The sequence below is a fragment of the Cimex lectularius genome, unplaced genomic scaffold (genome assembly GCF_000648675.2).
Source record: "Cimex lectularius strain Harlan isolate CLEC.00 unplaced genomic scaffold, Clec_2.1 scaffold425, whole genome shotgun sequence".
Taxonomy (NCBI): Eukaryota; Metazoa; Arthropoda; class Insecta; order Hemiptera; family Cimicidae; genus Cimex; species Cimex lectularius.
Window position 1 is genome coordinate 110,913 of NW_019392959.1, and position 72,089 is coordinate 183,001.

The 72,089-nt window shown below is 37.4% G+C and overlaps 2 protein-coding genes across 3 annotated transcripts; one reads left to right on the top strand and one right to left on the bottom strand.

Moving 5' to 3' along the window:
• The first annotated feature begins 22,486 nt into the window (after positions 1-22,486).
• LOC112127924 lies at positions 22,487-28,721 on the top strand. Of its 2 annotated transcripts, none has more exons than XR_002910774.1 (3): positions 22,487-27,769; positions 28,119-28,324; positions 28,381-28,629. XR_002910774.1 is itself a non-coding variant. In XM_024229483.1 (3 exons), the coding sequence occupies exons 1-3, from the start codon at positions 22,801-22,803 to the stop codon at positions 28,670-28,672; spliced, it is 5,472 nt and encodes a 1,823-aa protein (XP_024085251.1). In that variant the 5' UTR covers positions 22,487-22,800; the 3' UTR covers positions 28,673-28,721. The 2 variants fall into 2 exon arrangements, 1 of the variants encoding a protein (XP_024085251.1); XM_024229483.1 differs by having other exon boundaries at positions 28,114-28,324; positions 28,381-28,721.
• A 4,620-nt stretch (positions 28,722-33,341) lies between these two features.
• LOC106662692 lies at positions 33,342-56,419 on the bottom strand (the record flags this gene model as incomplete). The annotated part of the gene is made up of 18 exons (XM_024229481.1): positions 33,342-33,754; positions 34,554-34,790; positions 34,852-34,956; positions 35,030-35,212; positions 35,293-35,411; positions 35,487-35,638; positions 36,786-37,426; positions 37,493-37,654; positions 37,719-37,858; positions 41,480-41,624; positions 41,680-41,860; positions 41,924-42,112; positions 42,469-42,691; positions 43,059-43,334; positions 44,030-44,089; positions 54,344-54,765; positions 55,241-55,506; positions 55,570-56,419. Coding segments are annotated over 18 exons (4,525 nt in total), but the record flags the coding sequence as incomplete, so codon positions are not given.
• Positions 56,420-72,089: the final 15,670 nt, after the last annotated feature.

Here is a 72,089-nt window from a genome sequence, read left to right on the forward strand (position 1 = left end):
AGGCTTGCACATGGGTCTCCACTTGCGAGTAAACGGTGAGCGATTGCTAGCCTATTGGTAGCAGAAACTAGCACCCTAAAATTCGTCTCTTTTTCGAAATGTGTGGTCCAACCAATTTCCAAATGTCATTCGAAGTCGACTGTACTCATCCGACCAAAATTTCGGAATCCCATTCCTTCTTCCGATCTCAGTGTCAAGAAGATCGTGTCCATGCTTACTAGACGATCCTTGCATATCGGAATGCACCAACGTGGTGGCTTTTTGTTAGCGCTTATTTTTACTCCGTAGAGCTACGTAAAGTGGTACTGAAATCCCCGAGAGCGCGGCCTCGTTCGATATGGCTCAAACTAGATGCGGACACAATTTCCGGAGCAGCAAAGTTGCGGAGCAGAGTCTGCGACAGAGAGTCCGAACAAAGAATTCCAGTGCGTACTAGGCTTTAGAGTGTTAGTTTTAGATATTTCTAAGTTGTCGAGTATGTCCATTTTTCGTCCTTTTTGTATGTTATGTGGTAATTTCGTATTGTCAAATGGTTGGTCGTTTTTTCGCTCATTGTGTGGAATACTCCGATTTTTCGACGTTGTTCTTAAATGATTCGATATGTTCTTTGTATTTCTCTTTTTTATTTTCTGACCTGTTTGTATACTTATTTTAGATCCTTGGGGGGGGGGGGGTTACTATGTAATTTTTTTTTCTATAACCCTTCTTTTACGACAAACATGGGTGTCGCATTGAAATAAAGACCCCCTGTATACTCTTCCAAAGATAGTAGTTTGCGTAGTTTGATATTGCATTTTTAATATGTATTAGAAAAGAAGTGGAAGGAAGGGAAAAAGAACTGAGGTAGAGAATTGTTATTGTTATATCTATAGGTTCTCAGGAAAACCAGGATTCGATACGCTGTACTCAAAATTGTAATGTTTCCAGCTTGTGGGAAAATCCAACGTTTTCGGACTCGCACCGCTAAGTCAAACCATTTACCGGAATCCGTTGGATTGTCCGAGGACCTCTGACAGTTTTGCCGAAACGAATTCGCCAATGCCGGCAAATCGGCCTTTGGCCGAGTTTACATTCCCGAAGAGACGCGGACGGAAACGTGCATCGCTCGATCCGAAGAAATTTTTTTACGGAAAGTGAGCGTACGGAGCAAACAGAGCGTGGCCCCGTACAAATATGTGAAGTTTTTACAAATGTATATTACCGTTACGCGCTTTATAGTATTTTGTTGCCAATCAACCGGTCGAACTTTACGAAACATCTATTACTTCAGTCCGTTTACTTTCCTATATAATCTCTGCCTCGGCTTTGCCTTTTAAATTTGTCTATTTTATATTATATTTTTCCGGAACCCAATGGAATGAATTTCTCATTAAATAAATACAAAACATCAATTTATCCTCAAAATATTTTTAATAAATCAGACAATTTCTGTTCATTTTCTGCTGAACTCCGGATAGCAAGACAATATCTTTGTCCATGCTTGTCCTGGTGTTCTTTCGAGAACATTAGGCGTCTAAGAAATCCCCTTGGGGATAAGCCCGGACGTTAAAGATCCACATGGGTCTCAACACCCATGAGTGAAGATGGAAACATCTGTCCATGCTTGTCATGTAAAAACTATGTAAAATCTGACTAAAAGTCCAGATATGAATCCAATCAAGAACTTGCGGGGAGATCTGAGTATATCCAAATGGGAAGCATTATTCGACGTCTAAAAATAAAAGAGACCTCTAACCTAAAAAGAGTTCTGAAGATTTCTGGTCCAAAACCGACCGAATATTGTGCCAAAAGTTGATGGGATCAATGAAAAATCGTGTTTTCCAGTTGATAAAAAAAATGGGTGTCGTACAAACTATTAACTTAATAATGTATTAACTATAAAATACTGATCTTAAAATTATTGTTCATGTTTCCAATTCATACAATACTATATAACTGTTTATTTAGGAAAAATCGTGCAATAGAAAAAATTTAATTATTCTATAAAATGTATTATTTTCATCAGAATAATTACATAATTTGTCATTGGTAGAGTGTGTAAAAACAATTCAAAACTCCTGCTGTCCTTAAAGTTTTTATTGGGGTGTATGTTAATTATGGTTAATTTTCTCTTTTATTTTGGTTTCAATAAGTAATTCTTTAATAAAGTTTTTTTAAATTGGTGTAAAGATTTGATAAGTAATCAGAAAATAGTTCACTAATTATGTTGTGATTATGATTCTGAGGGTAGAAATAGTATAAATGTAAAAACAGGTTTTTTCCCTTTGAGGATTCTTTGCATGTAACTCAATTTACCTTTCATTGATTATTACATCCATTGATTGTTATTATTTATATTTTTTTGATAGTTTTTAATTGATGTTTTTCACCCAGAGTTTTATTTAAAAGTTTTAATTATTGGAACTAAATATGTAAATGTAAATTAAGGTAAAATTTGTGTTTAACAAATAGCTCATTTTGATAGTTTTATATTGTCAACCATCATAATTTGTTAGTATATTTCATGGCTTTCACTGCTTTTGTAGATTCATAGTTTTGTATGAAACGTTTCGTCCAGATCTTTCGTCTGACAATGCGTTCAAATTCAAACTTCACGATGTAGGAAGTATAATGAGTAGACGAGTGCAATTGATTTTGACATTCTAATTCCCACAGATTATGACTATAGGGAAAATGTAATTCTTACCCTGAATTGTTTATCGGTTCACACATTAAAAGAATTGGGAGTAATGCCTCTGTCTACATACCTTGGACAACAGGAACGTTTCCTTAATAACCAATTATCGCACCCTAGACAGAATTAAGGGCACTAATTAGTTTCTGTTAAATAATGAGTTACAGTGAGCAAATATAAGACACATAAATTCTTTTATATATTGCATAATAATAAACCCTGAAGATCATCATCAAGGGAATCTATAATTCAACATAATTAACTATGACAGGAATTTTAAAAAATAAGAGAACTTTTCCAAAAATGTGAAATCTCGATTGATTTTAGAGTATTTAAAAGTAAGTGAAATTTGCAATTAGTTGATCGGGTAAGACAAGGTCAACCAGGTCCTCCTGGTTAGTTGTTTGACGACTCATGGTGGGCGGTAGGTTTGGCCATACATTGAAGCTGCTTTCCATTACAATCTCATTGTTTCCGATAGTAATAATTAGGGCTATAAATAAGATATAAATTCTAGTGAAAATAGTTGAATATCTTGACGTGTGATGACAGGATGATAATGAAGGTTTTATTTGTTAAATTTTACACACTTCGATAGCTCTCAAAGTGTACGTATTTGCCTCTGTACTATTATTTGACAGTTTGGTACTACTTTTTGGAAAGTATTAATGATACATATTACAACTAGTAAAGGAATATTTAGCAGACAATAATGGTTATTTGAATGAGGCAATAAAATTATCATCTGCCAAAATATTGTACCATTAGTATCAATGGACTTTATTGGTTGTCTTTTGAAGATAACTTAGATGGAGAAAGGATTTGAAGATATTTTGAACTTAATGAAAAATCATTTTACTCTAAAAATTGAGTTGTCAATAGGGGTGGAATAATGCTTCCCTTTAAGATATACTCTCCTAGACAGAGAAACCAAACCATTATAAGTCAACAATCCCATACCACAATGAAACCACCGCCATGTTGGCTATTAGAAAAAAAATTTCTTTTTCACTCCTCAATTCGTGCCAATAATATTTCCATATATCAGGTCCAACCAGTTTAATTTTTCCATCGAAAAAGATCACGCTAATCCATTCATACCAAGTCATGACATCATGGACAAATTCTAAGCGCTGAATGTGGTATCGATCTAATAGAAGAGGTCCTATTTATTTCGAGGTGTAGACTATATTCCCAGTTCTTTCGAGTGTAATGTGAATTGTTGTTCGACATACTGGAAGTTTCGTCGCTTTTGTTTGCCAGAGGAAGGATCCAAGGAAGTATAGCTCGCGATAGGAAAGGTACATGAGACACAAGAGATCTCTTTGGGAAGCTCAATATGAAGTAAGCAGTTCAAGATTCTCTGGAGTCTGTTAACCAACTCGCTGGTGAGTTCATCGTAGACCACAGCCATAATCGAATAGAGGAAGCTAGGAGACCAGGAGGTGGTGCTGATTAGGAAGAGTTGGTGTGCATGGCGGAGTGTGGAGAAACATTGGCGGGAGATTGTGGGGTTTCAGGTTAAGGTCAGATCAATCTTAGGTTTTTGGCAGATGGATAAAAAGGGATCGGTTAGGTGTTAATCAGAACGGAGGAATAGAAGATAAGGACTGGAAAAGGAGATAGGATCCAAACCCTATAGCCAGGGAGTTAATGATGTTGAGGGAGTTCTTTTCTTTCCTCTCTTTCCTCCTTCTCCTTCCTATATTATAAGCTAATTTGTTAACATTTAACTCTTCTATACACACTCGTTCTTGCCCTTCTGATCTTAACCACCTCAGATCCACTAGTGTTATCCGTTTCTACAACCCCTGGATTTCCCTACTTAACTAAATAGCCCTCAACCCTTTCTATGTTTCAGTCCAGTCTTTTTGACTACTTTCTTTCCATATAATTTAACACTGAGGATGATTATTTTTCTGTTATTTTCCCCTTTTTATGTAATTTAGTACGTTTCATTTATTTTTATGCTATAACATTTAAATCTTTATTTGTATTTTTTATACGAAACGTGCTAAATTTTCTACTGTTTTGTTATTCAAGGGGGCCTCCAAACCCAAGAATAAAATTTATTTTCTTCTTCTTCTCAAAACCTAGGAAACGCCAATTGGAAATCTCACCAAATTTTTCGTATTATGAGCACAGCCTCTGTTGCTGTAAAAGCTAAAATAAATAAATTTTTTCCATATCCCGAGGCCACGCTAAATGAAACATTGCAGCACAGGTACAAAACTCGAAAGAAAATAATTTCGTAAAAAATCTGACCAATCTTTTTTTTAAAGATTTTTGCATTTCTCGTTTTTGTTGAGGTTTAAAAGAATAAAAAGGCTCGTCTCCTTGGTCAAAACAATCTTTTGTGACTGGCGGCGATATCCAATGCGATCCAGAAGGTCTTTTCTCTTCTCTCAGAAGGCTCACAGAAAATCTGGCCATTGTCGCTATTGTTATAGAGTTAAATCGGTTGTTTTCAAATAATCTCGTCCTGAAAGATACTCCGGCGTCCTCCTTTTGGTGGAAGGGTGACTTCAGATACCATACTCGTTTTGTTTTTTGAAAGATATATTGACAAAACGTACTTTTACGATGTCCATTTTACTTAAACCAAAGTAAAAAATGATGGGTTTAGTCAGTTATGATACTTCTTAGACGTCTTCTTCTGGTAATCTAACTTTGTATATAAAGCTTTGTCTGTTGCAAAAGCATTGTGTCCAATGTGTGGTGATTAGTGACCGTTTGTCGATGATTATTCAGAAATCGTGAGATGCGGTCTGGTGTGATGTAGGTTTCAGAAAAACATTTTCTTTATAGTGCCAACGTTTCGATCTTTATTGAGATCATCTTCAGGGCTCAAAGCAGAAAGCAAACACTTTGAGCCCTGAAGATGATCTCAATAAAAGATCGAAACGTTGGCACGATAAAGAAAATGTTTTTCTGAAACCTACATCGCACCAGACCGCATTTCACGATTTCTGAATAATCATTGTGTCTAATGTCAAAACTGAAATTGGTACTGGTACGATGTTGAATTAATTGCCAAAGTCTTTTTTTTAAGCTGAGCGCTCGAAGACTGTCAGTGCAGAAGTAGATATCGAAAAATCGATAAAAGTATGATAGTTTTCTAATAACTGTGAGTCAATATGGGCGTTAGTTGTGCAAGAAGCCGATTTGTTGCCCGGAATAGTCAAAATGTCAACGCTTTCTATGTCCCGCGGCTTTTTCAAGGCGTAATCTCGACCATGCCCAAGGTTGGACCGGATAAGCGCTAATATTTCCTATGAAAATTAAGAGAAATATCAAGGGTAGGCGATGGATACGTCGAACCTAGTTATGACGCCATACGGCGACATGTTTAACTTTGATTGAAAATCGCGTTATGGAACTAATAAACGTGCGTAGGAAATTGAAAGTTTTGAACCGACCTTGGATCCGCCTATTCTCGTCGTTTCTCCGTTTCCACGGGCAGCGATGAAGGCGGGACACCTGACAGCGGACCCATTAAAGTAACAATCGAACACGAGGCTCAAGTCCGTTCAACGAGCTATTGTAACACACCATTTCTTCCATGATTGCGTAAAAAGAAAAAAGAAAGCATCGGAAAAGGAAAATTAGTCATTTTGTTATTAGTAAACTTAATAGTAACTTGTTAATAATAAAAGCACACAACTTTAAAATCTTACTTTTTTAGTTAACGCAATTAGCTTAATTAAATGTTTTGTACCTGTATTAATTAATTTTTAAATAATATAACCGGTTACCGATTTTCTATATAGATAATCAATTCGTGATATATCGTTTCTCGATAGATAAATGTATCTACAATTTTCAGTTAATTAATCTTTAATTAAGGTTTTGGTTGAGATAAAAAAGTCTGGGTCATGAGCGGGATTCGAACCCACGACTTTCGGCTAAATACGCCGCTGCTCTACCACTTTTGCTATCGTGACTTCAATCCTCTCGGGCACCAACCTCCCATCTCATCGTCGTGGTTCGAATCCCGCTCGTGACACTGACTTTTATGAAAATTAGTGAATTGAATTGAATATAATAGATACCTAATAGATTTATCTACGATATTCAAATATCAACAACAAACAATATTTCCCCTTTCACATTTAGTTTGTTGCATACAGGGTGGTATGAAGCATATCTGGAATTTGAGCTGGTCACAACAGCACTCAAGTCCAACTTCATTCAGGCATTCATCCACAATACGTGTTCTATAGGACGTGGAATTATCCTTTATTAGCACACGAATCTCTCACCGATGTCGGGGGCAAATTGCACATGCTCTTCGGTTATGTCTTTAAGTACCTCAGTGAAGTTAGAGATCTTCCTCGCACAACAACCAATTCGGTGCGGGATTCCAAGGAAATGCCACCCAGGATTCGATAGTGGAATGCCACCAGAGGGACCATACATCGACTCCTGAGCGTCTGCATGTGAAATTAGGCTCATCGGAAGATTTGAGGCCACCTCTCACATCTGTAAAAAAACTCGTCCCCAATCTTCCAACGTCCAATTCACATGTTCCTGTCCGTATTGAAGCCTGGTTGATTTACGATCACGATTTACGGAAGTCCTGTCACATGATCAAGCCGAGGAATTACCTGTAGTCAAAGGCCTGGAATTGGTAAGAGATGAACACATGTTCGCTGGCAATCCCTCATTAAATTATGTGTTCTTCACAGACGGTAAAGTAACACACGACAAGCACTCAATTCCAACTTCACTCTGGCATTCATCTACAATACGTACTCTGTAGGGCGTGGCATTATCCTGCATTAGCACGGATCTCTCACCGATATAGGGTGCAAATGGCACTACATGTTCTTCGATTATATCTTTAAGTACCTCTGTGAAGTTAGAGAACGTTCTCGCACAACAACCAATTCGGTGCGGGCTTCCAAGGAAATGCCACCCCAGAACATCAATGACCCATCGTGGAATGCCACCAGAGGAACCATACAGCGTGGAATTAGCTGTTGTCAAAGGCCAGGAATAGATAAGAGATAGACTCCTGATCTTCTTCATCGACAGTAAGATAATAGATGCCTTAAAGAATCAAAAAAGTCACTGCCATTTAATCGAATCAGTGAGAAGAACGAGTGTGGAGTTCGTAAGAGTTGAAGGTCGTGTGCCGTTCGATTGGGTAAAAGCACAAATAGGAATCGCCGGAAATGAGATAGCTAATCAAGAAGCAAAAGATGCATCAATGGACGAGATACTGATATTTCATTCAGCATACTCCCCAAACCAAGGAATGGGATAAAGCATGGCAACAAACCACAAAAGGAGCCCAAACAAAGTTGTTCTTTCCATCGGTTGAACATAGAATGAAATTAACTCTACCTCACAACTTCAAACTAGTCATATCGGGACATGGAGGGTGCTTGGCTTATCTCCATCGGTTCAGACTGTCAGAATCGCCAATATGTCCATGCGACGGAGTATCTATGCAAGACCACAGCCACCTTATATTTGAGTGCAGCTTACTGGAACAAGCACGAGACCCGTCATACGTAAGGTCGTCTGCAGGAGAAAAAATTGGCCGATTACACTTGATGGAGCACTTCTGGAGGAAAAACTACTTGAAATATTTCTCAATTTCTTAAAAAAATTGTAACTGTTAAACTTTTTAATTTAGTTAAAAAATTATTCCATTTTTCCACTATTAAATTAGTATTTACTTAAAAATGTTTATATTAATATCTAATTTGAATAATTTAATAAATGGCAACTGACGCATGTAGTATATACAATATGGAGCATGTAGAAAATAATGAATAAATAATAAAAAAAATTAGGTTAATGGTGGGTTATGTAACTTCTATATTGTTTTTTTTTCCTTTTGTCTACGTTTAGTGTAGATCTTTTGTAGTTTTTCTCCTTTGGTTGTTCGCGATGTTTATTGTCTCATTCTCTTTCATGTGTTTTTTTTAATTTTTCTTTCTTTTTTTTTGCTCTTTTGTTAAGTTACAGTTGGGAAATAAATTATGCCCAGAAAAAAAAGCCTAGCCATTTTTTGAGCCATGATTAGAAGAGGTCCACGAGCCGGGTGCAGCGCCTTGAGGTTATTTTCATTATGCCTTCTTTTTCTTGGAGTCCTGGAGGAAATCGAAACATTTCGTACTTTTCTTATTAGATTTCCTATCTCATATCCCTTAATGCTGCAGATTCATAGAGCCAGATGACGGATGAATTTATCGTCTGTCTAGTCTGTAGAGCTAGTTCGACCTGTCCTTGCCTTCTAATGTGCAGCACTGTTTATTTGAAACGCCGAAGAACCCTTCCTATTGTAGAGTGATTGACACTCAGTCTCCTGGCGGCTTCAAGCTGGCTGTCCTTCCTCCAATGTTATAACTAGGGCTGTGATTTATATGCAATAAAACATATAAATATGCACATATATATGCAAGTATATTTGGTAAAAAATGCAATTTAAAACTGAAAATATGCGAAAACTACCATGAGAAAAAATAAGAAAACATCAAATTAAAGTACATAATTGTATTGAAAAGAGAAACAGTGGCAAGTGGAACAACACATGGCTAATATTAAAAAAGAAAAACGGGCAGCGTCAGTGGGCGGTCGTCGGAGAGGCTCTTGCGAGTCAAGAGCACGACCGGTAGATGGCCCTCAGAGAATCTGAGCAGGAGACGAGGGTTCGTCCTCACCCGACTGAGGATTGGCCATACGCGGTTGACACTTGGGCACCTGCTTTTGGGCCAAAGCCCGCGCAGGTGCCCCTTATGCAGAGAAAGGTTGGTCGAGGTGTCCCACATAATAGAGGCGTGTCATGACTTGGCTCCATACAGAGAACACGTAGGCATGCCGCCGGACTTAAGAAGAGTTCTCGAACACGGTAGCGAGTTTCAGATTCCCCTGTTCCGCTTTTTAGGGGAAATTTTTTTTTTTTATTGTATGTAGTATGTCTTATGTGTTGTATGTCTATATGTTTTGTCTGAGTGCATGTATTTATTAGCGTGAATGGCGAGGGGTCGATGGCGGAATATTTATAAAAGTACTCCATCGACCCCAATCTAGATTAGTTTGAGTATAGGGTCGGTGGAGTACTTGACAACACAAACAGAATGAGTGTACTGTATGGATGTATTTATGTGTATGAATGTATTTATTTGTATAAATGTAGTGTTTGAAAGGGTAAATAGAATATAGACATAGTTGGGGGCTGACTGAAATGACCTAGATGCCGGAAGCCCCAGTCAAAAAAAAAAAAATTAAATTTAAAAAATCCGTGGTCTCATCCATCGAGGTCAATTTTCGATGAAATCTCTGATTTTATGGAGTGTTTCATTGTATTTAAGATCCAGGTTCCTGAGGGTACTTTTGTGGGGAATGGTTTTCCCTGTGTATTTCGCAAAAAAAACCTTGAATTCAGGGTGGCTTAGTTTATGGATGGGTATGTCAGCTATAAATAAAGCACGACATAAATCGTTATCTAAACCGGACTTTCCAGACCCAGCTCTTGTGGCAGCTTGTGCCACAAAGGTTTGTTGAAACTTAAACTTCCTACTTTGTTTTCCTTGTGTTTTGCTGCCTTTATGTGTTGTGTTACCAAAAAACGTGTAGCTGTTGATATAGGTTTATCATAACAAACACAGTATAAAACGTCTGCATAGCTCTTAAAAGTCTCACTTGAAAACTCACTTTAACGTTTGAAAAAGATATTTCGTCTTAGCGGTGAATTTCGGCATTTTGGGACGAGTCAGTTCACAACACACAAATCATGTTTCACGATGGAAAACGCATGGTTCATTATGTGGAAACGGAAGAATGGGAGCCCGAAGCTCTTTTTCGAAGAATTTTTCTTTTTGGCCTGCTCAGAAACATTAAAATTTGACGTGCCAAATACCGCTGGATATGCAATTATAATCGACTTATGCACAAATATGCAAAACAAATATAGCTTAAATTGATTCCAAATGCTTCAAAACATATAGTTTGTTAAAACTGGATGTTTTAGTTAACCTGGAAAAATATGCAGATCTATATATTTCACAGACCAAGTTATATCCCTGACACTGTCATACTCACTCAAATGCCATTAAAAAAGGTTTAAGAATAAGAATAATATCAAATGAAATCAACGAAGGAAAAAGATCAACTAAAAGCGATCTTTACACCTGGAATGGAATGGAAGGGCATACTTACTTGTGTAAATTATAAAAGAAAACAAAGGAAGTAAACAAAGCATCATTTACCGTTTATTTTGATTACGATAGCTCCTGATTAACATATATTTTAACTGTAACTGTAACTAATGTAGAAAGAAAATGGATATAATTTTGACGTGATTAAATTAAATTTTCCATCAGTGTAAAAAACACCCAAGTGATGTTTGGTGGGATCATAAGTCAAAAATATATTAATTATTCGATTGTTAAAATAAGTATCTGTTTATTTATTTACATCATTCATTTATTTATAAATTATTTATATACTTATCTATTTATGAAGTAAATAAAATATCTATTTATTTAGTTTTAGAAATAATAACAATCCAAGTCAAACAATTCCTTTGTTTCACCTGTTGTAAAAAAAATATTTTATTGTTTTTTTAAAACTTTTTCTTCACTGTTTATTTAAACTAATTTAGTAATTTTTGTAAAAATATTTTAAATTCTCTGACATTAGAAGGTATAATGACTCTAGCAATGTTCCCTTGTTCTTATACATGTATGTATATTTATTTAGAAATCGTGAGATGCGGTCTGGTGTGATTTAGGTTTCAGAAAAACATTTTCTTTATCGTGCAAACGTTTCGATCTTTATTGAGATCATCTTCAGGGCCTGGGATTTACAAACATTGTTTACATATAACAATTACATTTTGGATTTGGAAAAGTGAATTTATACAATGCAAAATATATTTTTTATATATTCAATCAAAGTATTTCTACTCACTCAAAACGTTTGTCTTCTGTGTAATTGTGCCATTCTTGCGTGTCGTGTCGAGAGTGCCACATTTCAATTTGTGAAATGTAATTCCATACTGAAGATGGCGAAAAGCAGAAACGCCCTGGACGAAAGAAAAACGAAAATGCGGCTAGTCAGGCAATAACAGTTAGTGGTGCATGATAATCCAGTTTTTTGTGCCCAAATAGCAAGACATGGAAGGAAATTTGGTTTCAACAAGATATACAGCCAGAGAAACAATTCAATTACGGCATAAGTATATTTCTTGGTCATTTACTGTTTAGGCGAACTGAATTGGCCGCCCAGATCATGCGATTTAACGCCTTTGGACTTTTTAAATTGGTTTTTTTTGAACTTTAAGGTTTCTGCCAACAAACCCACGACCACCCACGCCTCGGAGGAAATTAAGCGCTGTACCAACGAAATTCAGCAACATTTATGCAAAACAAGGAAAATTTCAATAAAAGAGTGCACGTGTGCCAGCGAAGTCTGGAGGCCGTTTACCCGATATGCTATTCCATATTTAACACTATACTGTATACTTTATGAATCAATAAAAACAAATTAAAATTTTTAATTATAAACTGTGCTTTTTTATCCAATGTAGTTTTTGAGTGAATTTTGGGACACCCGATACATATAAATCTTGATCGGCGTTATACTTTTAGACGTTTTAGACAGCCGAAGAATTTGTGCATGTTTTCCTTTGCCTTGGTTAAAAATTCCAATGTACGATTTAATTTTAACTGCGGATTTTGTTGTAAATTTTCAGTTGCCGAAAATAATTCAGTTCACCTGACAGCGCCGGTCAAGATCCTAGTTCCGAGCAACCGACTTTTGGAAATAATCCTGTAATGTTCCATAGGCTGTATACAGACATCTGGGCTTTGTCAGAGGCCTTGACAGTTTTTTAGGCTGCGGTATTAGAAAGTCGGTTTGTACGTAATTGAAATCCGATCGGTCCGGAACGGAAGGCGGAGCCCCACGTGTCTGACAAAGACTCGGACGTCCTGGGCCGAAAGCCTCTCCTGGTCCTCCCTCGGAAAATCTACCTCTCACGGAAAATAGCACTTTTCTTCCAAATAAAATCCGGGCTCGTTTCGAAAGGCTAGCCGGGCCGGGAGAAATCAGCCTTGGCGGCCGTTCTTTCGCCCCGTGATAAATGATCACCGCCCGAGAAGGCTGTAGAAGGTGGAAGGAAATTGACCGATCCATGAAAATCTGCAAACGTTTTTTGACACAGACGAAACAATTTTCAATCCTCTGGAAGAATTGTCGAGAACCAGAGGCGAACCTTCGACACAGTTCACCGCGAGACACCTTCCTCGACCTTTGGCGAGGTCGCAATCATATAAATATTTTTCGTATTATCAAACTTTTCACTTAGCACTCTTCGTGTGAGGAACCGACAAAACAGAGGTAATGTTGAAACTCACAGCTAGTTTATAATGTACAAAAAAAAAAAAAAAAAAAATCGTTTCCTCCAATATTATGCAATAATAATAATTAATGTAGGTTGATATGGGGAGTTGGTGTCAGAGTGGACCGAAGTTACGGTAGCGCAAGTGGTAGAGCGGTGTATTTAGCCGAGGGTCGCGGGTTCGAATCCCGCTCGTGACATTAACTTTTTCATTTCAACCAATACCTTTCAATAAGATTAATTAATTGAAAGACGTTATTTGGTCGATCGGGCCACGAAATATAATGGATTATGTAATAATATTGAATTACTTGTAACGATAGTCCTCTAAAAAACTAATACTAATAATTTTTCAATTAGAAAATTGTCACCATAGTAATAAAAACGGAATGTTTAAAACGAAAAAATTTAAATAAATAGGAATGTTTTAAAAAGACAGACACAAAAGGCCATTTCATTTTCAAGAACCTATTATCCCGGAGGATTATTTCGTACAACCTATATCTCTCCTTATTTCATTACATTTATTTTGGAATCCCTAGCGTATGATACTTATTTTTGTCCTACTTTTTTTATTTGAATAATAAAGATTTATTTAATCAAATGATCCCGGAAGTAGTGAGAGCTTTCGATAGGGCCTGGCACACGTGCATGCTTTATAAACTTAAACGCTTCCTACCCATTCCTTATTGTGTTCCCGAGTACTGATCGTCAACAAGACAAGAGGATCTTTAACGTCCGCACCTAGCCTATTCGGCCTTATCGGACGTTTTGATTCTCAAGATGAGAGCTGACGCACTTCTGCATACGACGGAATGGTGTTACCGCCGCAGCATTGTGTAGAGGTTTCCCAGCCCCTAAGGGCCAGTACAACCACGCTCTCCGCTTGTCCACTCCGAATGGTCGGGCCCGCATTGTGCATCGGGTCGTATGCTAACAGGCCGAAATACATCGCCCCCCCCCCCCGCGTACTCCCTAGATAGAGAAGGCCACTCTATCTCTCTGAGTATAGAGGCTCCCCCAGCGTAGAAACTTCCGGGAACGCCCCGGCAGCGGTTTAGTTTAAAGTGGTATTGCTAACCACCCCCTAGATGAGCACCGCCTACGGTAAAGTCTCTTATCGAGCTCAGCCTACACCTGCTACGCGCATTCGAGGAACGCCATAGGCTCAGCCTAGGTGGTCCGATACTTCGCTTCCCCAAGGGTACCACGCCGGTCATACGCACAACAATGCAAAGCATACTCGAGTCTAAAACACTGACTTACTACCCGCTTCCATTCGCTTTCTTACGCATCCGAGGGACTATAGCATGATCATTACGTCCTCAACGCTTACATGCTGTCGTCCGGTCGCTACATCTCCCGTGAGGCCGGGGGGTTTTATGTTGGCCATACGCAAGCTTCACGAAGGTCACAAATAGAGGTGTCTTCTCAAGGGGCAATGGCCCGTTAGGATACCTATCAGCCTCCTTATTCCCCTCCTAGAGTTAGAGAATAGCCATTTCGATTCTTTAGGTTTGATTTCCTTCAGAAACTCCTTCGATTGTCTGCATCCTGGGGACATATTCCATTCCTTTAGGAATTGTTTCATGCCCCAGCTACCTATACTCTCTTTTGCTGTGCTTAAAGAGTGGGGTAATACCGGTTGTGGTCCGACGAACTCAGTATTTGAACCTTCCTTGGCCAGGCTGTCCGCCTCCTCATTGCCATAGTGCCCCTTATGAGCAGGTATCCATACGAGGGTTACCCTATTCTCATACCTGGTGATAGTCCTATTAATGAGTTCAACGGTTTCCTCTACCAGTCTAGACGTTGATAGTTCTTTTTGTAATGATTTTAGACTGGCCTGACTGTCGGAAAAAATTTTAATATCTTTTCCCTTAATCTTGTTATCCATCAGTGTTCTACAGCAGACATTAATGGCCCAGACCTCTGCCTGAAAGACCGAGGTGTTATTACCAAGAGGATAGGAGATGCTGATCCCTAATTTAGGTATGTGTATTCCAGCACCACTTCCCTTATCCTTAATGAGTGAGCCATCGGTGTAGCAATCTAGACTACGATGGTCATCATCAGACCTATAGTTATAGTCACAGGGAGTGACTACCTGAAAGTATTTTTTCCCTAAAGGTGTTTTCACCTTTTTATCGCTTACACCCAGTAGTTGGTTGTTGACCTTACTCAATAAATGTAAAATTTTCGAGTGTCCTATATTATTTCCCTTATGGTTCCAGCTGCCTTCACTAATTAATCTATAGCAGCTGGTTAGTGCTTTCACCTTGACCTCAATGTGTAGAGGTGTGGTGTTTGTTATCACTTCCAAAGCTAGGGTTGGTGTAGTGGGAAAAGCTCCCGTCATCATCATACAACCTAGTCTTTGGAATGACCTTAGCTTGTTAATAGCCCCTTTGTTTTCTAGCCCATTCCACCAAACTAGGGCTGCAAATAGAAATCTTGGTAGTATGATCGCGGTGTATATCCATTTGGCCACCCATGGTTTAATACCCCATGTTCTACCAACGATTCTCCTACACTGCACCATGGATATAGTGCCTTTCCTATGTATGTTTTTAATGTGGCCTTTCCAATCAAGTTTCCTATCTAGCGTTATCCCTAGGAACTTGATTGTATCCTTTAATTTTAATTCAATGCCCTGACATTTTGGGTTTTTAAAATTACCTATTGATCTTCTCCTGCTGAACATTATCAGTTCCAGTTTAGCAGGATTTATCAAAAGACCTTTGTCGCTACACCATCCGGTTAGCAACCCCATCGCCTCCTTCATCAGTAGTGATAGAGTCAGAGGGTCCTTACCCGTGATCACTATGGTACCATCGTCTGAATATAATTGGCTATAAAAGCCTGAGTTATTCAGAAGCTCTAATAAGCTGTTTACTGTGATTAACCACAATAGAGGAGATAAACATCCTCCTTGTGGACAGCCTCCAGTGACCCTGATTCTCAGAGTACTGTTACCTAAGCACATATTTACCATCCGACCCTCTAGGTATGTTTTCACCCATCCTATGAGGTGTTGGTGAATGTTATATTTATTTAGTGCTGCTATAATGCATGAGGTATCTGCATTATCAAACGCTCCTTGGATATCAAAGAAGCATCCTAAGGTGTACTCATTATTGTATAATGATTTTTCAATCCTTCCTACAAGTGTATGCAGAGCAGTTTCCACTGATCTTCCTGGTAAATAGGCATGCTGATTAGGATGTATCAAGGTATTGATACCACAGTCATGTCTAATATATTTATCTAAAATTTTCTCTATTATTTTAATGAAAATAGAAGATATACTTATAGCTCTGTATGATTTAGGTAATTGATAAGAGACCTTACCTGGTTTGGGTAAGAAAATTACCCTTGTTTCCTTCCAGCGTTTTGGTATGTACCCCAACGCCAGACTACTCCTTAAGAGATCCCATACAGCACTGGATAAACCAGGTGTATCCTGTTGTAAGAGGGCAGGAAATATTCCATCCATCCCTGCAGCCTTGAACTTCTTGAAGGACCATACCGCCCATTTAGAAGACAGCCTCTGTCTAAGTTCCCGCCAGGGGCGTCACCACGCACCACCACGAAACAATTCCCAGTGTGACTATGGCTGATTTTGAAACTTTTCAGTCACCCGCAGATGGCCATACACCCTCCCCCGTCTTTGCAGGATCTAGTGCACTGGCCCTCGTGTGTCTCTGCTAAGGCACCCGCCGCCCATGCCGACCCTTAGGCCGACACGAGTACAGCTTGTGCTTTAGAGAGGTTGCCACGCCCTCTGGGCTGCACCTTTATTTTGTGCCCGGATATCCCCCTTGTAACCAAGGGTTAGGGGGGTCACAGGATAGAATGAAGGAGCTCGGATTGAAAAAAAGGGCCGTGGATGAGAACACGAGGTGAGCCGTTTCGGGTCTCGAACCACACTATACCACCCGCTGTCGCGGTTCCACATAAAATGGGCCATGACTCCCAGAGTGGGAAAATTTTAATACCATAATAACCCATTCCTTATTATCTCATCCTGAAATCATACTTCGGACCGCTGCTTAAAAGTGAGGTACGCCGACGAGTTCTCGGAAATCAGACCGATACAAGATGGCGTCCCACAAGGGAACATTCAAGGTCCTAACCTTTACATCATAAACTGATGACCGAACTGCACACCCCAATACCATCACATAACCAACGCGGACAATCAGTTTTGTCTATCCAAGCCACGCCCAACATACAAAAACAACTTGAGCTTATCGAAAGACTGGTGCAGAAAGTGGAGGACAAGACGTTGTACGTTCAGATTGAAAACAGTTTTGCCCTCCACTGTACATCAATAAAAGACATACCGGCTTACATTTAAGTCAAATAGTTCTATACTTAGACAGTAGACTGACGTGGAAACCCAACGCAAGGCTTCAAAGAGAACTAATAACAACTATCAGAAGACTTGAACTACTAACACTTCTAGGTCCCAAATCCGTGTTATACAAGACTTTACTGAGAGCACTTTGGGCATATGGAGTGAATCTGAGCGATTTTTCCAACATCCACTTCCATGCACCAATCTTTCTAATCAAGTCCTCAGACAAATCGTGAAAGCTATTTACTATGTAGTTAACGTCACTATCCACACGACCTACATTCGTTTTGTAAAAAAATTGATACATTCCCGATTCCGAAAGTTTCGCATCTACCTCTCCATCCATCCCAACCCTACTGCTCAAGCCCTCTCCACCTCTTACCATCCAGAGAACCCGCCACGTCGCCTTAATCGACGATGGCCTCGAGATATCCTTGCCCTACCTTAAGTGCCAGCATTAACTGGGTTTTTATGGCATATGTCCTTCGTGCAGCGCTGGTAGTACTATTAATCCTGTGATATGTGCAAAAAAGTATTGTGATCACAATTATAATATGTTTAAATATGTATAGGTTACAAATAAATTATACAAAAAAAGTGTACTCGGTGTTACTGCTCAATATGTAGTTTATAAACTTAAACGAGCAAAACAATCAACAGTTGACATACCGTTTGACTCGACCATTATAAAATAACGTCAAACACTGTGCCTATAAGCATGAAATATGAAGCATGAAATCTGAAGCAAAATTTAGGGCAACTATAATACCAGAAATGCACGTAGAGGACAGATGACTAGCTTCGGCCAGAGTTCAAATTTGATTGCTCTAGTCGCACGTGCTAGGTGAACTTTTGATAAAAAGAAAGAAATTAAATTAAGAGAAATGGATCTGAAAATGATACCGGACGGTAAAATATCTAGATAATTGCCGAGTACAATGGTGCATCAGATGCCCGTTTCTTCGGGTTCGGAGTATTTCCGACGTAGGCGGAAAGCCAACTCGTGGAGAAGACTGTCAAGGTGCTGGAAAGCGTCCTTCTCTGGCTTTTTCGGTTTCCAAACAGCTTTTCCGGACACAAAGGTCGAAACTCGGAAGAGTTTAGAAACCGAGCGGCGTATCTATCTACATAACATCCGTCCCATTTGCGCAAATGCCTCCGTACGATTTGTCAACCCTGGTCAGGAGATTTTATACGAATATTAGTATAATATGTGCTCCCGAGCGTAATATATAACAGATCAAAGCTTTATTTATAACAGAGATAAAGCGAGTTTCGTTTTCTGTGAATGTAATAAAAATTATGAAAGTTTATTTACTAAACATTGAATTACAAGTGGTAAAAGATTATGTAGTTTTAATGACTATCTGTCCCAGGTAAAATAACATAAATTGGAACTAAACAATCTATCTATTGATTTCTATGTATTTATCATTTACATGATACATAACTAATTTTAGTTTTTACCTACTTTATTTAGTTGAAACACATATCGTGGATCCCAATAGTGGATTTTTTAAATTATTGGAAGGGCCGGCAAAACCAAAAAATTAGAATTTTTTTTCGTTTTATTTAAAATTAAAAATTGTAGAATTAAGTATGTGACAAGCAAACGTAACGTTGATAAAGACTAATTGACTTGTATTTTCTCACTCAGTAGTGACACTCCGAGGTAGGTGGACCTAAGGTAAACAAACACTTGTGACTTGCTATCATCATACATCACTCGAGTTAAGTCGGGAACACACCGGATGCAACGCTATGCGACGCTACCCGATGCTACCCGACGCCTTGTCACGTTTTGGTAGGGTGTGTACATCTATGCGACGTCAAGCGCACGCCACGTACAGTCACCCAGCGTGTATCACAATAATCATAATCACAATCGCAACACCTCTTTTGTTCTTAATGCATTATTTTGAGCAAAACATGAAATAAATTGTTAGTTAAATTTTATGAGCACAACCATGTAATAAATTGTTACACTTATTGTTCTAAATAAAGTTATTCCGGTGTTCTGATAAATTTTTTTCTTAACCATCATAATTAAATAATTTTTATAAAAACCCATGCATTTTTGATCTCGTTTAATTTGGTTTACATTAAAATAGGAATGTTGTAATTAATATAATGACGAAATTGCATATGCTTAGTTTGAAATAAACTACAAAACATATGAGCGTCCTGTTCTGTCGCTACTCGATGAAAATAGTGTAATTTTATGAGCAAAACCATGAAATAAATTGTTAGTTAAATTTTATGAGCAAATCTGTGTAATAAATTGTTAGTTAAATTCATTATATCAAAAAATGGTATTCCGGTGTTATGATCAATTTTATACCAAATCAATAAAACGAATTTAAAAAAATAAATAAAACTAATGAATTTTTGATCTAGGTTAATTTGGTTTATATTTTATATTAAAATAAGTATGTTTAAGTAATTAATAAATTAAGTAATTAACATTAAAATAAGTAATTAATATAACGACAATAATACATGTAGTTTGAATAAAAGTATGAGTGTCCGGTCCTTTTGTTTTCGACTGAACTCGATGCTACCCGACGAAATCTGGACTGTGGGGATCGCAGAGCATAGAGTAGGGTAGCGTTACGTGGCATCGGGCAGATGTGCATAGGGGTAATACATTCTTATGGTAAATTGTACTTTGGATTTGCGTCGGGTAGCGTCGCATAGCGTGGCATCGGGTAATGTGTTCTCGGCTTTAAGATTTCGAGGCCCTCGAGTTGGTTTAGGAGATGCCCCGGCTGAACACCGGTGATCGGTTGGGGGTTTTGGAGTTTGAAGAAGAATGGGTCCCTTACGGTTTACCAATGCTGGACAAAGATGTTGCAGTTTCCCGTGCATTTTGTCAATATCTAAGCAATATTTCTCTGCTGTGATAGTGTCACCATAATTCAGGAAATTATAGTGAACAACCCCATCCGTACACCACCAAACAGTCACCATGAGCTTTTTTGGCTGAAGATTTGGTTTCGGGAAGAGTTTTGGCACTTCATCCTTGTCTAACCTGTACGCCTCCTGTTATAGTATAGAATCCATTTCACATCGCACGTGATGATTCGGGCGAGAAATGGATCATTTTGGTCGGGCAACAGAAGAGACGTGCAAACTCTGCGTCGATTTCTTTGGGCTTCGGTTAGTTGGTGCGGTACCCACTTTTTACTTTACCAATTTGCTCCAGATGGCGAACAACGGTTGAGTAGTCAACACTAAGCTCTTCCGCAATTTCCCGTGTTGTCTTATGTGATTTTTCTTCAATCGACGTTTCGATTTGGTCGCCGTCCAAAACGGAAGGCCTAGCGCGACCTTCCCTGCCTTCGAGATCGAAATCTCCAAGACGAAATCTCTGAAACCATCGGTGCACCATGCATTCGCTAATGTTTCCCTCCCCTCAAACTGTATTGCTGTTATGCGAGCTTTGGGCCGCACTTCGCTCAAGTTTAAATTCGTACAAATAAATTTGAGTAAAATCTAGTTTGGACATATTTAATGTCGCAGGTCCTCACTCTTATGAAATTCAACATAAACTAAAATTTTATTAGGTTTTGTGGTCCCTTGACCAAATAAATTCTTTTTCCATTAATTAAGGTGTTGGTTGAGATAAAAAAAGCCAGTGTCACGAGCGGGATTTGAACCCACGACCTTCGGCTAAATACGCCGCTGCTCTACCACTTGAGCAATCGTGACTTCGATCCCCTCGGACACCAACTTCCCACTTCAATCCACCCCTCGAATTGAATTGGTCTAGGAGACGTGGACTTTTCCATGGATATTTCTATGTAAATGGTATTTATCCAGGTCTCCGTAGAGACCACCGTGCGAAAAGTAATTGCATAAATTGAATTTATATAAGAAAGGATCAGCCCGCTTTTTACGCCGGCTTGTCCGTTGCTGCCGGCTTCTGTATGGGTTCGAGAATTGAAAAAGACTGTGTGCCTATAATCAATTAATCAATTAGCAACGTATTGAGAATCCAATTCAGTTTTCGAATTTTTGAAGAATGAAACCTGCCGATTTTGAAAAACATGCTTGTAAAATTTGTCCTCTTATTTCAAAGTGAGATACCAAATTCAGAAAAGCTATTAGTGTAACAGAACAACTTGCTCTAAAGGTACATTTACATCTGAAAGTTATTGCAGGATATCAGACAGAAATCGTAGCTGATGTAAACAGTGAATAAGTTATGTCAGAGATATATATTTCAACTACTAGTTATTTGTGTCGACACTTCTATATCAATAGGTGTAAACACCGGTTAGATGCAAGTTCAACCAGTTCGACACATGTCGCAAAAGTTGGCCATTCGTTTACTTTTCTATCATTGCAATAAGTGTCGCGTAAACTTGAGAGACAAAGAAGAGTGGTTTAAATCTAAAAAAAATTAAAATTGCAATTTTTATTTAATAATAGTACCTACTTACCAGATACTATAAATCTCAAAGCTACAGCAAGTCGGTTTTTACACTAGTTTATCTGGATTTGGTATCTCTGGGATGCAAGGGGACCAATTTTACAAAAAATGTTTTTAAAATCAAAAGGTTCCATTCTTCAAAACTCTAAAATTTAATATTACAATTTTTATTTAATACTAGTACCTTACTTACCAGATGCTAAAAATCGCAAAGTTAAGGTACGTTTAAATCTGATACTGTTGTGCGGAAATATACGTCGAGTGTCACATAAAATCGCTATATCTGTTTACATACTGTTAGAAATTTATGTCTTGGATATGTATACGACAGTAACTTAGCACTCACCCCAGCGTACTCGATATTCCTTAGGTCGGGGTTATGCTATTTTTTTTAAATATAGAATTCCTAGCTATTCTATTGATGAAGGATCGAAGAGAGAGAAGCTTCAGCTAATTCAGATTGTTTCCAAAATTAAATAAATAAATAATGAAAATTCTTTTTTAAAGATTGCACCAAAATAGTCTCGACTGGACAGTCAGCCGTCACTGGTCACCGAGGCCGAATGCTGAACAGAAATCGGTGATAAAAGAAACCTTTTTGTTGATAATGAACTGATAAGAGATAAGGCTTTTTTTCATTTTAAAAAGAAAAGTGTAAGTTAAAAATATTAAAAATTCTCCTGTGCATTGTCCATGTCTTTTTCTATCGTCCGAATAGATTTCATATTCTGTGAATTAGCGTTTTTTGTTAAAATAGTTAAATTCGTTTAAGTTAAGCCGTCATGTGAATGGTTCGTTTTGATTGTAAAATGAAATTCAGCTGATGGATTAACAAATTTAAAAACATTAATGTTAAAGTAAATTAATCGCAAATCTATCTTCGGCCTCTATGTCTCCGCCACACGGTTAAATTAAACTCCAAATGAAAATTAAAACAAAAATGACAAAATTCTAGCTGCTTGATCAGAACAACAATGAAATCTATTCGGTCATCGCTTTGGTGCAGCTCACAGCTGAACTTAAAGCACATAAAAAATGACATATGCAAGTCCTTCGCCTTCCAAGTGTGCAGGGGGACTCACGGGAAGAAGACATCCTCCAAGGTAAGCGGTAGTTCTCATAGCTGTACAAAGTCCTTTTACCCTCCGAGGCTTCTTGTTCGCAAATTGAAAAAGAAGACACAGACAAAATTTGTGAAGCACATATCAACGCACACAGTCGGGCGGAAGCAAGAGTCGGGTGACATCACTCGAGAGCCGCCCAGACAGAATGATTCCGTTAAGAGCAAAATCGAACGAGCTCGCTCCAAGAACGGGATGAGCCAAGACGCCAGTTGTCACAGTATCCCCACATATTTGTTTTCCAATTTCTCACTCCCTACATTCTCGGATCTCGAAAACAGTTTCAGCATTTTCAGTAACAGTTCTGATTGGAAAACGGCAGAAGATAAGGATCTGAATGTCGAGATGTGCATGGATCTCGGGGTCGAGCCAATGGAGGTCTCAAACAATCATGATATGTCTTACAGAAAGTCTCTGCTCGATCTGATAAACAACAATGAGAAACCAGAGGAAAAAGAGGTGAAATCAAACTGTAGCCTGATAGAGCCACCGAGGAATCTCCAGGCGGAGGTAGATTATTGTATAGTCGAAGAGAAGCTACTAGGCTCGACTCCGTCCGATGTGATCTGGAAGAATAAGAATGTTTGCATTGGCCCGGCAGTCGGAACCGAACTCTATCCTCCGTCTGATGTGAAAATGACCATCGTATCGGCAGATCGTCCCAAACATTATTGGAACAGGGCTAGCAAGACGAGTCTAATGGATGAAGATGTTGAGAAAATCCAAGAGAAGAATATCCCGTTATTTACGTCTGAACCGGAAATATTGGAACTGAATCCTTGCCCTGGTAAGTTGGAAAATATATCGCTTTCCTCTGTTCCGGAAAATTCCGAATGCAAACCTTATGCAGAAAGAGAAGAGAGCATCTCGTTGATGACTCCCATTGTATTGGTGCCTTGTACGGTGAAAGAAGGGGATGTTACATTGGTTACGCCCAATTCAAAGATTAATGGAGTGACACCCGGTCAGATGAATTCAACGGAAAGCGAACCGAATATCGACCAAGAACAGTTCAACCCTACGAGTATAGTAAGCATAATGAATATGATCAAAGACACTGATCAAATGATCTGTAGTGACAGTAATAGTTTTGAAGATTTCTTGAAAAAAGGCCCCATAGAAAAGTTACCGGTCAGCTCGCCCGAACCTACGAATGTTTTGAATATTTTAAATTCTGTGGATAAGTCTGCCGTAATCATTCAAAACGACCGATATGTAACAAACCGCATTTTAGACACTCTAAAAGACAAAGGCAATGAGATGAACAAAGCTAAAGATAAACTAAAGACAACTAGTCGAGATTTTTTGAAATTCAGCTGTGGTATGAATGAAAAGTTAGATCGTTTGAAGGAAAATTATGAAAACTTTAAGAAGGAAACCAATGGGGTTGAACAAGAGCTAACTAAACTTGACAATTCATTAAATGATGATTTATTATTGTTAACAGACAAATATCACCTGCCACTTTTGAAAAAGGCAACAGAACAGGTGAAAGAAGGACTAGAGTCAAAAACCTTGTCCAACACAGATTTCACTCTCCTCGATAACAACACGGAAAAAAATCTGTTGCATTTGATTTCAAAAAGCAGTAAAAATAATATATTTAATGATAATGCCGAGCAAGAAAGTGAACAATTGGTTTTTGATAACAACGCTTTGGATGAGAATATGCTTTTGTTGAGGAATAATGAAAATGATCAAGTTTTGGCAGACACCAATAATGTACAGTTGAGCTGTCAAGGACTGAATTCTTTTTCATGTTCTCCCTCGCAAAAAATCACTATAAACCAGTCGAGGCAATCACATGACTCTGCAAAAAAGTCGCAAGAAGGAAAGTTGAATGTTGATGTGGCTACAAAAACTGTAATTTCAAGTTCGAGCAAAGCGAGCGGGAGTGAGATATCAATTGTCGAAGTTCAGAAGTTCACTGACAAACGGTTACCTTTTCCATTTAGTACAGAAACTGTTTTGCAGGTGTTCGGGACTAAGGAGAAGCTCACCGATGCTCTTTCTGTCATCGAGCAGTCCAAGGCAAAGGTCGCCGTTCTCAACAGCTCCGACGGGCACAAAAAAGGTAACCAGGTGTCTCCTGCCTTTCAAAACATGCTCACATCTATTAAATCTTTTGACGAAAAGAAAGTTTCCCCCATTCCCCTGATTATTCCTGTCGATGTTGTGAACTCCGTTAAACCGCTCGAAGTTCACCCCTTGTCTTCTGAACTGCTGATGAGGCAGGCCAAACACGCCGAACTGGTAAAGCTAGCTCGAAGTATAAGCGCAAGTAACAAGGCTATGAAAATTGCTTTCACCAATAAACCAAAGAGAATCGTTATTAGAAAGAATCAGAATAAAACGAAAAAAACAGTTCCGAAGGTTGATAACGAACGACGTCCGTTTAAAGAAAGCGTGGAAAAAGTAAAAATTATTGGCCCTAAGCAGATTGATCTTATTTTGGGTTTGTCTCCTAAAGAAAGTGTAGCCAAAAGGAAAAGCGCTTACTTTCAATCTACTGGGACGAAAAGGGTCGACCAACAGGTTAAAATGAACGATGAAAGAAATGTAACAGAAAGGATTAAAGATGTAGAGAAAAGCCAAAATCAGCCAGTTGAGCAATGGGTTGGTAGAAAAAACCATGTGACCTCCAAACCAGTGATGGAAATAAAACCTACGATTTCCACTACACCAAAGAAAATAGTCGACGCCAAAATGAAGGCACTGGTAACTTTAAAAGCAGAAGAAGAAGATGGCCTTTCACTAAGAGATAGGACCATCTTGAAAGATATTCTAGACGGAAAATATGGATACCAAAATGCTTTAAGCAATAAATTGAGCAGAGAGAGTATTTCCACAAGCAGTAATGTTAAAAAAGGCAGTTCGAGTGGCAAAGGTAACGGAGATGAACCTACCGATGATGCGAAAATGTCAAAGATGTTGATAGAGAAGATTAAAAACGATTCTTGTGGCCCAATTCTTGGCAATCGGGAAGCTATAAGAGATTGTGAAACAAAAACTGTTGAATCTGTCAGATCTAAATCTCCTACTAATAATAATAATTTAACTCCACAGAATCATGAAATGGGCAACTTGAAAACATCAGATTTAAATAAGAAAGCAAAACAAAATGTTAAAAATGAACCCACTCTTAACAAAGCTAAACCCATTATTCAAAAAGTTGCAGCTAACATTATGACAAATCTGAAAAAACAAAGTAGTACTTCTAATATGGCCATCAAGCATGTAAATGATGTTAAAGACAGGCAAAAAATTGCAGTTATTAATCCCTATGGCAAGCAACCGTCCAAACAAGAAGTCATTGTGAAACCGGGAGTAGGTGTGATGGGGGCACAGTTATCAAAACCAGAACTGATTCCGATTGCTCAAACGAATTCTGGCGATGGTATGAAAGCACATGAATTATCCAAGATGAAAGAAACAGTTAAACCGGGGGTCAAGCAATTTGTTGAGTCGACACTCCAAAGTGATGCTCCGTCACCCAAAAAGGAATTCCTCTACAAGAGTTCTGGTAATGTTAAGGTGAGTGTTTTCATCCCCAATTCCAGTAGACCGGATCTTATTAAAAATAGTGCTAAAGTTGAAAAAAAAGTACCCAAAGAAGAAGCCAAGATATTGGCAAATAAAACTGCAGAAAATCCTCCCTTAAAATACAACAAGGTTCTCTTCGTAAAGCCAAATTCAGTCGCAAAAGAACGGGTGGAAAATCAAGATTTGTCCGAAGGACAGGTCACTCATGACAAAAAATTACGCCCATACAATTACGCACAGATTTATAATCCTGAGGTAGTCAAACCTCAACCGGCAGCAAAAACAGTTGCACATGAGGTTAGTAATCCTGAGGAAGTCAAACCTCAAACAGCAGCAAAAACAGTTGCACATGCGGTTAGTAATCCTGAGGTAGTCAAACCTCAACCAGCAGCAAAAACAGTTGCACATGAGGTTAGTAATCCTGAGGTAGTCAAACCTCAACCGGCAGCAAAAACAGTAGTACCTGAGATTAATAATTCTGAGGTAGTCAAACCTCAACCGGCAGCAAAAACAGTTGCTCCTGAGGTTAGTAATCCTGAGGTAGTCAAACCTCAACTGGCAGCACAAACAGCTGCACCTAATCAGTTGAAAAAGCCACAAACGGCCCCGACAGATGACAATCAGTCTTTTCCATCTAAGCTGGGTGTGTCCCTGAAAAATTTAAAGGATGAGATAGTGGCGAAAAATGAAGGTAAGAGAATACCCATGAAACACTCACTCTTATCGAAACTACCCCAGATAAAGCCACTTACGTCAGTCAGTGATATGAAAAAACAGGCGTTATTAAAAGCACAGGCTACTACTCATACTATTAAGGAAAAGGAAATAGAAAGGAATGATGGCGAGATGGCTGCAAGTCATGCCGCTAAACCGACAAATTTGACTGTGAAAGATAATATCGAACTGAGACCTGATACAGTTTCCCACACCCCTCCTCTTGACCTGAGTCATGAGTTCATGTTCAATTTTGACAAGTTCAGTAAAGAAACAACTCCGTTTTTAGATCCAACATTATGCAAAGAGTGCTTGGTCGCAGAGCACAGGATTTTGGGCTTTCCAATGCTCAACCCCGCCAAGACAGATTATGCCATCAAGCAAGGCGTAATTTCAATTGACATCGCTAATAACTTGATGCTTAAAAAACAGCTAAAAGGCATTCCTTCAGTCACTACTATACTGAACTCTACCATGGGTGATGCTTCCAAAGCAGCATTGGCCAAGTGGAGGACTACGATGATCAACCAACTCGGTGAAGTCGGGTTCAAAGATTTCTACAAAGGTAAACTCAAACTGGTTTTCTACATCTCTTAAATAAAACTCCAACTGTAAAATTCTTGAAAATATTAAAATTCTTCAAAGAATAATATGCCTCGCCTGAAATTTTTTTATATCAATTTTTATTGTTTCTAAATTTATATTTGGTATGCAATACAATTTATGTTAGAGGTCAAATGTGTGAACAAATTGAGCATGAATAAAACTACTTGCAGCTAGTATCCAATCCAACAATCAATACTAAGTTAAACTCGCTGTACTTTAATTATGTATTTTTTTCTCAAATTTTATTATTATTACCTTTTATTTTTTAAAGAAAAAGGTTGCTTAAAAATGTTGCTTTTTTAGAACAGTTAAAGAAAGGTAGTGATTTTCATGGAAGCGTACACCGATATCTTAAGACGCTTGCTACCGGCAAAGCTGAGGAAACATCCTCTTTAACGTTCAAAAGTGTGAGAGATGTACTTAATAACATTTCGGACGTGAGCGTCCTTGAAAGTCAAGTGATTCACTCTCAACTCGGCTACAGAGGAGTCGTAGATTGCATCGCCAGATACAAGTACTCATGTTTTACTCATTCCTTTGATGTATTTTACTTTTTTTTCTTTTTTTCAGAGGCATCCCCGTTGTAATCGAGTGGAAACGATCCGACAAGCCTAAGCCCACAGTCAGACACACTTTCGACGCTCCTCTCCAGCTCAGTGCCTACATCGGTGCTCTCAATTATGACAAAATGTATGATATTCAGGTGCAAGGGGCCATGGTCGTGGTGGCTTACAGCGATGGCACCAAAGCAGACGTTTTCAACGTAAATCTTGAAGAATGCAAAGAATACTGGAAACAGTGGCTTGGCCGTTTTAAAAGTTACATACTTGCTAACCAAAGATTCCTCAGCCCAATTTCATAATTTTGTTCTCAAGTCTTTAAGAAAAAATAAACACTAGTTTCTCATGATATTCCATTTTATCAAAACAGAAATGCCTTTTATAATTTCCTATTTTAAGATTTTATAATTAGGTTTTATCTTTCTAAATGATTTTTTTTTGTATGTAATGTTATTGCTGTTAAATGCTTTGGTTTAAGGTTTCTAATTCAAAAATAAAAAGTCGAACTTTGGGATCCTCCTTCACGGAGCTCACTCACGGCCATCTCTGGCATGATGCCCACTGGAGCGATGCGACAGTGATGCAACATGAAGCGATCTTTCATTGCCCGATATGACTTTTATCGGTGCGACATGCAGGGGCTGCAGTAGCCGAGTGGTTAAGGTGTCAGACACTCGGCTAGTAGATCCCACGGTCGTGGGTTCCATCCCCACCATCGCCTCAAAATTGACACGGTGCTCATCAACGGAAGGAGCGGGATCAGATCTCAGCAACCCTCAATTTGGTCCCAACCCCCTTCAAAAATGAGTTTCTTCGATGGAAGAACACTGGGGGCTCAAATTCACACTTGTGTTGCGAGCCCCCCAAAAATGGAGCCAGGGATAAAGTACAATAAGCTAAAGAAAAAAAAAAGAAAAAATAAAAAAGCTGCAATTCAAAGAAAACTAACCTATTTCTGAAAATATAAAATAAATAATAAAAGAAATTGACACAAGTATAATGGTGTTACAAATGTAATGGAAAAATTCAGTAATTTCATGGTCCGCTTGACCAATTAATTAAGGTTTTTAGTTGAGATAAAAAGTCAATGGCACGAGTGGGATTCGAACCCACGATCTCTGACTTGAGCTATCATGACCTCGATCCACTCGGACACCAACTTCCCATTGAAAAATGGCAAAAAGGAGGGAAAATTCAAAAGGTGCACTTGAGATGGGAAGTTGGTGTCTGAGAGGATCGAGGTCACGATAGCTCAAGTGGTATAGCAGCAGCTATCAAGCCGAAGATCGTGGGTTCGAATCCCGCTCGTGCCATTGACTTTTTTATCTCAACTAAAAACCTTAATTAGTTATAGTAATGGAAAGGATCTGGGTCTTTTCGGTCAAGGGATCTTGAGGTAAATGGGTTCTCCAAGTTGCCGGGTTGGGGAAGGATGTGGATGGTAGCACTTCATGCACATACAAATGAATAATTTGTGTAGGTAACGATGCAATTATCAAACAGTAAAGGCAACCCAACCCGAGGTATACTTTTTAGGCCCTGCATCCGAGCCTCGCCCTAACCGCGTACCATCCTAACCTACACTCTGTTAAGGCAACAAATAACCCTCATATTGGATGATGGCCTTAAAACAATTTAAACTATTTAAACTTACATTTAGTGCGTAAAGAGTATATAAAAAGAAAAAGAAAGAAAGGAAAAACAAGGCTATAACACATTTCCTCTTTTATTACTGTTGGGAGTAGAAAAGACATGTGGCAACAGTGAAGACTATTACACAAAGATCACAGCAATAAATATACAAAACCATAATACATATCACTAGCTATACCCAAGAATGTCTTGTTTACTTTATTTATACTGTAATTTTATATTTATATGTACATTTGTAAGACACTTATTTTTCTCTGAACTATGTAATTGCTTATAGATTTTTCTATTTATATACTTTCATCTTTAACAGATCATTTATACATTTAGTATCATTTTTTATTTATAGAAACAATTGAGGAATATTACAAATTTATAACAATATATATATATATATATATATATGTATATATATTTCATTATTATTATTAAAAATACAAGACAAACTCAATTCTCTGTAAATACAGAGTGCAAACACGATATTTTCTACTATATTTATATCAAATCTTACCAGTATATATTTCTTATGCAACCTATTGCTTGCTATTTTGTTTGGTTTAAAGTAAAGCTTGAGTTTTTATTACACAGAATATTTTATCACACGAATTTGATTAGAATTTTAATTCATCCAAGTAGTAAGTACTAAGAAAAAATAAATCTCTCGCATAGCCTCGTATAAAAGAAAGCAAGAGTGAATCCTTTTCTTTTTTCAAGTCAAATGATTATTTCTCGCTGAAATACAACAATTCAAGAGTTCGGTTTTTTCTGGCCAATTGGCTTTTAAAGTTTTCATTTCCTAGGATTTAGTTTTGATAGTTTCTTTATATGTTGAATAACTGTATTTTTTTTGTACATTTATTCCATCTATTTAAAATCTTAAAACTCAAAGGTGTATCCAGCAACATAATTTACTCAAATGCATTTTTCTCTTCGATTGAAAGGTTATTCTCACCAGGCTGTATAAACCGCTCAAAATTTCAAGGGGGTTAAACTGGTAAATATTAAAATTTCAGTCTTGGTCTTGTCTTGGTTCTCATTGTCAGCCAGAAACCCATAAAATCTGAAAATTGTTTAAGGGCCTGTTTTTATTGGAAAGAAAAGAATTTAATATCGTATGTACGTGTCCCATTTATTTTGTATAAAAACATCTATAAATAAATCAAATTCATGTGATTTTAAAGCTTGTCTTTAAGTTATAAGTAGCTGAAAATGTTCCAAACATAAATTCTTACTTATTCTAGTTTTTATAAATGTTCAACATCCAATCCCTTAAATCTTATCTATAGTTAACTTTCTCCTCAATTCTACAGTCAAATAGTTTATCCGAGAAATTGTTATAGGTTTTTTTTTTTTTTTTTCAAATGGAGACTTTGTTTAATTGTACAAAAATAGCAAACTTTTAAGTTGATGGCACGAAAATAATTTGGCATAATAGTGCATTATTTATTTTTGCACTGTTTAGTTTAAAAAACAGAAATCCAAGATTTTACCTGACAGTGTTATTTAATTTTTTTTTTTTTTAATTCCCCTTTCTATTATTTGAGCATTTGAAGTTATTTCCAATAGATATGCTAAAATTGCCATATCAGTCTCTCTATTGTGGAAATGTTTTTTTTTTAAATATTTTCAATTTTTTTCAGGTTTGACTAACAAATTTACACCCAATTTCTGTATTGACGATAAACAAACAAAACAAATATTTATATAATGTGTACATCAATTAATTAATTAAGCTTTGGTGTACACCAACTTGGTAAATTACCCTTAAAAATAATCATCTCCAATTAATTATACATTTGAACAAAGAATTAAAGCTATACATATTAACATGGCAGTACAAACATATATAATTTCCAGCTTAAGGGTAAATTCAATCGAGCTAATACTTTTTCAATAATTTTGAAAGTTAAAAAATAAATATATTCAGTGGTGTTTCTTTCATTAATTCCTAAGAATAATTTCACATTTGTTGTAGTTTTTCTCTTTGGAAAATCCTCAAATCAAAACTCAAATTTTGTTAACACTTAATGATTTTAAAAGGGCGTACAACACAGTTTAGACAATATTGATGGAGTTTTCAAGTGTGTAATTGTATAATTTATGTTGCTCACAATTTCCTTTTTTTTTTTTTTTTAAATAAAACCAAGTCTCAATTTGTTGCAAATTTTGCGGTTAGGTTGCCCAAGAAAATAGAACTGGAAGAGTTCCTGTCGTGTTTAAAATAACAATTACAATTTATCCATTAGTTCACTTGTCTAATTGATAAAATACCATTTAAAATTCAACAAGGTGAAAAATTAAATTTATTATTTCAAAATTGGAGGTAATGTTGTCAAAATTAATCTCGGTAGTCTAATGGTCTACCATGAAGATATTTTTAAATAATTAAATGTAAAGTTAGTACTGGAAGTACAACTATTAATAAACTATGAAATGACAGTTCTATTTCACCCTAAACTAAAAATATTAAATAGATTTTAAAATAAACAATCTTAGATGTTTTCATGTCAGTCAAAGTGATTAAACCGGAAAACATGATTTTTTTCCATTACATATTTTTATTATTGAAAACTTGAATTGTGATTTTTTAAACTGGATGTTTTTATTTTCAGATAAACGATACTAAAATTTGTAAAAAGAAACACAGCAAAGCGATTAAACTTTTAAAGTAATTATAAGTTACACTTTCAAAATCTGCCATTTCTATCTTATTATACGTAACAATTGACATATATAGGTTTTTTTGTTGCCTAACACACACCCACACAAGCCTTGTGGTACAATAGAAAAGTAACAGTGAGCAACATTAAATATGAAACTTGCTCAAAATCTTAACAACAAATAATTGTACAAACATCTTTTTTTTTCTTTCTTTAAATATAAAATCCTATTAAAGCTAGCTTTGTTTTTGTGTTGTACACCTTTTTTTTATTTTTTAATTATTTTTATCCAAATATAAATGGAGATTAACAGTATATCTTTATACTTTTTATACATTTAATATCTTGATAGTATAGGCACACCCATTTTGAAATTAGAACACTTAACAATTATCTATATTAAACATTTTGGCATACTTACTCCCACTTTTTCAAAGTGACATCATTTATACATATAAAACACTGGTTGCAGCCGATTATAAATTATGTAATGTCCAGGACAATTAATTGTTTGAGATAAACACGTTCAAGTTTACACAATTTGGCTACGCCTCCCCTGGTTTTGATATATACTCTAATGGTCATAAAGTTATTTACAATTTTCTTTCTTTATGTTGTAATTTTTATAAAGAACATTTATTAAAAAATAGTCTCTATTGTCATATAACTCGAATGAAAAATGAAACTTCATATAGACAAATTTCCATTTTCTCTTAGATCTTAATAAATTAAACGTTTCGGAAAGTTTTGTTCGTTTCCACAGGTAAAACAAAATACGCCAAATCTGCGATCAGTGTTAGTCAGCTAATTGATTTTAACAATCTTAAAAATAAGTAAATGCTTCTCAAGTAGGAAAGAACACATTTTTTTGGTGTGAATTTTGGTTTTTTTTTTGATGAATTAAAATTCATAATCAAAGGAATCCCACTCACTGAACCTTGAATCCTGTTTCTGCAGCCGTCTCTGGCACGCCTCCAAATCGCATTCTTGTATCCGATACATGCCAGAGTTCGCTTGAAACATCAACGTCTCCAGAATCCTTTCGTTTTTTATTGCTTTGCTTGGCAGGACGATCTGTAAAGTCAGAAAGCGATTTACTTGGTTTACTTCAAAACAGTAGACACGCTTTGTATAGTTTTTGTAAATATTTTAAAAAATCCCAATTTTTTATAATTTATTTTATTATAATAATGTGGGATAATTTATTACATTACTAGAGAACAACAAGTTTTAGCAAATTAATGTTTTGAAGAATTTTTTGTTATTATTAACTTCACTAATTTCGTGGTCCGCTTAACCAATTAATACTTTACAATTAATTAAGGTTTTTAGTTGAGATGGAAAAAAGTTAATGGCATGAGAGGGATTCGAACCCACGACCTTCGGCTAGATACACCGCTGCTCTACCACCTGAGCTATCGTGACCTCAATCCACTCGGACATCAACACCCCAATCTCAACCCCACCTTATGAGTTTTCCCTCCTTTTGCCATTTTTCAAATGTCGTGTAATCGGTTTGGATTCTCGACGACAATTGAAATGGCGACGGAGAGCTTTAGTGAAGTGTACTTCATTTTAATAGAGGTCACGATAGCTCAGGTGGTAGAGCAGCGGCGTATCTAGCCGAAGGTCGTGGGTTCGAATCCCTCTTGTGCCATTAACTTTTTTTCATCTCAACTAAAAACCTTAATTAATTGTACAGTTATTATTAACCCAAATCAAGGTCATTATTACTTAATTGGCTATTGTTATTATATTATGGATTTGATAAAATAAATTTATAAAACGTATTTTTTCAAGTAAGACAATGAAATTTTCTTTGCAAAATAATTTTGTTTGTTAAAGAAAGGCAATATTTAAAGTTATCGCTTGCCTTGATGAGCTCATGCGGTGTTATTCTGTACAGCTTTAAGTCTCGTGCTAGTCTCTCCATGATGCACTTAAATTCCACTTTTGCATCGATTTTGCTCGACGTTTTAGTTTTGATCTTGTGCCTCGCCCAGCTGAGCATCGCTTCGAACTTTTTCACCTCGGGTATCTCGAGGTTCCTGCACATGATCATCTGTACCATCGATTCCGAGAGTGTCAAGAATTCTGGAGTCGGGAAGAGCTGGAAAGTTTTAAAAAAAATTACCAAGACTATCCTCCAAATTTTTATTTCCTTCAAATACCTGATGGGCCCTGGTTTCGACGAACGCTAATATCATGTTAACGAGTTCAGAAGCCGAGGTGTACCTCCAATAATAATTTTCCAAAGAGCACAACATGATGCACACCTTTAAAAACAGTTTGTCTTAGATCCAAAAGAAAACGATAATAATTTAAACTGGTTTTGTGCAAAATAACTACCACATCGATCCTTAAAAACTGTTTAGCATGATGGAAACACGCTTGTAGGAGTTCGGGCAAATCATAATGCTCTGCTGCACATATCAACCCGGGTATGTTGGAACATGTTAAGGGGCAAGCACTTGTGTGTAAATAATCCAACAATATTCTAAAAGTATCGGCATCAAATTCTATTATCGAAAACTAAAAAAAAAAAAACACAAGAAAATAAAATGTAAATTAAACCGTTTTTCTGGTTAAGAAAGTAGTAAAAGAGAAATTACTTCAATTTGTGCTAATTTGGCCCTGTCGACCTTTTGAACATCTGCGCAAACACTAAGCCTTGGAACTGCAAGCTGGGACGGAGTCTGTTTATCCTTGTCTTTCTCTTTGCCTTCCTTGTCTGGAACCGAGCGCAATGCTTAATTTATTAACACGACTCACCGGTCGGAGGGAAGAGAAAATCGGAATGTCTTACTCGAACAGTCTTGCGAAGATGCCCATTTCTTTTTATCATCTGCAGAAAGGTGGGAGTGTTGTTTCCTTATCGACCTGCCCCATCCAGCTGTCAGCGTACCTAATCTTGAAAACGCTCTTTTCACCATAGGCGAACTAGGTACACTTTTTGGTCTGTAATTGAAACAGTACAATTTTCAGACAATGAATGGCGTATATTACATTAAAATTATATGATAAATATAATAAATGATAAATAGTAATAGGTCTTATGAAGCAATGATGTATTTATTTATTTATTTAAGGTTCCAATTATGTTTAAAGTCACAATGTACTTCATTTTAAGCAATGTGCATTATTATGTTTGGATGAAAAAAAAACCACATTTAATTTATTAATAATAATAGTGGTTGTGACAAATAAAATAAGGATAAATTATTTTAGAATAAATTATTTCATTAATAAAAATGATTTTTTTGTAGTTATATATAAAATAAAATTACAATTAATTAAGGTTTTTAGTTGAGATGAAAAAAGTTAATGGCACGAGTGGGATTCGAAGCCACAATCTTCGGCTAGATACGCCGCTGCTCTACCACTTGAGCTATCGTGACCTTGATCCACTCAGACATCAACTTCCTATCTCAACCCCACCTTTCGAGTTTTCCCTCCTTTTTGCCATTTTTCACACTGCCAACTTTTTTTCATCTCAACTAAAAACCTTAATTAATTGTAATGATTTAATTGGTCAAGTGGACCACGAAATTAGTGAATTTAAAGAATTAATATGAAGTACACTTCACTAAAGCTCTCCGTGGCCATTTCAATTGTCGTCGAGAATCCAAACCGATTACACGACATTTGAAAAATGGCAAAAAGGAGGGAAAACTCATGAGGTGGGGTTGAGATAGGAAGTTGGTGTCCGAGTGGATCGAGGTCACGATAGCTCAAGCGGTAGAGCAGCGGCGTATCTAGCCGAAGATCGTGGGTTCGAATCCCGCTCGTGCCATTAACTTTTTTCATCTCAACTAAAAGCCTTAATTAATTGTAATGATTCAATTGGTCAAGCGGACCACGAAATTAGTAAATTTAAAGAATAAATTAGAGTTGTCTGTAAAAAAATTATAATTATTAATTAAGGTTTTCAGTTGAGATAAAAAAGTCAATGGCACGAGCGGGATTCGAACGAATTTTTATCTCAACTGAAAACCTTAATTAATTGTAAGATTTAATTGGTCAAGCGGACCACGAAACTAGTGAATCATAATTATTGATTAACAAATGTATATTTTATATTTTAACTGTTTATTTGTAGTAGTACCTTGGTGTTTCGATATCAGGCACTTGAAGAAAGTTTGAACTTTTTGGTTTTTGAGGGCTGGGAAGTGAAGGAACAGCTCTTGCTAACAGTTCTGCGACAGGGACTTGCGGAGAGCCGAATCCAGTTGATATTCCATAAAGCATCTCTTGGAAAACTCTGCTACGAACACCGAGGATCGCCCTTACGCCTATCAATTTGCTCTGTTTCTGTTTGTTCTGTCCGACCAGAAAAACTACGTCGAAAAGATTCGCATTGGTCGTCACATTCGGTTCCGAGTTTAAAAACACTTTTGTAAAATCTTTGGCGAGTTGGTCGTAATCTTCAAATCTGTCGCGGACAGAGTCTAATAAAGGGCTGGACGGCCTCATATGCCCTATCGGCCTCCAGGAGCCTCTCCGGTACGGCTTCGGTATCTGGCCGGTTTCGGCGTGGTTGGCCAAGTTTGCGACAATGTCCTCGAGCATTTGACTTCTCGTCCTTTCCTGCATCCTGGCAAATTTGGGTGCCGAATAGCTCGCCCTCTCTCCGTTGACTATTTTCGTGAGCAGCCATTCCCTAAACATGGGACCCTTGTCAAATACGCTCTGCTCCCATAAATAGGGTTTGTAGGCACCGACTTCGTCTCTTGTAACCACTGACACCTGATAAATAAAATGTACCCATTATAAATTTTGACATTTTTATTTAGACATTTAGCAAACACTTACTTCGTATCTTGTCGGTTTCCGCTTTATTTTAGGTGAAGTCCTGACTAAAATAAACGTATGTAAAAAATGTGATTTGATGCAGGCAGGTGAAAACGAAGTGTTATCCGCCTCAAGGAACACAACGCACACTATGTCATTTCCTATATGCCTTTTCCTTTGGAGCTGTGAAAACGCCAATATAAATTCCTGAGAATTCGCTCAATTATTCAAGAGAATGATCTGTAACCTTTTGTGGATCATGCTTCTCATAAGGAAGAAGTGTAGACACATGAAACATGATCTCGATACTCCTCCAGTTGATGTAAATCGAATAGAGACCGGTTAAATCATGGACAGTATCCAAACCTCCTTTATATTTGTCAAAACCTGAAATTTTGTGAAAATTTTATATTTATCTTAATTTTTTTACTACATACACAATACATATTTATATTCTGAAGAATTCCATGTATGTAATCATATTCATGTAAACATCAATTTGTTCTATCTAACAATTGGGTAAAAGTGAATACATAATAAGAGCAGAATATTTCCAAGTATTCCATAAATGGTTCAAACAACAAAAACTATAATAATTTTGGAGTTGTAATTGAAAAAGTTATCAGTGTATGATAAAAAAAAATAAAAAATGTGCTGTTGGTCGAGTGAGATTGGATGATGATCATAAGTAAAACAGGTGACATACACTCTGGGGGTTCTGCATACACTCAGTAATAATAACAAAAATGGGGGTTAAAAACAAATGGGAAAATTATATTTTTAAATAATTTAGTTATTTATTTAAATATAGGCCTTTTTATTTAATTTGATGTATTTTGAAGTTTTTTAACCGCTTTATACATACAAGAGAAAATAATATTTAAGAAAGTAACAAAACGTCTGCAAAAAAAGTCTGCATATGTGGGAAATAATAACAAAAAACTTAATTTATAACAAAACAAATCTAATTGCCTGAAGGATCTCCTTTATCTTTTTTATAATTTCTTTTAAACAATTGCTAATGCTGTAACCTATTTATTGTGGTAAAGCTAGGATCTGATATTCACCACTCTTCCATAAAGGCCTCAGAAAGATGGTGTTTATGTTTTACACGTTTTACCCTCCTGTTACATCCTACTCTATTGGGTTTAAATCAGGGATATATACATTAAAAAAAAAAAATAACCTAGCGATAATTAGTGGTTAATAAGGTTAGGATAATAATGATGTTACAATAGAAAACTATATCTGAATATTACATTTTGCACTTTTCCTCACGTCTCTTCCAATTATTTTTAACAGCCTAAAAAAATAACCAGATCTGCAAAGATGTTGCTTGCATTTTATTATTCCAATGTTATAAAATGGGGGCCACGGTAGCTGAGTGGTTAGCGTGAGAGACTCTCGGCTCGTAGATCCCACAGTCGTGGGTTCGATTCCCACCATCGCCTCTGGCCTTTTTTTTCACGCTACCCTTCCCCCCCACCAAACGAATACACATAATAACATTGTCATTGGCTAATATGCTCAGAACATAAAGCCATTAAATTAAAAAACAAAACAAAATGTTATAAATACGAAAATTGAAATGAAAAAAGTCCGTTTGATCATTTCTGATCATTATGGTCGCATCCCCTTGTTAATTAATTAATTTTTTTACGAGGGTTTGCAACAGCAGAGGTCATATAAACCCTTAGGGTGCCGGTGTTTTTGAAAAAAAAAAAAGCCCATTTGTAAGTATGTTGGGTTCAAATGCAGGGCCACTGGTCGCTGGATTCGAACCCGGGACCTTCACCTTACAGTGATGAGCACCGTGTCAACACCTAAACCGTTGCGGCCACCGACGCCCCTGTAGGGAATTTAATTGTTGTGGAAAGTTGTGTAGCAACCATTTGTTGGCACTTCTGGCACGATGTTTAGGATCTAAACTATTTAATGCTACTAGCATAGAACGCCAAAACATGATCCTTCCTTGTGTTTAAATGTGGGGTATAAGCTCTTCAATTTCATGGACTTGTTTTTACTCCATTACACTCAAACATTGCCAATAACCACTAAAAAAAATTGAATTTACATTGATCAGTGAAAATAGCTTAGTCCCAAATGCTAGAAGGCTGATCAAGGTAGTTTTTCTGTAAATGCCAATGGCTTTGCTCGGTTTACATAGCTAATAAGGCATATTGCGATGTGAGATTATCATTTTTTAATGTATTACGTATGTTTTGAGGTATTGTGTCAACATTGAATCCTATAATAAATTAGAACTATCGAAGGAGCATTTGCTTTTGGATTCCACGAATAATCTGGATCTTGGTTATCTGGATGAAGAAACTAATTCAATTTTTACTGCAAGCTTTTGACCTATTTTATGATGATCATACAAAACAATCTTAAATATGACTATACATTGACAATAGTATATGGTTTCAAATTTCTTTGAAGACCAAGACAGTTCCAATATTGTCAAGGACATGAAAAGTTCATAGGATGGCATTCTCATGATGCACTCATATGCTGAAGGTTTTTTTTTGGCTGTCCCATTGAGTTATAATTTCTAAAGATTTGTATAAAGATTTACTCAAAGCTTTGTGGTCAACAATGAACTGGCGCTTCACCTTTTATATTAAAGTATAAAGCAGTACTAATCAAATTTGGAAGTATGAAATCACATAAAACCATTTTTGTTTACATTCAGAGGGTTAAAACAAAGTGTATGTAGACTTATTAAACATAACAAACAAGAAGAAGATGCTTATTGTACAACAGTATGCTCCTAATCGATTCCAATAATTGTTGTTATTCTTAAAACTTTTTCAATGGCTCCAGTCAGGCTTTTGAGTGAGTGCGACATTGTCAAGGTCATAACATTATTAGAGGAAGGTACAGCCAATTTCAAAGTCACCAGGTGACTGAGTGTAAATAATTCTACAATAAGAAGGGTTCGTCGGTGATTCAGACCAGTTCAGGTAGAACAGTGCTTAATACTAGAAGGCAGGATAGGGTCGGACTAGGTCTATGGATGAGAGAGATGATAGATTCATCCATCATCAGACTCTATGAAACAGCAGTGTTACGGGAAATGAGATAATTAATCTGATAAGACAAGTCCGAAATGTTTGGCTTTATTCCAATACTGTAAGAAGAAGGCTCAATGAAACTAACCTCAGGGCCTGGTGGTTCAGCTTGTGAACCTCTTCTTACCATAGCTCAGAAATTAGCCAGGATTCAATTTGGACGGGAAGATGTGAATTGGACATTGGGGACGAGTTCTTTTTTTTTTTTTTTTTTTTTACTGATAAGGTGAGAGTTGGCCTCAAATCTTCAGATGGGCTTGATTTCATATAGAGTTGCCCAGGGGAAAGGTACACCTCATGTATGGTTCCTCAGGTGGCATTCCACGGCGGGTCATTGATATTCTGACGTGGCATTTCCTTGGATGCCCGCACCGAATTGGTTGTTGTACGAGGAAAAAGAACTTTACAGAGGTACTTACAAGACAAAATTGAAGAATATGACGTGCCATTAGCCCCCACATCACTGAGAGATTCTTCTTATTCCAGAACCTACATGAATGAGGTTGGAATTGAGATCTTGGTGTGGCCAACTCAAAGTCTAGATTTTAACCCATTTGAACACATTTGGGACCAACTTAAGCAATGAGTACGATGGCAAAACCCAGGTCCTAACACCCTACAAGAATTGGAAACTGCCGTTCTTGATGAATGGAAAAGAATTCCTCAGGATTTTATCAGAAATCTTTTATTTATTTTTGAATTATCTGCTTTTATTTCTTTACTCAATAATTTTTTTTTTAGAATTAGATAAACATTTTTTAAAATATCTTATTTTGACAACCCAACCTATTTTTGGTATGGAAAATATGAATAAACCTAAATACATTAAAATTTAATGGTGGTGCATTTAATTTGTCCAGCAGTGTATCATGGTTATTTGTGGTTCTTGCATAAAATATTATTTTATTAATTAAGTAAGCTAAGCGGAACTTACCTTTTAACCTAACCTGTTCCCCTAATATTTGTAAAAATTCTTGAAATAATGGGCTGTTTTCATTATTGTCTAGTATTTCCTCTTCAGTATACTGTCCCTCTTTAACATAAATGACACCGACTTTTAATTCTGATTTTATGAATACCTGCAGAAAGGATTTTGTTAGTCTGAGCATAGATTTATCATTTCGACTCATTTACTTGGTCTAGTTTGAGAAGCTCTTCTGGAGTGTCCGGAAGCTGGCCGAGAGTCAGAGGAGGGTTCAGGTTGACTTCCTTACCGAGGGACCTCACCACCTCTTCTCTGTTATACCGGTCTGCAAATACGCACGATGCCGGTATCAGGCCATGCGCAGTGTAGCTTATCGCCCGGACGAGGATCCTGGACAAAATTCAATTTTATTACTGATCTGACACAAATTTGTAATTGTAATTTGTAATATACCTGAATTGGTCCCTCCCGTTGAGCATTTCCTGCTTGATACTCAGAATAACCGGACCGAGATCTTCGTCGTTTGTAAAGTAATTCCAGTGCTCTTGGCTGTAGAAATATTTCTCATATGTTTCTTGCTCGACTGAAGTCAGCTCGAAACATTGGTTCTTCTCCCACTGTTCTTCAATAACACTCTTTTTCCTAAAATTGAATTTTTTTATATGGAACTTTAATGCATTGTCAAGCAAACGGATGATTAAGAGAGATTAAGGTGATTGTAATACAAACTTTTAATTAATTAAGGTTTTAACTTGAGATAAAAAAGTCAGTCACTCACTCACATTCGAGTACTTCAAGTGGTAGAGTAGCGGCGTATCAAGCCGAAGGTCGTGGGTTTGAATCCGGCTCGTGACGCTGACTTTTTTTATCTCAACTTAAAACCTTAATTAATTGAATGATATTAATTGGACAAGTGGACCACAAAAAATAGTGAATTTAACAAACTTTTAAGTTAATTTAGTAAAATATTAGGAAATAAAGGTTTTACTCGATATTACCTTGGTTCTTCCTCGTCATCTTCTAATAGAAGGTCATTGCGATTGTGGCGATAATCATCTCCACCTTCTGCACCTTCTGTGTCTCCTCCATCGCCTCCTTCTTCATCCCTTTCTGATTCGCTTTCGTCCCAGATTGTGTCAGAAGCGATTTTTTGTCTTGAACACTCAATCCAGTAGCCAGGCGTGGGTATCAGATTATGAGGGAATTCTTCACAGATTTCATCTAGAACAATTCAAATATGTAAATCCACAATCTAACTGGGGAAAATTAAATTTACATTTTCACTTTGTTTTGCATTACAGTAACAATTATAAATCTTAATATCTTAAATATTGGTGTAAAAAGTATTGCACTTAGAATGATTAGAAGAGCAGGAAGCTGCAACAGCCCACTCACTGTAAGGTAGAACACCAAGCGAAGCAAAAGCTCATGGCTTGGTGTTCGAGCTTAGAGTGAATCGACTATAGCAAAGACTGTCGGATGCCATCTTCTTCTTTCTTCATCCCCACATCAGCAGCACAGATTGTTCTTCAAAAATTTGCTGTACAATGCTTTTGAAAAACATTCATTTCGGATTTCGATACCGTACCTGAGCAAGCCTGTGGCGGCAGGGGGAATATCAGTGTTGTTGAGCTCTTCCTCCTGGCCACTGCACAACCTAGCGATTGCGGCTTGAAACTGCGCAGCTGTTGCATGAAATCCGAACACTCCATAAGGGCGACATCTGCAAAGTGGAGGTCACACAGAATCTGGTTCTTGAAACGCCTTGCTCTCTTCTGGTTCACGCCCGTCAAGTTGAGACCACACGAGTTGCATCTGAGGCATTCTTCGTGGTAGTGGTTATTGTCATATAAAGGCGATGGCTCTGTAACGCAGAAGCCAGTGTTGGTCGTCTCACATCATTTAAATATATTAATTTTTAAAATAATTGTTATGATGAAATGAAGAAAAAAGAAGCTTTATTGTGATCATCTATGCTACTCACTGGTGTAGAACTATAAAAAGAAAAGCAGAACATGCTAATCATGTATGACATGAAATATGAACTTTACAGTTTTGTCTAGGGTAAGGCAAAGAAAGCTTATGCAGCAGCCATAATCATTTAAGTCAAGCCAGTAAAAGAATCTTATGTCAAGCAGCAATCCGTACAAGGGCCCAAACTACAAACAGGAAATGTCAAACAATTTTACCAGTCTTTTTAATTATTATTTTAAATTATCGATTCAGTTATTGATAAAGGAATTAAGTTAAAAGTGCTTGTCGACACATGCAAATATGGTGGAAGTTCAGCTTAAAATCAGTAAGCGTAAGTGAAGCAAGTTATTATATTATTCTATTTTGGAATTGTTTTATCAAGCGATTGAAAGAAAACAAGGTCAGGGCAATGTTAGAATATGTAAAATGACTACTGTAGAATTACTATTCTCCTGTTTAATTTTTTCTCGATACTAACAATTTTTGATAATTAAAAGAAGGTTAAAAGCGAGCTTTCTGTCTAAAGCGCATGACTTTCTAATAAATATATAGTCTAATGAGTAAATCAAAAGGTAAAAAACTTACGGGATATTTCGCCTTTTGCAATTTCAACGGAAGAAGTTGAGAAGAGTTCAATTTCTTCTGCTGAAAAAAGGCAAAAATGGAAATATTCAGTAAGCTTTCCTTCATTGCACTAATTTCACTCGTTTGTCTGTGAGTTACTACTAAGCAATGTTCGAGAATGTTTGCCTAAACGTGTATTTGTACATAGTCGAGTTTTTACAACGATAGATCAATATATCGAAATTGACAATTTTATGCCTGGTGGCATTGTCACCATGATGTTTTATGTCATAAATATGCAGAAATTAAATTTGCGATATTCAATGAGGCAAAACATTTATAACCATGTTACATGAAACAAAACAATTTATCATGTTAGATTGGGATTTAAATAAAAATGTAAAAAAACTTTAAAAACTTTTATTTTTTATTGAAAACAACTGTTTAAATTTCTGTTTTGTGCAAATTTACAATTGTCCATATTGATATTATTTGTTAACTGGGTGTAAATAGTAAACATAAACTATTTTTATTAATGAAATACAGATTCTTGCAAAAATTAAAATTTTGAGTCTTGTCGAAAACAACCTTGACAAAAAAACTGCCCATTTATAATCTTGTAAAACCCAAGAAAAAAATTCTTGAAATGACAACAAATGAACTGACTGCTTTCTCGTTCGAATTATGAGCCAATTATGAAAGGACAATCTCATACTAAGTACAAAAATCATATCAACGTTTGCCTAGTTTTTAGTTCACCTGTTGATCACCTTCAACATAACAAGAATAAACTGTAAGACTAGCAATTGACATAAATATCAACACGTTTTAACTTTTTGGATGACGGTGAGTCCCCAGTTCTCAAAATGCGAGACTTTTCTTCAAAATTACATATTTATAAGAAGGAAATAAGGAAGGGGACTTTTCGTATTGTACGAAACGGACTACGTCTAATTCCCGTTAAGGTTAAAATGAAAATTGGGTCTGAAGTTTAAGAAAGCTTAAGTTTTGCGATGTAGGAAGTCCTATTATGCTAAACCCGCATCGCTCGACTTCTCGGAAGGTTTAGCGTCGAGGCTCGCCGTGTTTACGCCACACGCGTCTGCGGATCCGCGTTTTTCATGGCACACAATAATAAATTTTCCGTCTCGGAAAAACGTAACACGGATCAGTCTACACCACGACCGCTCTTGGGCCATCACTAAACAAATTTGGCTAAAAGGAGACTGATATGCTTGTATGGTGAGCGGTCGAGAACGGCGTCAGAATCAACAAGTTTTTACGGAATATTATGATAGTCTAGTCGTCTAGGAAGTGGTAGGGTCTTGTCTAAGTCGTGGCCTAGAACGGTGACACCTGTTTCGGGGGAGAGAAGGAAATCCGGATGGAACGTGCATTTGTCTCAAAAGGGAGAACGAACCCGTCGACGAGGCGAGCTGAATGAAGTCCAGGAGAGAGCCCAGTTTGGAAGTCCAGTAATCCAACTTTGCGCTTATATTGTAACACGATGGGAGAGCGGGGGCCCGTTGCGGGTCCGGGGCATCGTTTCCTCGGGGGCGAGTCTGCTCGGGGGGCGGTGGCCCATGTGTATGTGTATCAGCTGTGTTTTTGACTCCAGCGCCCCCGTCGCCGTGGCACAATCAATACCAAAGCAACACCTTGGGCCGCCCCCGGCCCCACTTGTTGATCCGCCGCGCCGGGGTGCCGCCGCACTTTTATCTTTCTCAATGGAGACCTTGGTGAATGGCGAACGATCGCCTCCTCCGCCCGATTCGCCGCCTTCCGCACAGCACGTTCACGGTCTTGTGACCTCCGGCATTATCGACTTTAAGTCTTGTACCCAAGGCGTGTGGCTTGACGAGCATACTTACAGCCTTTGATCTGCCGTATTACGACCCCAAACCTTTCTCATGGCAGAGGAAGGTTCGTGGCTTGATGAGCGTACTTACAGATTTTGATCTGTCGCGGTCTATCGTATTCCGACGCTAGCCGTTCCCTTGGCAGAGAAAGGCTCGTGGTTTGACTTATCTCGAGCGACCAAGAGTCACCCATTTCGTAAATTTTTTAAATGAAGTCAGTTTTGGTATAAAGATCAACGCTAGTACAGTGTCTATTATGACGTTGAAAAATGAATTCAGTTCAGAACAAACTGGAAAACTGCAACAAACCACAACAGATCTTGGGAACGGGTTCTATAGGCGTACTGAGGTGTACCGTGCCACGTCGAAACATCTCGAGCAATAACGAGTCTTTATGTTCCCACTGCATAAAGTTTGCCAATCTTCGGACCAGAACGAGGGAACAAGGCTTTACGCATTTCCTTTTTCAATCCGGGTCGTAGGACGTTTTACGAAGCCATTAGGGATGCCGCGGCAGTGATCCTCCACCATAAAACGTGTGCCGATGATCGATATAATAAACCTAAATCCCAGATAATGGTTCGTCCGAAAATCAAAGATTTTTTTCTTCTGAAGAACATCCGAAAGTATGAGCTGATACCCAATTATCGTAAATCTTCCAAGTATGGTTAACGAACGATAAACCCACGTAAAGAAATAACAGTTGAATAATACAATTTTTTAAATTTCGACGACGTAAAAAGTATTTTATTATATAAATAATATTAAAAATATTCCGTATTTATTTAGTGGCCGTAATTGACCATGTTAATTTTTCCAATTAAATATTCTTTTCATCTAAGGTTTTTGGTTGAGATGAAAAATTAGTGTCATGAGCGGGATTCGAACCCACGACCTTCGGCTCAATATGTTGCTGCCCTAACCACATGTATCGTGTCTTCGATCCCCTCCCTTCAACTCCCCATCTCAACCTCGAATTTTCCCACTTTTTGCCATATTTCAAATGTCGTGTAATCAGGATTCGATTCTCAGCGACTTATGAAGTGGCCACGGGGAGCTATTAGTGAAGTAATTACTTCTTTTAATTATTAAATTAATCTAAATTTGTTTAGTGTCCATAATTGACCATATTAATTATTCCAATTAATTATTCTTTTCATCTAAGGTTTTTGGTTGAGATGAAAATGCGTCGTCTTGGGTTCGAATCTCGCTCGTAGCACTAATTTAATCATGAACATCGTTGAGTATGGTTGTGACAAAAAAATTAGGTTTTTATAATATCATTATTGTAAGAGAGGAAAGTGGTTTTTTTTGCTCCAAAATCAAATTTTTATTTTCTCGCATCGATCAACTTCCTTTTCTTGTAAGGAGGTATGTAACCTGGTTATAAGATGGATAAATTTTTATTAATTAAAAATAACCAGTATACGTAGGAAATTGGTGAAAATCAACTATGAGTGTTATTTTTAAGAGTGTGTATTTAGTGCCGGGGATTAAGCGATAACGCGATCACTTGGACCGAGCCAGAGGTCGCCGAGGAGAACAGTGCGGTAAACACCTACGAGTTGGCAACTGATAGAGATTCTCCGGAAAACGGCTCGTCCGGATTTTTCTTCGTGGATATTTCCATTTTTGGAATTTCTACCGGTGCCTTCCTCACCAGACCACGGCGACGAGCGAGGACTGTGTGCGTCCGTTCGTGGTTTTCCGAAAGGATATACAGACGGCCCCGATTCTCCGGAGATTTTCTCTTTTTTTTTGGAGCGGATTTCGGCAGGACTGGAATAAATTAAATCATTTATATTTTTTATAGAAAATATTACACTACTTTCCTCTCATATATTGATCGATTTATTTGTTTATTTATTTATTTTTATCAAATTTAATTAGGGTACAAACAAGAATATACTTTTAGTTAAGGAGTTCCCCATTACTCTGGACGCATAAAATGGGGTGGCGCCCAACTCACCAATATTTCTTTGGTCTTTAATATTTCTTTTATTTATTTATTTATTTATTTTTTAATTTTGTAAATTGTCCCTCCAGTCTTACCCTCCCCCACTCCCGACGAGCTACCGGGGATAAACTTTGCTCTGACCCGAAATAATTTTGGGTGTAACATGGTATCGGACTTCGATGATACAATAAATAGTAAAAAAAACTGGGAGATCAGGGATGGTCTGGCTTCTTCCCTGATCTCCCAGTTTTTTCTAGTATTAAACATTCAATATATGAAAATTAATACTCCTGAGAAAGGTTTTTCTACAATAAAATAAATAGCAACATACATTACACAGGAGAAAAAAAATGAAAACAGATTAAACAATTGTTACAAAAAAAAATCATTTATATGTCAAAACAGAAATAAATGAAATCAAATAGTAAAGATCTTGATTTTTTTTTTTAATGAAGAATGAGCTTTCAAATCACTTTTTGTTCTTTTTGGTTGATAAACACAATCCATTAAAAGGTCAAAACCATTGTTTGACATATTTGGCTCGATTCAGTTATAATTCTATTTTTGCCAACCATTAACTTCAATATTAAAGAAAATAGTCCTTGTCACATCTCAGAATTTTTACAATTTTTACAATTTTTATTACAGTTGCAATAATCTAGCTTGGATCAATGAACGGCCGGACGGAGTCGCATTCTGTGGAGGCGGAGGGAAAGTCCGACGGGCTTGTAATCACGGCTAAAGAGCTGTGACTCGGGCCGACCCTTTGAACCGATTTCCTGCCAAACTATCCTACCATGTCAATTGATAATCGATCGCAAAGAACCAATTACTTACGACAACACGAATAAAACGGGAGATATAAAATACAGGCGATAATGACAATAAAGAAAGTACCCACCCGGCATACATAACACATACTTAATTGCATGTACATTTTTTTAAGTCGTTCGGTCGTCGTTGATGCTAAAATTGATAAACAGTGCAAGACCTACAAAGCGTATAGGGTTTTTCAAAGCTTTGTCCATGTTTATTAAACGGTGCTTTAGTATAAACGTCTTCACATTTCACGTGTCTTGGCGTTTACATTAATTTGTAAATAGCTTGCAAGGCAGTTTCATTTGAACTGAGGTTTCTTCTCTTCTGCTCGGGGGTGGTAAACATCATCGTTTCTGGGCATCGTGGTCCGCCTATTCTCGCCGTTTCGGCCTGACGGATTCGTACCTTTTATCATCTTTTATTTTCTTTATGAAAAGTTTTTTATGTTTAGCTTGTGTCCTTTTTAATTTGTATACTATTTTGACTTAAGAAAATGATGCGTGCGAGTTGTTTCTTTTTTTGACTAGTTTGTATTTATTATTGTCTGAGTCTTTTTCGTAGACCGTAATAATTTTTTTAACTTCAACGAGTGGCAACATGAGCGTGAGGCTTGTGGGAGAGCGCGGATTTATGTACATTAAAAATCTAACGATGAGCTGGTTTATCGACCTGCTGGAAACATGAAGTTTTTCGGAGGATCTACGGAAGCGGTCAACACAGAGAAAAACTTCCTTTCGGTTTTCGCCGACCTTTCGACAATTTTTATACTGTCATCTTCAGGGCTTAAACCTTAATGGGGAAATAAAAAGACATGGTGTTTTGGGCACAGAAGTACATTACTTTTTTTTTTGGTGCTCAGCATCTCATAAAAGTCTAAAAAACTAGTAAAAACCTTCTTTTTTTGTTTTCAGGTACATGGTTCTACATCGAACATGAAATGTTTTAAGGAATTTAATGTGTTTGTTTTGCTGAAATGGTGTAATATTGATTTCTGATTGTGTCAAGTTATTAGGGACACGTGCCGGCCGAGACAAGATAAAATAGCTGAATAAAACGTCGTTATGCGCTCATAAATCTATCCACTTAATTTCAAAAACGGAAAATTTTGATTTTTGATTAGTTCTATAATTTTGAAATAAATACCTTTGGAATTAGCTCAGGTAGAAAATCTAGTTGTAAAATTGAAAAAAAAAAGTTTCTAATGTGGATTAGATGTTACAAAACGTGACATAGACAGCTAAAATTTATTGACCAAACTAATTTATAAAATTGAACGGAACGTAAAGCACACGCCGACGATGAAATTGAAACAAAACAAGTAGAAAACTTTTCAAGGCAAAACAGCGTCAGATTTTTCCTAGTAAAAAAGAATTTGGTCTATGATAGTGGCTGGGGAACGAACTACTGGATCTGCGAAAAACTTGTTGCGGTTCAAACGAAGGAGGAATTGGCTGAGTTCAAAGGTAAGAAAACAACCGTCAAAGAGGGTCGGATCGTCCAATATTGGCTGTGTCCGCTTCATTCAAAAAGGAACAATTGGTTCTCTCTTCTTTGAACATTTTCTATCCCAGGAATATAAAGAGACGGGTAAAGAACTCTTGTAAAAGGGTAGGCGGTTGTTTTTGAGTGGCGTACCCAAATATAACTTCCAGTGGATTTCTAATGCGATAATATTACACATACGACGAAAATAATTTGGGATTTGACGTCGTGGTGGACGGGAGAAACGAGGAGGACGTGAATACCAGGAAAACGAAAAGGTAAAAACGCAGAACCCACCCTGCACCCACCTGGAAAAGTCAAACTCCAAGTAAACAAGTTAAAAATGATTAATTTTGTCATAATTTTACAAATGTAATAGTTAATATTGTTTCAAATAATGTAGAAAGTGTAAAATTCATTTCGGATGGTTATATTTAAATCAGTTTGTTTTTATTTACTTTAATTTAAAAAAAAAATAAATAAGCAAGCAAATGAAGGGAAAAATTATGCGTATTTCATACATATTTCGTTTTTGTACTTAATTACATAATGAATATATTTATCAACTTTTTCATTTTATGTGTAGTTTTTAATTGTAGACGTTTATTGTACATTAGTATTTACGGGTTATAAAAGCGTTATTGTATTAATTAAACGTTATGAATTAATTAATCTTTAATTAAGGTATTGGTTGAGATAAAAAGTCAGTGTCACGAGCAGGATTCGAACCCACGACCCTCCTCTCAATACGCCGCTGCTCTAACCGCTTGAGCTATCGTGACTTCGATCCGCTCGGACACCAACTTCCCATTTCAACCTAACGTTTGGATTTTTTTTTGTTGAATTCATTTTTATAAAGAACTAAACGTTTTACATCTATTAGGTTTCATGGTAATTAACCAAATAAATTCTTTTCAATTAATTAATCTTTAATTAAGGTTTTGGTTGTAACAAAAAAGTCAGTGTCACGAGCAGGATTCGAACCCACGACGTTCGTCTAAGGATATTTAGCTAATCTAGCAGCGGCGTATTTAGCCGAAGGTCGTGGGTTCGAATCCCGCTCGTGACACTGACTTTTTTTATCTCAACCAGCACCTTAATTAAAGATTAATTTTGTTTTACCTTCTCGAAAATCGAATTTTCTCTCCTTTTTGCCATTTTTCAAATGACGTGTAATCTATTCGATTCTCGGCGACAAACGAAATGACCACGGAGAACTTTCGTGAAGATATACTTCAGCTTAACTATTAAATCCATTAGATTTCGTGGACCAATTGACCAATTAACTTCGATCCTCTCGGACACCAACTCTCCATCTAAACCTATATATAGTCGTTTGCCGTGTCAAATTTGTCAAACGAGTAAGTAATAAATATGTATATATACAAAAAAAATTTACGATAAAATATGTATGTGTACTTCCTCGTTACTTACAGAACAAGAGTAGTACAGTGGTTTATTAATTAAATGAAATAAGCATTCTACGCGTTATAATTGAGAAATACATAATTACGTAGTTAAAGTTGTGACCACGTAATTGTTACTTGGAGCAAATAAGGGTTTCCACAATTTAGCGGCGCAGGCTTAGTATAATTCGTATGAAACACACGATGTGGGATTGTAGTGCAGGGTGGAGGTAAAATTTAAGGCCGTTAGGATAAATGTTAAAACAATAACCAGGGCCTTCTCATTACAATCATTTCGAAAGATTAGTCTCTAAAACCTCATTATATAAAGTACAGGAAAATCGGCACTGAACAATATGATGGCAGTGTATAAATTGTAGGGCAGTGTCATGTGACAAGGTGGCGGTATCAATTTCTTTCCCCCATTTTGAGACTGATCCGAGCGAGTTGTATTCAGATATCTCGAGTTCAGACGGAAACTTCGAACAAGTTTGTTCCTGATCTGGCCCTTTCTGGATTGGCAGTTTGACACGGTCTGCGCCGTTCTGATTTTGCCTCGCCTCCTAAGTATTCATCACCCGAAGGAAAATTTTGTGAATAAAAACTTTCTATCGGAAAGAGCAAAGGGCTGTTTCCTACAACTTCAGCTTAAACGTAAATGAACGATGTTTTTACCGGCCAACCTTTTTACAACGAAATGTATTGCCCTATAGGTTCTGTGATAAAATGTCGACAGAGATCGACCACGATTTAAGCGGGTAACACTTACCCGATCCAACGATATGCGACGCTACCCGTTGCTACCCGACGCTTTGTCACGTTTTGGTAGGGTGTGTACATCTGCCCGACGCAAGCACACAGCGTGTATCACAAATCAGTATCACAATCGCAACGCCCTTTTGTTCTTAATGCATTATTTTGAGCAAAACCATGTAATCAATTGTTAGTCAAATTTAATTGTTTTAAATAAAGTTATTCCGGAATTTTGATAAATTTTCGGCCTAACCATCATATTTAAATAATTTTTATAAAAACTTATGAATTTTTGATTTCGTTTAATTAACAAAATTACACAGTACATAGTTTGAAATAAAGTACAAAAAATATGAGTGTCCTTTCTGACTGCTCGACGTAATGATGTAATTTTATGAGCAAAACCATGAAATAAATTGTTAGCTAAATTTTATGAGCAAAACCGTGTAATAAATTGTTAGTTAGATTCATTACATCAAAACATGGTATTCCGGTGTTTTGATCAATTTTCTACCAAACCATTAAAATTAATTTAAAAAATAAATTAAAACTAATAATTTTTGATGTCGGTTGATTTGGTTTATATTAAAATAAGTATGTTGTAATTAATATAACGACAATAATGCATATAGATTGAATAAAAATATGAGAGTCCGGTTCTTTTGTTTTTGACTGTACTCGATGCTACCCGACAAAAATCTGGACAGTGGGGATCGCAGAGCGTAGAGTAGCGTTGCATAGCATCGGGCAGATGTGCACGGGAGTAATGCAACCTTATGGAAAATTGGGCTTTGGATTAGTGTAGGGTAGTATCGGGTGTGTTCCCGGCTTTAGGCTCGGTTACGGTGGATACATGCTCTTACGAGTACGTCCGAAATCCTCGTCAGAACAAGGTGGTTACATTGTGCGCGTTTTCTGATAGTACGTTTCTGCATCCCAGCAAAATGGACAAACGTAATGAGTTTTATTTTCTTGAAAGTCCGTTGATAAAGTTATTGTTGATAGATGGTGGGAAAACAGAGCAAGTTAACCACTTATTTTCCACAAAAGATGATAAGGGAGAGTTTCAAACTTACTGGTAGTTAATTGATTATTCAGAAATCGTGAGATGCGGTCTGTTGTGATGTAGGTTTCAGAAAAGCATTTTATTTATCGTGCCAACGTTTCGATCTTTATTGAGAATATCTTCTGCATAAGTGTGCCATTCTTGCGTGACGTGTTGAGAGTTACTGCTAGTGTTGATTTCTTGACCAACTTTCTCCCACTCTTGTCGAGAAATATCTGTGTTATCATAGTTTTTGTCTTTCATGCCCCAGAAACACCGATTCTCAAACACAAGACTAATCAGTTTATCAATATCCATGTTGAAATAACCAAAACTCTAAATTCAACGTCAGAACGCACGAAAAAATCCAACTCGTTTAAAACCCTCGAATGGTTCTGATAACATTGTGCGTGTTCTGACATGCAATTCGCTGCCAAAGTAAACACTCTCATTGGAAAATAAGTATTTGTTTGTTCGGACGAACTCGTCGTAACTCGTCAGGACAAACAAGTACTTGTTTTCCAATGAGAATGTTTACTTTGGCAGCGAAGTGCAAGTCAGAACACGCACGATTTCGTCAGAACCATTCGAGCGTTCAAACGAGTTGGATTTTTTCGTTCGTTTTGACGTTGAATTTAGAGAGTTTTATGGTCAATTAGACTACTAAACATAAATAGAGTAGCAGTAAGTTTAAAACTCCCCCTTGTCGTCTCTTGTGAAAAATAAGTGGTTAACATGCTCTGTTTTCCCACTATCTATCAACAATAACTTAATCAACGGACTTTCAAGAAAATAAAACTCATTAAGTTCGACCATTTTGCTGGGAGGCAGAAACGTACTGACTATCAGAATACGCGCACAATGTAACCACCTTGTTCTGACGAGCATCCACTATAACCTTAGCTTTAGGTAAATTTTCCAGTTCTCACTAACTCGAGTGAATAATCTGTCAAGCGTGTCTGTACTTTTGCCATGTGTGGACGTCTATTATGTAGTTGTCTTCAAATGACTTACCAGTCTGGGTGCTGGAATCGAAGAAAGTGCTCGTCGTCTCGACGGTCATCGTCGCGAGGGTGCCGTCGATGATCTGGGCGCTGGAATCTCTTCGACCGCGGTAGCGCGTGCAGTCGTCCGACTGGGAAGACTGCCTCCTGAAATTCCTGCAGCGGATCATCTCTTCGGTGGTGCTTTGCCGTCGGAAGCCGCGCGCTATCAAGATCTCCTCGGTGGTCGACTGCCTCCGGATGGCCGGCGCGTGGGTCGGCGGAGGCGGCGGTTTGCAAGGGCTGGCGTCCCGGGAGGAACACGTCGAAGAGGATTCGGGAGACCTCGGCGACCTGGAACCCCGCCTGCCCATTATCGATGTCGATTGCCGTCTGAGCCGACTCCTTCGCGGACTGGACTCTCGCTCGCCACCTCTGTCCGGACTTAACCGGCTGAAATAATAAAAACGACCCCTCACTAAATTCGTTCGGACGCAGCCTGTTTATTACGACATTACACAAAAAAAAGACCACCACTATCTTTCGATCGTTGTCTATGTTTTGACATTATTAGTTACTCAGTGATTAAATGTTATGAAAAATTACTAAGTCCTCAATAAAAGCAAGTGGTTTTTAACGCAACAACTGATTTATTAAAAGCGAAATCCCTATAAAAATAATAAGTTACAAGCCTGATTAACATGTCAATAATAACGCATTAAAATAAAAATTGAGCTCTAAAAATTAAATATTAATTATAACTATAAAAGTGCTGAAAAAATAAATGACAATAATGACAAAACTGTTGGAAAGTTGAAAAAAATAAGCGAGAATAGAGTCATGGTAAAAAGGTAAGGACAGCTCATTTATTGTCCAAATCAAGGCATTCGTAAGTACGTTACTACTTTATTCAACGGATGGAACATACCTGGCTCTGGAATCTCTCCTGGAGGGTCGACTGGCGACGCAACTGGCAGAGTCTGGCGACAGAGAATCTCTTCTCGCCTTTCGGCCTTGGATTTCTTCAGGATCAGGGCTAAGAGTGGGCTGGGATCCGCGGCGACCTTGCCCAGGCCAACTCTCGTCGATGGCAGTCCCTTGCCTGGTCAGCCTGGGGAACTTTCCGTCTTTGGTGCTCGGTCGCCTTTCCGGCGAAGCGTGGCTCCGCGAATCCCGGCGACCTTTGTAGTAGACCTGTGAGTTATGCCTGTTAAAGCCTATCTGGGAGTGTCTGTACTTGTATTGGGATTGTTTTACTTGAGTCGTGGAGTCGCGACGGGTGGCGAGGAGGGGATGCGGCTGCGAAGGGGTCGTGGGTTGCTGACTGTTCTGGTTTTGGTTTTGGTTTTGGTTCTGGGTCTGATTTTGGTTTTGATTTTGAGACGGAGGTACCGAGGGGGGAGCCGCAGCGGTCGGAGAGGTCGCTCCGAACGGGCTCGAAGTCTGAGGGGCCGACGGCGAGACGGACGGCGGAGTCACCGAACTGGTTATGATCGTCGGGGTTGGGATGCATTCCAAAGTATGCTGACCGGTGTCGGACGCGGTCGAAGAAGTGCTCGGCCTCTGCTGTTCAACCCTCCTCCGCGTCGATCTGTGATGGTGGTGGTGGTGGTGGCTCCGTGCCGATTCTCCCGATCCCCTTCTCGATCCGGACACGGTGCTGTCGCGCCTTCCACTCCTAGAGCTTTCCCCAGATCCGCGTCGTGCCGAGCTCGCCACGATCACCGTGCTCTCCCTCCTCGAGCCCCACAGCTTGGCGATGTCCGACCTGAAGTCCGAGATGGCCGACGAGGACTTGTTCGAGCCCGACTTGACGCCCGAGTCCGCCGAGGATTCCCGCCTCTTCCGCAGATCCCCGGCATTCGGCTGCCGCCCCCATGGAAGGCTCCTCGCGAGATCCGCCAACGTTTCCCTCCTTACCAGCTGTGCTTGTTTGCTACCTCGGCCGGTTTTCCCCGTCGAGCCTCCCCATTCGCGAAGTATGTCCGTCAGCTGCGCCAAACTGCTTCTCCGCCTCCTCTGCGGCGGGGGAGATGTCTCCCGCGTTTCCGTCGGCGGAGAAACCGTCGTAATCTGAGCTGCTGAGTCTCTCCGGCCTGGACCCAACCTGATAACAGTTCATATTATTTTACACACTTAATAATACAAATTTAATAATAACAAATATTTGCATTCATATTCCCTAATTTGGTCTGTTCCGACCCAGCTAATAAGTTACGCTGACAATCTAAAGTTTATGCCAGTCCAAAAAATAATGTATGTTCAATAATCGTTCTCTGCTTTCACACTCACCTTATCGTTTTAGTAGTGTCAAAATAATCTTTAATTTTCATAGGAAAAATATGTCGTACAATATGGCAACACATATATTTTGTGCTCAGTTTACGTGTTGTAATTGAAATGTGTCGTATTGTGTGTTTAATATGAGTCCGTAGTGAATTCTTTTGGAAAATGTGGACAGAGAGCTTGGCGTTCCTGCGATTCCTAACAGGCCTGCAGGCGGTAGACACGTTGCAATAACGACCAGATCAACGCTTGAGACGACAGAAAAAGATTTTCATTCGAGGGAGAAAAGATCGGTGAAAATCTGGTAATAAACGGCGGTCCTCAGGGAGAAATTTAACTCGGTTTTATACTCTTTTGTGGAATATGAACTAAATCCACCGCAAACGGTTTTGCATATAAAATGTAGATCCGGCTAGTCATTATTCACGGACAAAAGAGGCGGATGTTTAACGGTGGTGGTGGTGTACGACTTAATTGATATTTTTCGTCACGGGTTTTGAATTTTTTCTTTAAATGTTCGTTAAATTATTCAAAAATTTACTTTTAAACAATAGGCAGATTTAATTTGAAAATGCAATATAATCTTTAAAATAATTTTTTCAGTATTAGAAGTATCGACCACTGTTTTACTTACGAGCACTCTTAGCTGAAGGTATGGTCTTGAAGCCGAAGAAACCAAAGTTAGTTGCTAATCCACTACAGTTCGTGGTCCGATTGACCAATTAACATTTTTCAATTAATTAATATTTATGAAAGGTATTGGTTGAGATAAAAAAGTCAAAAAAGTCAAAAATGGCAAAAAGGAGGGAAAATTCGAGGGGTGAGGTTGAGATGGGACGTTGGTGTCCGAGCGGATCGAGGTCACGATAGTTCAAGTGGTAGAGTAGCAGCGTATTTAGCCGAAGGTCGTGGGTTCGAATCCCGCTCGTGACACTGATTTTTTATCTCAACCAACACCTTTCATAAATATTAATTAGTTGCTAATGATAAGCTTTCGATCTATTTGAAGGTCATAATCAGGGTTTGTATTAATTTCACATTATGAAAAACATATTTTGTACCATTGATTTAACAATCAGTATAACTATATAGAACTTACAAAAGAACCTTAAATATATTTACATATTGACATATTTAAGTTTTTCTTTTTGGATATCTCCAATTTTCTTGAAGACCGACTCAGACCTAATATTGCCAAGGATTGTAACAGTATTGCAATCTTACCCTGAAGGGTCTTCTATCAAAAACCTCTTTTATTCTTCTTGTGAGTAATTGAGACTCTTTGTCAATTATTTCAAAATTCGAAAAGACAAATGTATGCCTATATCGAATGTTTTGGTAGTTCTGGATTTATTGGCATAATCAGAAACATGACCATAAATGCTAATTTTTATTCTCTGTTTTGACTGACCTATGTATTTGATTGGAGATTCACTACGCGAAAACCTATATACAACACTGGATAAATTCAACTTTTCTTCTTTATCCTTGAGTTTGTATGTAATGTATCAATTGATGTCGGGTATTTCTTTATCAAATATTTTAATTTGGGTGAAATCACTGGAACGTACGTTTTCTCTTGAACGCGAAAGGATTGTTCATATTTCTATCGATTTTTTACCATTTATTAACTTCTCAATTAATTATACACAATTTTTTCGAAATGAAAAATCTTGTGTCTCAGGCGGGATTCGAACCCATGATTTTCGGTTCAATACGCCGCTGCTCTACCACTTGAGGTACCGTGACTTCGATCGCCCATGCCAGAAACTTCTCATTTCGACTACCCGATTTTATTCTTTCGATTTCATTTAAAAAAAAATTGTGTGTAATTAATTGAGTATTTATATATTTAATAGAAGCTGATCAAATTGAGTATTAATCTAGAATCACACCTGTGAATCGTACACAGTCCCGCTAATCTAGTATAATCGTTAATAAAAAGTGTTTCTATATGAAGCCGCGATTTGCTTATAATTAGAATAAAATCGGGTAGTCGAAATGAGAAGTTTGTGGCATGGGCGGCCGATGTCACGGTAGCTCAAGTGGTAGAGCAGTGGCGTATTGAGCCCACGACTTTCGGGGTTCGAATCCCGCCTGTGACACAAGATTTTTCATTTCGAAAAAAATTGTGTATAATTAATTGAGTATTTATATATTTAATAGAAGCTGATCAAATTTAGTACTTATTAACTTCGTTGAATTAATATCTAAATCTATTAACCAAAGTCTTTGGGTAGTTGTTATTTCTTAAAATTCGGAAAGCTCGCTCTTTAACTTCTCCAGAAGTATGCGGTGCTTAGTGACAAAACTCTAGGTAACAAATTATTAGCACAATTCAGTTTTTGACCAAAAGACCATATCTGACAGAGTTGATTTATTTTGTATACTACCTATCTATGCATCAATATATGGACGCATATGGCGACGTATGAACGCAGCGGCGTATTAAGCCGAAGGTCGTGGGTTCGAATCCCGCTCATGACACTTTTTCATTTCAACCAAAACCTTACATAAAAAGATTAAGTAATTGAAAGAAGTAATTCGGTCAATAGACCGCTAAATATAATGGGGTTAAGCAGATTGTCTAAATTAAACCTTGGAAAAATCAGAAACAAGTTATCAACGTACTTACATATGAGCTTAATATATAAGTGACCTGTTCTAAAACCGAAAATATTTTAATTATTTCTACCCTCACTATTTTGGTCAAAAATGAGTTTGGAGGTTAGCGTGATAAATTTCCACTTCGCCATTAAAAAAAATTATAATAAATACAACATTAACAATAAATTAGGTTACGCTGCTTATAACAAAGGAAAATTATTATATAAAGAAGTGGCATGTTTATGGGCCGACAAACAGCTGAGGTCATCGCCGGCCCCCTGCGTGTTTTCGTTTTTTTTCTTTTCTTTCGCGCATGTTTTGTTTTAAACTGCAGCCATTTGAGCGTCTCGAGCTGACTCTCTGATTTCAAATATATACTACGTTGATTTCTTAGAGAGCTAGTCTCTCGTTTGTACCTCAGGTTGTCAAATACAGAATAGAAACAAAACATACAATACATACATGTACATCACCACAAACATAGATGTCTGGTCACATTCACTTCCCCCGAGTACTCGATATTCCTCGGGGCGGGCTTATAAGCAACCCCGTCCTTTCACGCTAATAAATTACTTTTACTCTCCAGACGTCATACCCTCACCCCAGAGTACTTGACATTCCTCGGGGCGGGGTTATACGCAACCCCTTCCTTTCACGCTAATAAATTACATTCATTCCGATAAATTAACACAAAACACAACACTCGATAGAAACATAGAGGTCTGGTCACATACACTCCCCCAGAGTACTCGATATTCCTCGGGGCGGGGTTGAACCCACTCCACTCTTGCTAATAACTTTAGGCATATAGGCTTGCCCACGTTGACGAGAGAGCACCTAATCTCTTTATTAAATAACCCCGAGTCTTTAAATCTGGTAAAGTTTGCGATGGAAGCCTGGAACTACAGGAAAACGCTTGTTTTTTATTTCAACTATTAAATGTTTACTGTATATATCAGAGACACCCTGGTTATTCATTTATATGTGCATAAATAGATATGTTGTTATTTTAGTTTATTTATATAGCTTTTTCTCTCTCTTTTGTTTATTCCTTAAGAAGAAATATTTTCCTTGTTTATTAAAAATGTATAGTCCGACTCCGGCAGACGGTTGATAACCATTGCCGAAATGTGCTTTTTGTTTATGTACAATTTTTTTTTACTCTCTTTTGTTATCTAATAAAGTACTTTTTCATTCATTCATTCATTCAACTTACTTTTACTCTCCAGACGTCACACACTCACCCCAGAGTACTTGATATTCCTCGGGGCGGGGTAAAAGCAACCCCTTCCTTTCACGCTAATAAATTACATTCATTCCGATAAATTAACACAAAACACAACAGATAGAAACATAGAGGTCTGGTCACATACACTCCCCCAGAGTACTCGATATTCCTCGAGGCGGGGTTGAACCCACTCCACTCTCGCTAATAACTTACTTTTACTCTCCAGACGTCACACACTCACCCCAGAGTACTCGATATTCTCGGGGCGGGGTTGAATCACCCCTTCCTTTCAAGCTAATAAATTACATTCATTCCAATAAATTAACATAAAGTCAAACACAGACACAACACAAACACATAAAACTATATACATTTAAAAATCCCTATAGACCTGAGGTACAGGAACAGCGATCTGTGCCCGCTGCCGTGCCTCAAGACTACGCACAGGTCCGATGATATGCCAAAATATTGTCTATATACATCAACCCTTCAATTATTATAAAAAGGACATGCTTTACACTATATTAAATATTAATTATCAATATTAAAATCAATATTAAAAAAATTGTCTTAATCACTTTAATTTGTTTAAATCTTTATAAGGCGTGTTGAGAATTGACATGACCTCGACATGCTCAAACAACGCCTTTGAATCATTATCTGATTGATGTAATAACCTTAATAATTAATCAATAAATTGAAGAGGCGCTTGGCCTCGGGGCTTGAAACGAGTGACTGTTTAATACAACAATTTCGAATACAGTGTAAAACAATCTTCAGAAATAATATTTTGTCTCAAAGTGACACCATTGCATTTTATTTCACGTTAGCTATGCGGGTAATTTTGAATAATGATTCGATTATTCAATTTTTTTAAAGATAATTCCCTCAGAAAATAAAAGAGTGTAGAAATCAATTTTGTATATAATATTTCCAATAAATTATTGATATTGGTCCAATTAGTCATATTTTGTCATTAATCATAAACATTCGACAGGTATGCACATGCATGTTATCAAACAAATTTGGATTAACTTCATAAAAGCTTTTGTTCAATAATTATTCCTATTTTTGTTTCATTACATAGCCCCACTAACCTTACTGAAAATATTCCTAATTTTATTCTTCTATCTATTTCTATTAATGGTATTTACAAGCGATTAGTTATTCTAAAAAAATAACTCTTTTGAAGAAAGAGGTTTTTGTATGTTTTTAAGAAAACTGAATCATTTTTGTATACTTCTATTCGGGTTAAAGCACTAACCAGCTGCTATAGATTAATTAGTGAAGGCAGCTGGAACCATAAGGGAAATAATATAGGACACTCGAAAATTCTACATTTATTGAGTAAGGTCAACAACCAACTACTGGGTGTAAGCGATAAAAAGGTGAAAACACCTTTAGGGAAAAAGTACTTTCAGGTAGTTACTCCCTGTGACTATAACTATAGGTCTGATGATGACCATCGTAGCCTAGACTGCTTCACCGATGGCTCACTCATTAAGGATAAGGGAAGCGGTGCTGGAATACACATACCTAAATTAGGGATCAGCATCTCCTCTCCTCTTGGTAATAACACCTCGGTCTTTCAGGCAGAGGTCTGGGCCATTAATGTTTGCTGTAGAACACTGATGGATAACAAGATTAAGGGAAAAGATATTAAAATTTTTTCCGACAGTCAGGCCAGTCTAAAATCATTACAAAAAGAACTATCAACATCTAGACTGGTAGAGGAAACCGTTGAACTCATTAATAGGACTATCACCAGGTATGAGAATAGGGTAACCCTCGTATGGATACCTGCTCATAAGGGGCACTATGGCAATGAGGAGGCGGACAGCCTGGCCAAGGAAGGTTCAAATACTGAGTTCGTCGGACCACAACCGGTATTACCCCACTCTTTAAGCACAGCAAAAGAGAGTATAGGTAGCTGGGGCATGAAACAATTCCTTAAGGAATGGAATATGTCCCCAGGATGCAGACAATCGAAGGAGTTTCTGAAGGAAATCAAACCTAAAGAATCGAAATGGCTATTCTCTAACTCTAGGAGGGGAATAAGGAGGCTGATAGGTATCCTAACGGGCCATTGCCCCTTGAGAAGACACCTCTTCATAATGGGTACTCTACCAGACCCCTTCTGCCGCTTCTGCGAAACAAAAGAAGAAACGGCCCGACACTACCTCGCAGAATGCGATAGGTATGCTAGGGAAAGATTTAATACTTTCGAAGGAGAGGACATAACCAAAACACTCCCCAGGATAAAATGGTCCACAATCCTGGGGTTTGTGAATAGGTCCAAAAGGTTTATGCAGGACTCGTGAGCCGACCAGGTCCCGGACCCTTTAGGGATGGGGTACGGGCCTACTCAGGCTTTTAACCCCTCGGGTCCTGGTCGCCCGCCCTGTGTAATATATACATACTTCTATTCAACATATTTTCAACATATGTTTTACATTTGATAAATTTCCCACAATTTAAGAAATCGATAATCGGAAAATGACATTAAAATTGCTTAAAGCTTGAACTTAATAGCTACTCCATATCACCTAACATTATTCCTCTGTAAAATACTATGAAAATGTTGTACAGAGAGATTTCTAAATTACGTAATAAAAATAAACTTATTGTCCTTAAGCAATATTTGTTTCATCCTGACAAATCTGCAGATCCAAGCATTTTTTGATACATCATGCTTTATAATGTACAATCTAAAGAACCAACGCAAATGGTATTCTTAGCTCTGATGTTTGGATAAACGAGTTGGTGTCCGGGTGGATCCAAGTCACGATAGCTCAAGTAGCCAGAGCAGCTGCGTATTGAGCCGAAGGTCGTGGGTTCGAATCCCGCTCATGACACTTTTTACCGTAGGCAAGACGTTAGTATAAAAGTATAATTCATTCAAAATTTATGTTCATATTGAAATTATAAACTTTAAGATAAACTTAAGGATTTCCTTTTAAGCTGTAGTAACTGTTTATAATTATATGGTTTACTTACACACACCATTTTAAATATTGTTGCAGTCATTATTTTCCTTTGTGTTTTGGACCGTGAACATGTCATGTGCTCTAATTCATTTGGAGAATCACATAGCTAGCATTTAGTATTTTTTCTTTTATTTATTTTGTACGAATAGGAACCGCAGATTTCATGGTTGTTCCTCAATCTATTGATGGTTGAGAAATCCTTTTAGCTTATACTAAACTGTTCAACCACGAAAATTTGTTTATGTAAGGGTTAATAGATAATTAAAACCTTCTTACTGAACTACCCTGTAGGGAAGGTGGCCATTCAGGCCTGACCTTTTTGTGGAAATATGAGTTGCCCTCAAGAAGGGAATTTGTATATTTTCACGAATGTAATTTTGAAGTGATTGTTTGGCAAGTTTATTCTGTTCTATACTGGTATGGCCTCTAACCCAACAAAACACAATTTTTGTATGCTTATAATTTTCCAACAACTTTTTCAATTATATAGTTTTTGGTACAGTTAGTGTTAAAATTCTTTATGCTTTCCAAGGAGCTCTTTGAATCTGTAATAATAAAAAGACTACCCATAGTTAGATATTCCTTTATGGGGAAAATAAAATAAAATAAAAAATGAAATGAAACCAAATGGCTTTGTGGATACCCAAAAGTTCTGCGGAGAAAATATATAGAACTTCTCATTCTTGTTTAAATAATATTATCAATGAACGTTCATTCAATTATTCTTGTCCTCTGCCTTTGCGCATAAAGTTATATATCTAGGAGTGGCAATGGGGAGAGAAACCGGCCAGTGCTGGAACTCTCTTTTATTTAATTGTGAAGATCAAGGTAGGACGTCACGAGGCCCCCAAATAGACGGGGAGTACGGCGTGGAGTATTATAAGGGTGGGTCGTTGAGGAAAGTGTTTGGGCTAGTGGTGGAGGGATAGTTTGGGGTGGAAATTGAAGAAGCGTATTCCAGATGCTACATGAATGGAATTTTTAGATCTTTTTGGATCATTCGATTGATGACGAAGAAGGGAGAGTTACGGTGGAGAACTTTGGATTGAAAGTCCTTTTTTAAAAAGATAGTTCCTAATCACAGTAAGTTGTTTTGCAAAGATCCGGATTTCGAGCCCTTTAGCTCATCATCAGGTTGAAGGATTTCTACAACCACGTCTCTCGACATGAATTGCAAATGTGAACCCGCTGATACCCCAGCCAATGCGACGCTCCAATGAGAAGTTAGTTTTTTAATGGCGCTCAATTTGAACGTGCGAAAAGCAGGAGTTATAACACAAATAAATTTTAGCGGGAATTTAAGGACCATCTAAAAGAAACGAAACATAATTTCAATTCAAATTTAAATACAAGAGTGTTACATAGTTTCAACAAAGGGAGAGAACTAGATTGGTTTGAGAAATTTGAAATTAAAAAATGTAAAATTGTACATGGTGATAAATGCATTAATAATATAACAGATTTTGATCTACCTCCCATTTTAAACGTCCAAATAATTATATTAATTATTTTAATTGTTATTATTTTTATAATAATTTAATTCTAATTTTTTATCTTTTATCTTCAATCACTAATAGTAAATTCTTACAGTATTTACTATTACAATATTTATTTGTGTTATAATTCCCGCTTTTCGTACGTTCAAATTGAGCGCCATTAAAAAAACCAGCTGGAACGTCGCGTTGGCGGGGTTATCAGCGGGTTCACTTTTGCAATTCATGTCGAGAGACGTGGTTGTAGAAATCCTTCAAACTGATGATGAGCTAAAGGGCTCGCAATCCGGGTCTTTGCAAACCAACTTAATGTGAGTAGGAACTATCTTTTTAAAAAAGGATTGAACACCACACCCCCATCATTCATAATTTCTATTGGATTGAAAGTTTTGGATTCGTTGGATGTTGGAGAATTTGGCCGAGCCCCATGGGTCGACTCCGTAAGTCCAAATGCGATAGTTTTAATTATTAAGAAAAATATGGTTGAGTTGAGAAATTAATGTAACGAGCCGCAAGAACTTCCGCCGAGTTACAGACCTATCAGCCTACTCAGCTCTTTGAGCAAGATCTTTGAAAAGGTGTAAGCAAAAAGGATCGAAATTCATCTAGTCACCATAATATAATTAAGAATGAACAATTTGGCTTCCGCCCAGGCCTTAGCACCGTAGGTCAACCTTGCTAGAATAGTTGATCACGTAACTGAAGATTTCAACATTAAAAAACACACGGGACTGGTCCTTCTTGATTTGGAGAAAGCCTTTGATACTGTATGGCATGATGGTATAATTTACAGAATGATTAAATACAACTTCCCAAAATGCATATCAAGGTCGTACACAGTTACCTTCACTTGAGGTCTTTTCGAGTATCCCTTCATAATACTCGCTCCTCCCGTTTTGCCACCAAAGCAGGCGTGCCTCAGGGTTCAATTCTGGGACCTACACTTTTTTTGCATCTTTTTAAATGCCTTGCCTACGCCCAAATCATGTACTTACTTTGTACGCCGACGACATCGCGCTTTACAGTTCATCCTGGAGGATTAGTGCGATCGTAAAAAACATTAATAAGGAGCTGGAAAGAGTAAGACGGTTCTGCACTAGATGGAAGCTGAAAATTAACTCTTCCAAAACCAGTTGTATGCTATTCACTAAGCGTAGGCCCCTGCTCTCCCACAACATATTACTCGAGCGGAAGTCGTTTGAGTGGTTAAGAAATATGAGATATCTAGGGATCACTCTTGATACCAAATTGATTTTTGGAGCTCACACAAGAAATCTTGTAGGCAACGGGAAGGCGGCTATACGATCACTTTTCCCATTGCTCAACAAGGAGTCTGGCATGAGCCAACTCAATAAACTACTAATTTATAAAGTATTTATTAAACCAATGTTGCTATATGCCTGCCCAGCATGGAATTTTACCTGTAAAACAAACCTCAATAAATTACAGGTAATTCAAAATAAATTTCTGAGTCTAGCCACTGCCTCTCCTAGATATTATAGATTGACAGACCTACATGAGCGAACTAACATGAAATGGGTATAGGAGGAAATTTACGATGTGGTCTTCAAATTCTTTAAGCGTATGAGTTCTCCTCAAATCCTATTTGCAGATCCGTCGGTGCATATCCAACAAATGCGAACTAGAAACATAATTTACCTGTCTTATAAACATTACTTAGTTATCAAATTTATAGTAATAAGAATATTTAATTATATAAACCTATTTATGTATTTAATAATTTATTTACTTCTCATTTACTATTTACTTCTCATCTGCACGTTGTATATGCATTTATTTAATTTATATATAGATTTCATCCCTTTGCTTGTGGTTTTTTGTTAACATAAATTTTTTTCCCACAAACTGATATGGAATTACTCGTACCGATATGTATTTAAAAAAAAAATGACCTGTAAATAGTAGGAAGTCATAGTGAAATGTCACTTTCCCTACATTCAAAAATTAATGTATATATTATTGTGCACATTATACAAATAAAAATTTATTAATTAATTAAAAATGTAACGAGCGGGACTCGAACCCACGACCTCCGGATAAGTACCGGCGCTCCTTCCACTTGAGCTTTTGTGTCTTCTGTCCTCGAGACGCCAATCTCAACCTACTACTTTTTTGCATTTTCCTCTTTTTTGTCAATATTCAAATATTGCGTTAATTTTAATAATCATTAATCATTTAAAAATTGTGAGGAGCACTTACTAGCGGCGCAGTTCTTTAAACCAAATAGAACAAAAAAAAAGATATTGCATTTTAAATGTAATAATACGTCTGTTGTTTATGACAAATAATAAATCCTTCATATAAGGTAATTCTAGTTTAACGGAGTGCGGAGTAAGATGCGCTCCTCCTCAATCAAAGAAAAAGGGAAAGGAAACAAAAAAGAAAACTAAATGCTATCCTAGGAGAGTTTTATTAATAATACTTTAAAAACTATTTACATTGAATGTACTAAAATCTCATACCATCACCACACTTTTGTTAATATTCCCAATCACCAAATAAACAGAAATAATATTATTGTAATTATTGTTATTTAATAATAATTAATTACTGGCTCTTTTCGAACTATCGTGTTTCTGATTCTGAGACAGATCCGACCTATGTGCCGTATCGCATACACCTGGCTTGTACAGCCTTTTCCGTACATCACCTATCACGGCGAAGCTAACCACGTACGTGTTGCTCCTGATGTGACAAAATAATTAAAAGTAATTACTTTGGTCAATTGGACCTATAAAAACATATAAGAGATTAATAATGTTGATTTTGGTCACAGTAGGTGTCTGGGTAGTCCATATTTTTATTTGAAATTATGAAGGTGGGGTAAGTATGTAAATTATCTTGTTGTTTATGTGCACGAGAGGGCAGGTCTGATGTTTGAACTTAGGTTTTTTTTTGTCGATACTTGTTCAACCTGATCCGCCATCGAGTACACCAGTCGGTAATGAAGTTTAGATGTTTTTTGATTTAATGTTTTTCTCTCTTGCGTACACAAATAGATGTTTATCCGGTGGAAAACTGTGTTTAAAACTATCCTAATTTCGAGTTGAAGAAGGGCGTTGGTCTGCGAGTAGGTGAAATCATGCTGAACCGGCATAGGGCCACCAACTGGGTCCGTCATCACTCGCTGGTGTAATTCAATAAACCCGTCAAGTCGGACCCAGGTTCAGCAATCCTAATTTCGTCGGCTCGTACGATATTTAAGACGTCAGTTATGTTAAACCTTCACGACCGAACCAAATTGCGGGTTCTGAAGTTCTGAACGTTGTCGACAATCCAGTTTTGTATTTTGATGTTTATTCAACAGAAAATGTATACGAAAGTATTCAAACAAGAACAAAACACGTGAGAGAATATGATAGTTATAAAAGAAAATCTGGTTTTATCAAATAGGCAATTAGTGAGTAACTAAAGGTAGATTTGAAACCATATTGTTGCGCACCTGTCCCATTTTTAGGATGATCCATTGGTTTCATGTAGAAGTGCAAAAATACTTAGTTATCGATGTTGAATTGTAAATTTGTAAGAGGTTTTAACTCACTAAGCATATCGATCGCGGTTCATATTATGCTGAATAACCTCTTAACTGCCGAGCTCATTGCATCATTGCTTGTCTATCGTCAAATATGTATATTTGACCGAAAAAACTTGTAGTAGTTTTGATATTAACTGAACCTTGAAGCCGCATGAAATATGGTCTAATTCCTTTTATATCTGCATTTTTGAGCATTGAATAACGCAAAAGTGAATTTGATTATAAATTCGAATATTTTACCTAAAATTTTTGGATCTTTGGATCCATATAAAAGGCTTTTTAATTAATCCGGATAGCTATCAGGTAAACCAATTTTACCCTTATGGCAACAATTATTACCCCAACAAATGATGCATCTCGATACCAAGAGCATACAACATCCATACATCTTACATCAAGATATTTGGCATAGATCGTAATATCGCCTTTTATCTCTCTTAACAATAGACCTTTTTTTGGCTTAATTTTTTTTGCATTCTGCATATATGCAATCTTTCTTTTTTGAGTTTGTTGGACGATTCTCTTATACCTTGATTGTTATCATTCAAAATTGCAATTCCTTGAATTCGACGAGGCCACCATGGTCACCCTTAAATTTCAATTAATTGAAATATTCATACTGGAATTTAATCATTTTATCATAAAGATCCGAGCCTACAATGAAATCCACTCGGATTGGGAGCCTAACGCTTTCCATAAAATCCTCCCGTTCGTAAATGAACAACCACAATCCCCTAAATAGACGGTTAGTTGTCGTCGGCATTTACGTCAATTTTAGTCGGGCTTATCCCTGAGAAGAGCTGATTAAAATAGCTTAAGTTTAGCTCTGAAAAGGGCTGATTGGAATTTGATTTGGACATGTTGTCAGGCGAACGAATAATTAAGTACTGAATACCCCTCTCTGGAAAAAAACCCAACAGATATTCTTATTATAAAACCTTTTTCAACTGCTTCCATCAGACATTTGAGTTAGTATGGCATTGACGGGTTCTTAACAACATATTAAAGGAAGTATATGCCAGGTCGAGACACCTATGAGTCTGAGTGTAAATCACTCTACCATAAGAAGGGTTCTTCGGCGGTTCAGAGAAACAGTGCTTCACACAAGAAGGCCAGGACAAGGTCGACCTAGGTCTACAGACAAGAGACGATAAATTGATCCGTCTTCAGGCTCTACGAAACGAAAGCATTACGAGAAATGAGATACAAAATCCGATAAAGCAAAAAATATTTCAATTTCCTCCAGGTCTGTCAAAAAGTAACCTCAGGGCCCAGCACCCGGCTCATGGACCTCTTCTTACCACAGCTCAGAAAATGTCCAGGATTCAATTCGGACGGAAACATTGGAAGATTGGAGACGAGTTGTTTTTACAGCGGGGTAGAGTTGGCCTCAAATCTTTTGATGGGCTTAATTTCATATGGAAACGCTCAGGAGAAAGGTACGCACCTGCAACCTGGAAGGCACTGCCAGTGCAAAGTCGCCAGGTGGCTGAGTGTAAATCATTCTACAATAGGAAGGGTTCTTCGGTGGTTCAGACCAGTTCAGGTAGAACAGTGCTTAATACTAGAAGGCAGGACAGGGTCGAACTCGGTCTACGAATAAGAGATAAGAGATTATCCGTCATCAGACTCTACGAAACGACAGCATACGGGAAATAAAATAATAAATCTGATAAAACAAGTCAAAAATGTTTCGCTTTCTTCCAAGACTGTAAGAAGAAGGCTCAATGAAAATAACTTCAGGGCCTGGTGGTTCAGCTTGTGAGCCTCTTCTTACCATCGCTCACAAATTATCCAGGATTCGATATGGACGGAAAGATGTGAATTGGACATTGGGACATTGGGGATGAGTTCTTTTTACAGATGAGGTGAGAGTTGACCTCAAGTCTTCAGATGGGTGTAATTTCATATGGAAACACTCAGGAAAAAAGTACACCACATGTTCTATGGTTCCTCAGGTGGCATTCCACGGTTGATCAGTGATATATCTTTCAACTTTACAGTAATACCGGGAGATTTTTGCTAATGGAGACCCTACCTGAATGAGATTGGAATTGAGATCTTGGTGTGGCCTATGTATAAGTCCCTAAGATTTGAATTTAATCGAACACATTTGGGACCGACTTAAGCAATGAGTACGACGACGAAACCAAGGTCCTAACACCCTAGAAAAGTAGGAAACGGCTGTTCTTATGAATAGGAAAGAATTCCTCAGGATCTTACCAGAAATCTTTTTCAAGGAATGCAAAGCCGTTTAACGGACGTGATTCTTGCCAGAGGTGGAAATTCTCGGTATCAAAGAAGAATTTTTTTTTACATTTTTTATTTTCTTTTTAAATGTCTTATTTTTACAACCAAATCTATTTTTGGTAATAAATAATAAATTATATAAAAAAAAAATCAAATAAAATTATTCGATAAAAAGCACCAACTCGTCCGACGGATTATTGCAAGTTGAATTGTATAACGTTACAATTTTTAAAACGTAAAAAAATAATAGGAAATAAATAAATCGTATCTTATCTTATTATTAATGGCAGTAGTAGGAGCAAATATAAAATTTTTATCGATAGTTTAAATATTTATAGAAATAAATTACGGTTTTTTTAGTTGAGATAAAAAAGTCAATGGCACGAGCGGGATTCGAACCCACGATCTTCGGGCTTGATACGCTGCTCCTCTACCACTTGAGCTATCGTGACCTCGATCCACTCGGACACCAACTTCCCATCTCAACCCCACCTTTTGAATTTTCCCTCCTTTTTGCCATTTTTCAAATGTCGTGTAATCGGATTGGATTCTCGGCGACAAATGACGCACGGAGAGCTTTGTGAAGTATACTTCATTTTAAGTGGATCGAGGTCACGATAGCTCAAGTGGTAGAGCAGCGGCGTATCTAGCCGAAGATCGTGGGTTCGAATCCCGCTCGTGCCATTGACTTTTTTATCCCAACTAAAAAAAACCCGTAATTAATTGTAATGTATTAATTGGTCAAGCGGAACACGAAATTAGTGAAGTTAAATGTTTTAGTTGATTCGTCGATTTAGAAATTGTTATGCACCGAATCGAAACGAAAATTTGTGCGATACGACTAACATGAACATGTTTACATATGCTAATATACAGTTAATTCAACGTTAATTTAATGTTGTTGCAAAATTAACATAGACGTATATGATATGTTACGTTGTACCTTAAAATTGGTAATTCTCGGTGCCTGAATAAATATAAATTGAGGAAAAGTTCTATGGGGAATTCATCAGCGATGTTTAAAATATGATCAGGTCTCATACTTAACAACAAATCAGGGAGGCTTCTTTTGTTTCTCCAACGATACGAAATGCCTGAGAAACCAGAACCGAGAAGGAAAGATACGATAAGAATATGCCTGGAAAGAGTAAAGACGGGATGAAGTAAGACTGATTCTACACTAGTGAGATTTTTTTGCTAATTGTAGTGTAATCAGCTTAAAGATCTCTCACACCGATTAGTCGGAGAAAACACGGACGTTTTTTAAAAGGACGAGATTTAACTTCAATCCGGTTTTTTTTCAAGCTTGCTTCTTTTTTCAATTATTTTTATTTTAAAAATACTTCTAAAGAACTTACACTCTTTGTTTT

Coding starts and splice junctions, on each gene's coding strand:
- LOC112127924 (XM_024229483.1), top strand. CDS start 22,801: ATGAAATCTATTCGGTCATCGCTTTGGTGCAGCTCACAGCTGAACTTA. Junction 27,770..28,113: donor GTTCAAAGATTTCTACAAAG/GTAAACTCAAAC, acceptor TTGCTTTTTTAG/AACAGTTAAAGAAAGGTAGT. Junction 28,325..28,380: donor GATTGCATCGCCAGATACAA/GTACTCATGTTT, acceptor TCTTTTTTTCAG/AGGCATCCCCGTTGTAATCG.